This window comes from Carassius carassius, chromosome 50, assembly GCF_963082965.1.
Source record: "Carassius carassius chromosome 50, fCarCar2.1, whole genome shotgun sequence".
Classification (NCBI taxonomy): domain Eukaryota; kingdom Metazoa; phylum Chordata; class Actinopteri; order Cypriniformes; family Cyprinidae; genus Carassius; species Carassius carassius.
In genome coordinates, this window is record NC_081804.1 from 11,025,064 (window position 1) to 11,081,870 (window position 56,807).

The 56,807-nt window shown below is 37.2% G+C and overlaps 4 protein-coding genes and 2 long non-coding RNA genes across 6 annotated transcripts; 4 read left to right on the top strand and 2 right to left on the bottom strand.

The window, feature by feature from the left end:
- Nucleotides 1–6,440: 6,440 nt before the first annotated feature.
- Nucleotides 6,441–7,766, top strand: LOC132133480 (ribonuclease P protein subunit p25-like protein). Its single transcript, XM_059546327.1, has one exon. The coding sequence runs from the start codon at nucleotides 6,875–6,877 to the stop codon at nucleotides 7,595–7,597; it is 723 nt and encodes a 240-aa protein (XP_059402310.1). The 5' UTR covers nucleotides 6,441–6,874; the 3' UTR covers nucleotides 7,598–7,766.
- Nucleotides 7,767–9,018: 1,252 nt separating this feature from the next.
- On the top strand, nucleotides 9,019–11,502 carry LOC132133502 (cytochrome c oxidase subunit 5A, mitochondrial-like). The gene is made up of 5 exons (XM_059546356.1): nucleotides 9,019–9,161; nucleotides 10,236–10,352; nucleotides 10,908–11,029; nucleotides 11,122–11,250; nucleotides 11,347–11,502. Exons 1-4 carry the CDS (start codon nucleotides 9,089–9,091, stop codon nucleotides 11,233–11,235), a joined length of 426 nt encoding a protein of 141 aa, XP_059402339.1. The 5' UTR covers nucleotides 9,019–9,088; the 3' UTR covers nucleotides 11,236–11,250; nucleotides 11,347–11,502.
- Nucleotides 11,503–12,250: 748 nt separating this feature from the next.
- On the top strand, nucleotides 12,251–43,710 carry LOC132133501 (AT-rich interactive domain-containing protein 3B-like). Its single transcript, XM_059546355.1, has 9 exons — nucleotides 12,251–12,545; nucleotides 14,083–14,754; nucleotides 25,185–25,259; nucleotides 26,138–26,210; nucleotides 39,669–39,852; nucleotides 39,975–40,225; nucleotides 40,559–40,846; nucleotides 40,937–41,026; nucleotides 41,864–43,710. Exons 1-9 carry the CDS (start codon nucleotides 12,510–12,512, stop codon nucleotides 42,022–42,024), a joined length of 1,830 nt encoding a protein of 609 aa, XP_059402338.1. The 5' UTR covers nucleotides 12,251–12,509; the 3' UTR covers nucleotides 42,025–43,710.
- On the bottom strand, nucleotides 14,546–22,408 carry LOC132133504 (uncharacterized). The gene is made up of 2 exons (XR_009429161.1): nucleotides 22,119–22,408; nucleotides 14,546–14,776 (listed from the first exon to the last, which is right to left on the bottom strand). It is a non-coding gene; the product is annotated as an uncharacterized LOC132133504 (long non-coding RNA).
- Nucleotides 43,711–44,330: 620 nt separating the features above from the next.
- Nucleotides 44,331–48,513, top strand: LOC132133306 (uncharacterized). Its single transcript, XM_059546107.1, has 2 exons — nucleotides 44,331–45,125; nucleotides 45,403–48,513. The coding sequence occupies exons 1-2, from the start codon at nucleotides 44,975–44,977 to the stop codon at nucleotides 46,401–46,403; spliced, it is 1,152 nt and encodes a 383-aa protein (XP_059402090.1). The 5' UTR covers nucleotides 44,331–44,974; the 3' UTR covers nucleotides 46,404–48,513.
- A 292-nt stretch (nucleotides 48,514–48,805) lies between these two features.
- LOC132133589 (uncharacterized) lies at nucleotides 48,806–50,204 on the bottom strand. The gene is made up of 2 exons (XR_009429175.1): nucleotides 50,084–50,204; nucleotides 48,806–49,037 (listed from the first exon to the last, which is right to left on the bottom strand). It is a non-coding gene; the product is annotated as an uncharacterized LOC132133589 (long non-coding RNA).
- Between the last annotated feature and the right edge of the window lie 6,603 nt (nucleotides 50,205–56,807).

Below are 56,807 nucleotides of genomic sequence, written 5' to 3' on the forward strand. Positions count from 1 at the left end.
AGAAATATAATTAATTTTATATAAACAATAGATGTCAATGGAAAGTCCCCATAATGGTGTAAAAATGTCTGCGCGCGCATATGGGTCTATTGTCATACTGTTATCTGTCACGACCCCTACAAAAATTAATAGTGTGTTGCATCCCGGAGTCCCAGAGGAGGTTTTGACTTCTCGGTTTAGCCAGCGGGTCTGTTCTCCTCTGAAGCAGAAACACGTAATAATTCATAACAGTGGCAGGGGCGGATCTACCGGGGTGGCATGGGGTGGCAAATGCCACCCTTAAAGAGAGCCTTGCCAGAGCCACCCCAGTTGGCAGCAACGAGTTAATATTTATGGCCAATTTGAAAATTTACGAGCGCGAATCTCCAATGTCCGACTGCAGACTATATTTTACATTTGTTTGGAAAACTTAATGAGTGCCCGCGAAGCGAGGGAACCAGGCGTCGCGAGGAGACACAGGAGGAAAGAGGTGAAAAAATGGATTATCTGTCTATCAAGAAATGAAGCTATAATGAAAGCACAGTGCTAGCATAGTTGTAATGTTGACTTTGAGATGATAAATATCAGGTTGAAGAACGTTATTTCGCTAGTCTACTACGTGATACGTTACCCACTTCGAAACTTTCACACTTTCAATCATAAATTCACCCTGTCTGTGTTTGCAAAGCGACAGGGAATGGAACTTGCTGTATAAAGTAGAACGTCACGGAATTCGGCCATTTACTACATAAACTATCGTCATTCGTATCGTACACAGACATAAACTGCAATGTCTTTACGACAACCTGTCAAAATAACATTTCGGTATAACTTCAAATAGGCCTAATAGCTAATAATAATAAAAGTATATTAAAAAACACAGAAACTGTCTGCAACCCAACACCACAAATGTCTACAACCCACCAAAATAAAAGTTTGGTCTAACTCAAAGAAATGATGTAAGAAATTGCACAGTAAAATATACTTTAAAAAAGATCAACGTTATTTTAAAGGAATGTCACACGTTTTCATATATGTTTTAATTTAAACTTGCCAAAACAATAACACCATATTTTTCAAAAAACAATTCTAAAAGTACATTTGTATTTGTGCCTATAATGTTTATTTATTTATTATTATTGTCGGCTAATAAGACCTATGCTTCAGGGACCATATTCATATAACATCAAGCTAAATGTAGTTCTTGACTGGTTGAGTAAGATGGTGATTAACTTTAAACAGTTGAAAATCAGTTGAGTCCCCCCAGTTGTAAATGTCATTGGCTGTTAAAGTCTTGTGTTTCTTATAATAAATTGACATGTTGATAACAATCTTTCAGAATGCTCTCAATTACATGTTGATGCATACTGTATGCATTATTGAGAAACAAAGTTTAAAATGTGACACTGGTGTAAATGGTGTAAATCCTGCTAAATATGAAGCAGTGTTTTTTTTTTATGTTTCCTATTTTGTATATATAGTCACAGTCAAAAAAAAAGTTTGCTTCCCCTCTCACACATCTGCCACTCATCACCTGTGTCTTACCTTAATGCCTCTCCTGTGATAACGCCCCTTACTTCTATCACACTTCTGTCTCCTATTAAGTGAGATCACATTGTATGGTCACTTATTCCTTTATGAACTGTTTCAAATGCAACAAGACATTGATTGCATGAGATTAAGTTTGTAAATGGCAGCCTGTACCCTTTTGTAGTGTGTACATATACTATTTATCATCAAACTGTGATAACTGTGACTAAATTTCAGTATATATATGTCTGCCATATGTTGCCACCCCTCAAAAATTCCTGCCCCCTTCTCGTCACCCCATCAATATTTTTCTAGATCCGCCCCTTGACAGTGCGCTACATCCACATGAGGCCCGCATCTGCTCCAAGACCCCTTACACTTCCTTTTCCCATTTTACATTATATTACATAAATGTAAATTATGGAACTATAAATAAATGTATGTAAAATAAATATCTGGAAATATTTATATATGAAATTATAAATCTATATATATATTCATCAATAGTGTGTGCAATATATAATTATATAATTCAAATTGTATTACATATTTTCTTTTTATTTATATATTTGTATAATATTTATGACATTACATTTACTATTATTTATATATTATGTACTATTTATTATTATTATTTATTATATTAATAAGTTAAAATATTAATACAAATGTTGTATTTAGTTAACAATATCAGCAAACTTTTATATATATGTATTACATTATTTTAATATATAATTGTAATATACATATTATAGTGTATATCACTTCAGCTACTGGTAAAAAAAACCTACAGTTCTGCTGATTGATTCATTGTCTCCCATATTAAAATTAACTAAGCAAAATTATAATGTGCATTTATAAATCCATTAAAACAATGATTGTTGTTAGCATCATACCAAAACATGTAAATACATACTTTATGATGCTTACAATAGTCATTTAACATTGTAAATACATTAATTAGGTCCTATACAAAATGTATTTAAATCAGACATAAACGTAACACTAATTTTATGAAAAAATAAAAATAAAAAACTATTTATGTCACATAAAATATACTTGTTCCCTGTTCTTGTTTTAAAATAACAAAATAAGATTAAAGAAAAAAAAGGAGTGCAATATTTTGTTTGCTTTAATTTGTCGATTATCCACTCTGACTAAATTGCTTCTTCCTAGGCTAAATGTTGTTTTGATTTATGAAAGCGGTTTTGTATGATAATGTGCGTATGATTTTTCTCCATCGTTTACTCTAAAGTGCATCAGTTTTATTCTAGTCGATGGGAAATTGGATTTATGCTCAGCACATCTTTCATTAATGTAGACATCACTACTTTGCTTAAATGATCCACTTTCTCTTCTCTTTTCTTTGACTCTCTCTACCCTTGGCTGAATATGCTTATTATCTTTCTCTGGAAACATTTGAATGCTTTGACCCTCACAAATGTTTTACAAGTGCAGATCACGGCTGAACACACCTCAATACAGCCCGGCTCGAGTCGTTCTGACAGCCTCAGCAGAAAGTGTTCAAAGAGCACTCGGTCCGAGCCGTGAGGGAGAACTGTTCCAGAATGCAAGTGAGGCATGAAGGAGCCCTTTTCCAGGTTTTCATCAGCGAGAAAATTACCCGGGCAGTTTTCAAGCTTGCATATTTCTCGCTACAGAGGAACTTGCTGTTACAGTTTGTTTTTGAAATGCTCTTGACTGCTGCACAATTTGTCCTTCCACAGCAGCGGACGTGAAGCAAAAAGTGATTCCTTTTTTGTAAGTGAAGTGAAGTGAAGTGACATTCAGCCAAGTATGGTGACCCATACTCAGAATTTGTGCTCTGCATTTAACCCATCCGAAGTGCACACACACAGAGCAGTGAACACACACACACACACACTGTGAGCACACACCCGGAGCAGTGGGCAGCCATTTATGCTGCGGCGCCCGGGGAGCAGTTGGGGGTTCGATGCCTTGCTCAAGGGCACCTAAGTCGTGGTATTGAAGGTGGTGAGAGAACTGTACATGCACTCCCCCCCACCCACAATTCCTGCCGGCCCGGGACTCGAACCCACAACCCTTCGATTGGGAGTCCGATTCTCTAACCACCAGGCCACGACTTCCCTCTAAGCGAGATTGCCTCCTTAACCAAAGTTCTCAGTGAAGCCCTACTCAGTCTCCTCACACCATTAAACAAACTTCATTCTGACTTCATTTCCCTCGGGGTGTTGCAATCTGCAGAGCTCCTCTTTGAGACCTAATTTCCCTTTAATTAAATTAGTAAGACTTCCAAAGAAATGTGCCAGAGAGGCCCTGCGGCTAGGTTTCTGTTGTCGGGCAGATAACGGCTGTGAGAGTGTGTCGTCTATGGAGATTGATAAAGTAATTGAAACAGTAATTGTCAACATGCTGGCTCTTATCTGTTCTGGGAGCTTACTAAACAAGAGCGTCTGGTTGGCAGTGCACTTGAAAGGCCTAGTTTTACCAGCAGATCTGTAACCGGTCCTATAACATCACTGAAGCGTCCAGTCTTCAGATAAATACACTCCAGATCATTTATACACTGTAAAACAATGGAAAAAAAAAAACACTATCCAAACATGGTAGATAAACGTTTTTTTTTAATATTATTACTTATATTATTAATTATAATACATTTTCACTATTAATAATATACAAATATATAAACAAGTTTTACAAGTAAAAAGCAAAATGTAAAATGTATACATACTTTCTAAATGATAAGGTTATGTTTAAATGTAAACATACTTGACATGAAAATGTATTTCATTTATTACAAGTATTTTATTTGAATAATAATAATAATAATTATTCAAATTATTTATACTTTTTAGTATAAATTAGTAATGTAAATATTGTTAAAATAGTTTTGTATGAGTAAACATGAATTATTTTATATGAAATATAATTTCTAAGTTCTAAATATTTAATAATATTTAATAATCTTATAATTATTTGTATTGAACCGTTTTTTAATTTGTTATTTTTCTTTTTGTTATCAATCATGCACCACACTTTTGTGTTAAATTATTAATTATTTTATATACAAAATCTTAAAATACAATATTTAGTATTTTACAGTAAGCTATTTTTTTAATTATGAATCATTAATTATGGAGAAAGTTGCGCATAACTATGTTATATTTCAAAGTAGTAAAAGAATAAACATAATTATAAATTATTTTGTATTCAGATATTATTTTTTATTTATTGATATTTATGAAATGTATAAACATTTATTTTTAATTGCCTTATTTTTATGGAGAAACACATGCCTGCATGAACCATCACACATACAAAAAGTACAAAAAGTATTTCACAGCACATTTTTACAGTGTATAAGAGTGCTTCTTACTCCTCCTGCTTTTGGTCTCATTGAACAGAATGCTTGCCTTGCCTCCTGTCATCCCCGTCTCTAGAATGTTGGATGCTCCCCTTCGGGATACAGACTGTGTATTTTGTCAAGCAGAACCGCATGGCCTTCTTCTCTGATTGAAATCACAGCCTCAGGGCTCTAACACTTCGAGAGCGTTCAGCAGCCACTGTGGGAGAAGATGCAGAAAAAGACCTGATGAAACAGCTACCTTTGAACAACAGTGAATTCTTGCTCGGTAAATGGCAGTTTCTTGACCTGCATTGATGTGTGCTGTATCAATTTAGCAGGCAAGTTTTATAGTTTTAGTTTTAAACACAATTTCCTAATTTATTAAGTTGGCCCAAAGCCCTATTTAAAAGCAGATGCCTGGCATAAGTCAACTGTGCTTATGTAGAAAATTGTTTCGCAGCTGTATTGTGCCGTCATGCATGGGAGGATGTGGTTTTAAACTCTCAGCCTTAATCAGTCACGCATGTTAATCAGCTACAGACACATGCTGATTGACAGGACTTCATTAACACTGAGAATTTTAAAGGGGGACTCAGGAAAGCATTCACCAGGATGAAATTTGTAATTCAGTACAGAGCACTTGCCAGACACAGTGACTGTTCCTTTAAGAGATGCTTGGCTCTCCGCTTCTCCCTCTCTGTGTCCCTCACAAGCCTCAGATTGGGTCTTCAGTGCATTCTGGAGTGTGGTAGGGACCACTTAAGAGTAAATAGACGAAAGGTCTCAGATTATGACCAGACGTCAAGGGTGAAACCCGTTACCACATACAGAACTTCACCTTACAGCAGAACTCTAAGAGAATTCTACGAGCAAAAAGGTAAAAGAATGACTAAAAGATTCAGTTTGACATTAATTTGTTCATTTCGTAAAGTTGTCCTACATGTTATTCAATTTGATTTGATTTTAATTACTGTGTAATTGTATTTTTTTTTAAATACATTTGGCTTTATATGGCTATTATTTATCCCTTTTGTTTACATTGAATGTGTGTGTTTTTTTTGTATTGTTTATTTTATTTGCATGTAATTGCATTTAAATGTACACATACATTTGGCTTTCATATTATTATTATTATTAGTAGTAGTAATTTAATTTGCATTATTTTAATGTTTGTTGAATAATGATATTTAAGTATGAGTGTTTGAGTGTGATCCTATATTTAAATACATTTTTTTATTATTAAGTACATAAGAATAATAATAATTATTATTATTATTTATAACATTTTATTATGTTTTTTATTTCATTTAATTTGTAAACACATTGGGATTTTTTTTATTATTTTATATTAAGTTTTATTTGTGTGTATATTTAAATACACTTGTATTGTGTTATTATTTTTATTTATAAAAAAATATTTATTTCGTTTTAATTGTTGTTTATGTTACTTCATTTTATTTTCAGTTGATTTTTAAATTGACATTTATTTTTATTTAGTTTTTTCTTTGTTTTGTATGTATTTGGCTAGCATCTGCTTGGTTGCATCCATAAACATGCTGACTTAAGATAAAAGTTCAAATGATGGTTCATTTTGACTAAAACAAGCTTGTTGGCTTTAAAACCATGGTTCTGTCTCTGAAATCATCATCTTTTTGCCTTGTTTGGTTACAGCTCTCTCACGGAGACTGAAATATGCTTCAGAGGTAGTGACTGAGAAATTGCTGATACTCAGCACTTTCAGCTTTGATGAATTTGCTCGATTTACTGAACAGATTTTGTTCTTTCCTTCATGTCAACGGCCAGAGAGTATGAAGTAAATGACACCTTGTCATTCAGTTCAGAGCTTTGGGAATCACACAACATTTAGCAGCTAAGATCATTCCAAGATTTCCTTCATGCCTGTGCATTTCTTACGCTGGAAAACAGCAGAATGTATTGCATCTTTCTGAAGGTAGAAATTACACAGCTCTGGGAACTATTATCTAGTGGTACTAAGTTTTTCACCCCCAAGAACATATAAAACAACCTATAAATATGTTTATGCCGAGCCAAGAGCTTCATAATAACACACAATCTAAATGCACAACATCTGTCAAACCCTCTAAACTCAATCCCACAAATCCTACTGGGTCTTCCAGCAAACCAAAGCCAGATGGATTCAGGAAGGTCTGTTCCACAGGAGAACCAATCCCATGTCCAATCCCAGGACTGGCGTCTGAGGTTCTGGAAATGCGTGTGAAGGAAGGGAGCAAGATAAGAAACCTTTTGGGTTTTGCCATGTCTCGAATTCAAGGTGACGGACACAGGGCTCCAGCATCGCAGGTCGTGTTCAGCGGGACGGGCCGGGCGGTCACCAAAACTATTACCTGTGCGGAGATAATGAAACGGAAAGTACAGGGTTTACACCAGCTGTCAAAGCTCCAGTACAGGACAGTGACTGAGGTGTGGGAGAGCCAGGAGAGCAGCCCGGTTCAGATGACCAAACACAGAACTCTTCCTTCCATTTGTATTCTTCTTTCCAAAGAACCGCTGGACCCGCAGGAGCCGGGATACCAGCCTCCAGCCGAAATAAACGCTCTCTCAGAGGAAAGCAAATGGCCAGTTGGGGTACAGGGGGCTGGAAAGCCAGAAAAAAGACCAGCGGGTCCTTGTTCTCATGATCTCCCCAGTCTTAAAAGAGCTGCACTGAGACAGGACAAAATTCCAGCTCTGGAAACAGTGACAAAATGTTACTATAAAAGGGAGGAATTCATATAAATGTTTTTTGTGCTTATTTAGAACTTGCTTAACTGTTGTATAATTTGGGCATATCAGGATGCAATAGATGTGAATGTATAATCGGAGTGATAAAATGCATGGTCAAGTGATATTATTAGTATTACTTCATAATAGTCTGTAAATAAATGACAAATAAATACAATTAGATTAAATAAAATATAAAAACAAATAATTTATTGTCTGATATTTCTCACACTACTTTATTTTGCCTGATCAGTATTTTTCATATTTGCTCATGCTTTTGGTTTTACCATTTAGTATGATTGGGATACTATTGTAGTTTCTATTAACATTTTGATTAAATTTTTTCCATTTTAATTTAGTTTTTAAGTTTTTTGTAATTTTGTTGTGTTTTTGTAAAATTTGTTACTTTTTAAAAAGCCGAATAGGATAAATAATGTATAAGATCATTCATTTTTACAATTTTTTACTAAATCTTTTTTTATTTTTGTACATCAGGTAAAAACTTTAAATTATTTTAAGAAACTTAAAAAAAATTATTTTAGTGCTGTCAAATGATTAATCGCGATAAATCACATCCAAAATAAGTTTTTGTTTGCATAGGCGACTCTTTTTTTTTGGAAAAAAAGGAGCGTTGCTAAGTCACCACGAGAATCACCCAAATAGCCCCTCATGTTGAGGGAAGCGATGCTTGAGGTGTATAAACAAATACACACTGGCTGAATGGAGCCCAAGGAACCAAGGTCTAATCATCTCAAGAAAGGGAACGAAGCGGAGCGCGTAACCCTTATCGTACAAGATTTCAGAAAGTTTGCAGAGTCTTGCGTGCAAACTTACCACCTGTGGATTTTTAGAAAGTGCGCAAAGTGTTCACGTGCACACTGACCACCATGTGGTTTTGAGAAAGTACACAAAGCTTAGCGTGTGTATTTAAAGGTTCCTAAGCATCGCAGAGGCGCTGAATCTCACGGGAGAGGCAAGCTCAATTTTACATATGTGTGTTCTGTGTATATTATGTATATATAAAGACACACAAACAGAATATATTTTGAAAATAATTACATGCATTTTCATGTCTATGGGCTATCTATATTCATATAATTTATATTATAAATAAATATATTTAATATGTTAAAATTACATTTTTCTGAAATGTATACATGCGTGTGTGTATGTATATACACCTAATAAATATACACAGAAAACACACAAATATTATGCAAACAAAAACTTTTATTTTGAATGCGATTAATCGCGTTTAATTATTTGACAGCACTAGTTTAGTTTTAGTTTTTGCTAACTCTGATAACCCAATGTTTACTTTATGAAATGTAATACAGCCCCCTGCTGGTGAGAACAACTATTTTGGAAACATGCTTGTTGCAGCCAGTCCACGCGCGCACGGTCAGTGCGCATGCGCAGTCACACGCCAGTCTCGTGTTAGCAGTAGCAGCCAGCAGGTCGGCTATCCTTCAGTCCCAGCTGCGCTTGAGCCCGGTGAGCCGCATTATGTTCAGAGCCGCCCTTCGACTCTCAGTCTCCGGTGCTCGGAGTTTAACAAGGACACGGCCACAAAATACAGGTAAATGCAGAATTTCCATAAATTATGAAACCGCTAATAAGAAAAACGACAGTAAGAGGCAGAGTTAACGGAAACACCTTGAAATTAGCTTAGCACGTAAGCTAACCAAAGCCGCACCGGTGCCTTGCGAGAAAGGTTTTACCTTTCAGAAGTTATCACACGCAAGTCAAAATTTAGATAACAGCATTTCCATATGACAGTCGCGTTTCCCCAGTCATTTATGAAGTCCTGTAAGTTAGATGTTTTATCACAGTGTCCTTGTAATGACCCGCAAGAGTGAGCTTCGGCCCAGCGCGAGGAGGAAACGCTAAAGTTACACTCAAACTGAAAGCATCTCAGATTGACACTTTTTTTCTGTCAGATTGACATTTCATTGAAACAGTTAGTCTGTTGTGTATATACGTGGGTTTTGACCGCTCTTCAAACAGCCTGTGTGGTTTACATTAACAATTCTGTCGCAGTTTTGTTATACGCTAAATGACTACGTGCGACGCAAGGTTGCTTGAATGAAGAATGCGCTTACATTCCTGTTCCGTGAATATAAAGCGTCGCTGTAGCTAATGCTATCAGCCAGAATGTTTTCAATGACAGTGCACTGACCTCTATGATAACCCACACCTTGTATGCAAATGTAGTGTCATATGTCTGTACTTCACTTTATGAACGTACAAACGTCTAGTTTGCATGTTTTGAATTACACGTCTCGTTTTGGAGATATCAGTTGAACATTTTTGTCTGACCTTCTTTAGCAGATAGATAAGCATTAGCCCAAATCATACTGTTCAAAAGGACCATGTACCAGTCAAACATAGGTCATCTAACAAGAGCACTGGACCAGTTCCAACTGGAATAAGGCCTGTATTCAAAATGTCACTGACTGCACTATTAAGTGTTTTTCACTATCAATGAAACATGAAATGATTTTGGATTAGATTTATGGCCCTTTAATGCTTCCAGTACTTCCCGGAAGTACTTTGGCTGTGATCATGTTATTATTGTCTGTATGTCCTTTTCTAAGGCTGATAAAGTGAGTAATTTTTGCTTATGATTGTCTCTGGTATATGTCTTCCACAGCTTCAGTAGCTGCTCGTTCTTATTCACATGGCAAACAGGAGACAGATGAAGAGTTTGATGCCCGCTGGGTCACTTACTTCAATAAGCCAGACATTGATGCTTGGGAGCTGAGGAAAGGTGGGTGACGAAAGCACTTTGACCTTATTGAATCCGCAGCTGTGCATTCGACTGTTCAGTTTGTAAAATGAGAATTTACTAAATTATTGAAATGAATGTATTTTAGTGGCCATATGTTTTGTTTAAGATCCCTCTTGAATCTGAATGTTGCTTTTTAAGATTGCTATATTTCTGAAAGTGAATTCAGTAGCAAGCTATAGTGCATTATCTTCACTGAAGTGTTTTGTTTGTTTTGCCAATTTTTTACCCCCTAAAGATCAGTATACAAACTTAATTATATAAATTGTTTTATTATATATACTTTAACGCTTTACATTTAAAATCATTCATTTATATATTACTTGCACCATTAGACAGAACAGGTTTCCACCAATAACAGTAGTCTTTCTGTTTGTTTTTAATGTCTGCTAACCTGTAAAGCTGGTTTAGTTTGATCCGTTAGTATCACTTCTTCAAAAATGTATGAAAAAATCTTTGAAACAAGGAAGTATGTTTTCGGTTATAAGCTCAAACTGACTGTAGAGTAAATACATGTCCACCTTTGTTTTGCTTCAGGAATGAACACTTTGATCGGTTATGACTTGGTACCTGAGCCAAAGATCCTGGAGGCAGCTCTGAGGGCCTGTCGGAGGCTAAATGATTTGGCCAGTGCCATCCGCATCCTCGAGGCAGTCAAGGTCAGTAAAACTCTCTGGATAATAGCAGAATACAACATGGTGACATGAATTGTCTTGAAGCTGTATTATTTAACATAATTTTTAATTTTTAGGACAAATCTGGCCCACACAAAGAGATCTACCCCTATGTTCTCCAAGAGCTGCTGCCTACCCTCAGTGAGCTCGGTATCCCTACACCTGAAGAGCTTGGCATTGACAAAGCATAGATGTCTGCGATTGTGGTGAGTATAACAGCATGCAGTTCAACCTCTAAGCAACTGCAAGATGTGTTTCCTTACTTGATTTAACATGTGCATCTTTACTTCTTACTTACAGAGTCTTCCAGGAGACTGCTGCTCTCGTCTGGACTGAGTAGACCACTGTACTTGAAGTCTTTGCCTCATGTCATGGTGTCTGTGTTATATTTAATTGGCCTTCATTATGTTCTTTTGCTTGTAAAATATGTGGACATAATAAAGGGAGATCTATCTTTACTCAATCTTGTGGTTTTCTCTGATGCCTCGGGCTTTGCTTCAGACTTGTATTAACCTATTTAGTTTTGTTAGGGTTATAATGAATCACCACAGAAAAATCTATCATATTTCCGCATGGAAAACTATTTCTGTTTAATGCATTAAGAATTTAGTTAATTTTATTTGGAATTTAATAACAATAAAAAACCGTTACATGTGAATGTGCGAAAGTTCCGTTTATTTAACTATATGTGAACAGAAAAATAACCATTTACGCTACAAACCTGGGGGTTTATGATTAGGTTACTACGACAATTAATTTAATATGAAATTTAGCAGCGTAACAGACCTTGATGGTAAACAGTTCTTGTTTTTTTGCCTGAAACCAGGCATAATTATTTAGTAAACGTCATAGCCCTTTTGAACCAGTAGAGGGCGCATCAGGAATGCGTTCAACCTAAACCATATCAAAAAAGTTAAATAATTAAAACATTTAAAGTTTTTGTGTATGCACTATGAATAAAAAAAAGTTAGGTTTAAAACGTGTTTTTTCCCCTCATCGTACGATTAATTTTCGTCCTTCTATAGAATATAAAAATTATATATATATATATATATATATATATATACACACACACATGCAAGTGTATGTTAACTCCTATCGGTTTTTGTGCTATACATATTTTACTTAGCTGTTTGCAAAAGGGAAACGTAGGGACGTAGTAACTTGTTGCACGAGCCAGTGGGGCGGGATCTAAATGTGCGCTAATGTGCGGGGGGAGGTTGGCTCCGGCTGGAGGAGGAAAAGTCGAGGGGACTCTGGGAGTCCCTCAGCTCGCAGTTCGGGAGGTGAGGTCAGGCGTTACCCCTTTGGCTGGCCCCCGTGTCGAGTGTTTTTTTCTCCCCTCTGCAAACACCGAAAGGTTTATTACCGTTCTGCCGGAGGGGATATTACCCGTTCGGGTGGATGAACACGGACTCGGTGCGCTGAACAAAACACGCACGGTGGTTTATCTAGGAAAAGAGTGATGGTGGACAATTCCAGTAGCAGTAAAGCGCAAGTGGTGAGTTCCGTCCTGCTGGCACAGAGCCCTATTGAATGTATTGATAACCTACTGTAATATTTAATCAGCAGTCATCGAGTGTATAAAATATTGCATGTACATTTAAGATTTTTTAAATAAACCCAATGAGTCAGTATTTATAATTACTTTCGTGTGAATGATCAAGATATTATATGTAACGATAATCCACATTGTACACGTCATGATTTCAAGATTTTTTTTTTCTGATGATGCAACTTGAGCTGATTATTAGTTGTTAAAGTTCGCGTGCTGCCTGATTCGAAAAGTCAAAAACATCTCCGTTTGTTTCCGTCAGAACGTGATACTTTGTTGCGTCGTGTGTGCGTTCTCTTTTTTTTAATAGCTTAATTGTTTTTGGAAGAGCGCCATACTTTTGGGCAGCCATGATTCGACTGTGAATTGACCGTCTTCTGTTATTGCGCTCATTTATCAGACTGTGCTTTAATTAGTTATGAAGTAACAGCATAAATCGACTGGATTTGGCTTAATATTAATTATTTAACAAAATGTAAAGCAACACGCCGTTTTGGCCGGACATCCGGTCCTTCTATCACGACTGGTCTTCTCTATGGGGGGGTCAAAGGTAGGTTGGCCTTCTGGTGAACAGGCGAGCCGCGGAATGCGATGTTAATCTTTTATGGGACATGTAAATACTGTTAATGCAAATTAAAAATTCTTGCGAAATTAATTCTAATTCCACCCAGTCATGTCCGTTGTGATGATTTGCTTACACTTAACGTATTTGTTTTTGATTTAAATTAAACAAATTTGACTTTCCATGTTCTTATTTGTTTACGCGTATTTATGTTCTATTTGTATCTGATTCGAATTGAGTTTGAATTTCTCGACCACGTCGTTTGATTATTTGACATTGCGTCGATCATTCGAACTCTAATGCCTTTAAGTAAATGCTGTTGGTTTGTATTAAAATGATTAAAGTGGCTCAAAAACAGTGTGATGGTTTGTTTACACATTAGTTGTTGTGTTGCGTGAACGTTTAAAAAAACGTAACTTTTGAAATTTAGATTTTCAAATGTTTATGTATATTTTTACCCGTAATGAAAATTCGGTGACAAATTTTCCACCTTCAAATTGTTTCAAACCTGTATGATTTCATTTATTCTGTTTAACATTACATATTATATTTTAAAGAATGTGCGTTACTAAAGAGTTGCTTGTCCCCGTCGACTTCTATAGTATGAGGGAAATTGTCTGGTTACTCACATTTTTCCAAATTCAGCAGAGGAAAGTAATTAATACAGGTTCTGAACAACTTAAGTAAATGATGACACAATTATTATTATTATTAATTTTTTTGAGAGGTGAAGTAGCCCTTTAAACGTTGATCATATTGAACTGTTGTTTTAGTATAGTATGTCATACTTTCTTCATCTTAAAAAAATTTTTTTTAAGTGGAATGAATGATATTAGCTTAAAAAAAAATATATATATATATATATATATATATATATATTTACAGAATTAATTAACTTATTTCCCTCTATCCACAATCCAGCCCAGCTTGTCTCAGGACAGCGGTCTGGCTGGTGCATTTTCCCAGGTAGCTTTTGGAGGTGCGGCTGGAGTCAAACTGGAGGCGGTTATGGAGCAGCTCCAGAGACAACAACAAGCTAAACTAGAGATGGAGCGCAAGGAGAGACACCTCAGGGAAGCTCATATTTTGTATGCCCAGCAGCTGGCTGCACAGCAAGCGATCATGGCCTCCAGAGCTCAGGGCACCCCATTAAACCCTGATTTCTACAAGAACTCCAGAGACAGAGCGCTGAAAGCTGTCCAGGGGCCTCAAACTGCCAGGGGGCCCATGAAAACTGTCTCTGACCAAGTACACGAGGAAGACGCCGCTGATGAGATGGACAGAGGACGAGGGTCCGAAGGGGACGAATACGACGACGATGAGATGATGGATGGGGAAGACGGTAGCGAAGAAGAGGAAAGTGAAGGCTTGGAGTTCCTCAGGAAGCAAAGTCTTGCGCTCCAGCAAGCGTCTGTCGGAGTTCCTCCGTATACGTTCCCTGTCTATGCCGCATCGCCATCCGCTGCTAAAAAACGTCCCCTGTCGCCAACCACTAAGGTGAAAGACGAGCCTGAAGACTCCCTTCCTGACCAACAATCGTTCAGCACACCAAACGGACTGGCTGATTGGAGCCTCGATGACTCATTCAAACAGGTTTGTATCTATATTTCTTTGACTTGTCATTAATCTCAAGCAGTTTCAGTATGTCAGGCATTCGCAGGCTTTGTGTTTACTCTCACTGTATCACCAATGACCTACTAAAGCAGTATAACAGCATATTATCATTCATCTCTGCATGATTTGAGGAGTACCAGATCATGAGATCAATTGTAGAGAGTCTTTACATGTTCATAAACCCTGGAACCACTAAAACAGACTCATCTCGGCTTACTGAAGTGCTATCGGCTCTGAATAGGACATCTAATCCAGTTTTCTCGAGCGCAACAGGAATACGTGTTCTCCCTACAGTGTACAAAAGAATTGGCTTGGATTTCTACCTCTTTAATGAGAGGGAAGTGTTTAGTGAATGAGCTTTAGAGTCACTTCATACAGCACTGTTGAGTGTAATTTTAGTCTAGAGATTTTCACAAAATATGTCCAGATCACTCCAAAATAAGGAAAAGTTACCTGTTTTTACAACTATTCAAGATTTCTGAGATTTTGACATTATTTACTTAAATTAAGCTCTATTCCCCATTAATCCTCATTATCATAATGCAAAAAGATTTCTTGTTTTTGCATTTTCATTACCTTAACGTAAAAACGCTATTATATTATTAAAGTAAATGTTCATAAATGATTGTAGTATTTGTTATACTGCCTTATACTATGCTGATTTCAGTCTAGATTAAAAAAAAATGAAATTATGGTAATGAGAATCATAATTAAAACAATGGAAATAAAATGTCAAAAGCCTCAATGAGAATTTGGGGTAAAATGTGCTTAGTTGTCTTAAATAATTACTAATAAAATAAAAAAAATTATTAATATTTTTTGTGGTGTGTTTTCGTATTTTCATTTCCATAATGTAAAAAAAAGTTATATAATTATAAATATTGATAGTGTGTTATGCTGCCTATATATATATATATATATATATATATATATATATATATATATATATATATATATATATATATATATATATATATATATATATATATACAGTACAGACCAAAAGTTTGGAAACATTACTATTTTTAATGTTTTTGAAAAGTTTCTTCTGCTCATCAAGCCTGCATTTATTTGATCAAAAATACAGAAAAAACAGTAATATTGTGAAATATTATTACAACTTAAAATAATAGTTTTCTATTTGAATATACTTTAAAAAATATATATATTCCTTTGATGCAAAGCTGAATTTTCAGCATCATTACTCCAGCCTTCAGTGTCACATGTAACATCCAGTCTATCACATGATCATTTAGAAATCATTCTAATATTCTGATTTATTATGAGTGTTGGAAACAGTTCTGCTGTCTAATATATTTGATGAATAAAAGGTTAAAAAGAACTGCATTTATTAAAAAAAAAAAAATTCTAATAATATATATTCTAATAATATATTTTTTTTACTATCACTTTTTATCAATTTAACACATCCTTGCTAAATAAAAGTATTGATTTAATTTAAAAAGAAGAAAGAAAAAAAAATTACTGACCAGTAGTGTATATTGTTATTACAAAATATTTATATTTTAAAAACATAGCTTTTTTTTTTTTTACTTTTTATTCATCGAAGTGTTCTAAAAAAAGTATCACATGTTCTGAAAAAATATTAAGCAGCAGAACTGTTTCCAACTTTGATAATGAATCATCATATTAGAATGATTTCTAAAGGATCATGTGATAATGATCCTAAAAATTCAGCTTTGCATCACATAAATAAATGATAATTTAAAGTATAATAAATGTAAAAACAATTCTTTTAAATTGTAATAATATATCACAATATTACTTTTTTTCTGTATTTTTGATCAAATAAATGCAGGCTTGATGAGCAGAAGAAACCTCTTTCAGAAACATTAAAAATAATAATGATATATATATATGCTAAGACATCTAATACAATTTGTTTTATTTTTTGAGCACAAGAGGAATTTGCGTTCTTCCAAATGTGTACAAAAGACTTTGGGCCTCTGTTTATTTTGTTGTTTTTTTTCTTCTCATTGCGTTCTACTTCTTTTTAAAGCTATTGTCCTCATCTTCCCTTATTGTCAATAGTCTCCTGCTGTGAGCCAAGCTGTACCCTCAGACATGGTCCTACAACTCCATCAGTTAATTTCTCAGTTTGTTCATCCCTAGTCTTTAGGGAATTCTGTCCTGACATAAGTCTTTTGTTCCTGGATATCCCTGAAGTGTGGCGTTCTGGCAGGCGGCCCAACAGGAGTGTGCTTTCATTCTCTCTTTCTTCTGCCATCTCACTTTCCTCTGTCATTCCCCCTACTGCTGGTGTTTCTTAAAAAGCTCTTGGCAGTGTGCTGTAATGCTGTCTTGGCCTGTGACCAGAGAGGCATGCTGTCAAGTTGCAATACAAGAGGCATAATGTTTCAGGCGCATGCTGTTGGAGAGCTGCCCTGACAGTTCACACGTGGAGATTTCCCACAGTTGAAATAGGCGAAACTAGACAACTGTGCGTGGGACTCTTTAAAAAAGCATTTTTAAAAGGATTGTTAATCCAATATTAAAATTCTGCCATCATTTACTCACCCTCAGGTTGTTCCAAACCTGTATGAACACATAAAAAGATATTTTGAGATGTTTTTTTTTTTGCTTTTTGTGTCCATACAATCAAAGTCAATGGGATCCAAAGTTGGACATTGGACATTTGTCAAAGGATCATTTTATGTTTCACAAGGGATAAGAAAGCCAGGATTCAGGATTGGAACTACACGAGACTACTACTTCATTCTCATGTTTAAGTGAAGTAGTTTTCATAAACACCATTTTGTCCTTTTAAAACGCTTGCGTCAATCACAATAGGATGAAGCCGTCTTTCAGAAGTCCGTCTCAGTGGGTTTAATGTGAAGAGAGACTTTTCCCTGCAGTGCTGTCATCCATTTTAGTGGCCTCAGAACTGAGCTCTTTGTTTGCTCAGCTGCGTTTGAGTGATCGATCAATCAGGGAAAAATGGATTGCTCTAATTTCATATGCACACTATTATGGCTTCCTTCAGCCCTTGATATTTGCATGCTTTCAATCAAAATCCATTTACCCTACCTGCATTGAATAATACAACATATATAACACACATATATATATATATAACCCTCAAAGTGCCATTTAGCAGTGCATCCATTTTCTTACGAGTTTCTTTGATATTCTGACTGTGTTTTTTCGCAAAACATTCAACACGGTTTCATTGACGGTTACTGACATCAAACACATTCAAAGCGTTTTTATTTGCGGTAGATCAGTAGCAACAAGCACAAGTTGGTAAAAGTATGGTGGTGATGTTTGGGAAGGTTGTGTGTTGACCGGCAGGTCTGTGATGTTTTCATTACACCCATGTCATAATATATGTATTTCTAGAGGGTAATGGTCAGAGGGCTTATATACTGCTTTTCAAATATAGGCTTGTCCACGTGTATAGGAAACAATAGGAGATTCAGTGCTGACGGTTGGACTTACCTCATTACTAAGAGGGAAGAGTTTAGTGAATGAGCTTTATAGAGTCACTTCATGGTGAGTGTATTTTTTTTGGGGGGGGGGGTGAATTTCACAACAACCAAATAGAATAGAAAATTGGAAATTGCTTTAAAAACATAGCCTGTTTGTACAAGTTTTTAGATAGTAAAACCTTTTAGTTAAAAGCAATAATAATTTAGATAACCAGGTTCATTGCATGGAACTGAAGTCATTTTTTATTAAATTAATACACTATAGTTACTTAAATGATTCTGATTCACTTTATTTCTTTAGATTTTTTAGTATTTTTGGTTGATTTTTAATGCACAAAAAGCAAAAACAGATTTCTTTTATAAGCAAGTTTATACAGCTTGAGGGGCTTCAATCCCACTCCCACCCTCTTTTTTTTTTGGTCCCACCAGTCTTTATTTCTGTCCTTTAGTATTTAATGATGCTCTCTGTGGTAACAGTATCAGATTGCAGAGTGCGGGGGGGGGGGGGGGGGGGGGGGGGGTGATTGCACTGACTGCACAAAAGAGAACAGATGCCACAAATGGCATTTTTAAATGAGGGTTGGGGGTTGTCTTTTTGGAGCTTTTCACGCTTAAATGGATAAGCCTCAGTCAATCAGTAAACACCTTTGGTAAAAGCACAGTAGTCAGGTGTAAAGTTGGAACCAATGTTTACTCGTAATCTTAGCGAACGGAGGAATTAATTGGCAGTTTGCAGATAAAGGAAGTTTGTGGCATGCAGTTTTGTTTAGAATCTCCAAGGGGAAGGACTTTCAGGTATTTCAGGGAGACCTATGGATGGAGATGTTTGGTTTGGGGATGTTATGATCATTATTTCTACTTCCTGTGTTTGAAAAGTTGAGCTTTGTGTTGTTGCTGATTTGCTTTTCGCTTTTACTAGCGTTGAATTCAGTAAATCATCTCCCAAGTCAATGAGGAGGTCAAATGGCCGCCATTAAACTTTTGATTGAACACATGGCCAGTCCAGATAGCTTGGCGCCCTTTAAACTTAGCGTATTTAGCGGTAGCTGACACAATGCCCTTTTTAGGGAGCTCAGCATGGTAATCTATAGGGTGATTAATGGAGTTTTAATCAGGCTCAGTTGACGTTGAGGCATGCATGTGCCTTGAGTTACAACCTCCCATTTGGTTATTATGATGACCATATCAAAGGCATCGGGTCAATAGAAACAGCCCCGCTACTTTGATTCTGCATTTGTCAGGAGAAATATATGGCGGCAATTAGCAAAATCTTTAAACCAAGTACCTGTTTATTATTTTAGGGGCCAAATATTCATTCCAAGTCTTACTTTGAAGCCTCTGGTTGCATTTCTGCCACAAACTTTAAAAATAAATGTTCTTATTTTTCGGCATCGATTGATTCATAGAGAATCTTTAACATCCATACATTAGTAAAAATAAAGTTTCCAAAAATGTGTTTTCATAGCGATGCCATAGAAGAACCATTTTTGGTTCCCTAAAGTAACCTTTCAGTGAACAGTTCTTTTCTTAGTGGGAAGGACGTTTTATTAATCTAAAGAACCTTTTTCCACTATAAAGAGCCTTTTGTGCAGTGGAAAGATTCCTTGGGTCTTAAAGGTTCTTCATGGAACCATTTAAGCCTATAAAGAACTTTTATTTTTAATAGTGTACAATCTTTCCATTGTGGAAAAAGTTCTTTATAGTGGAAAAAGGTTATTTATGTGTTTAAAATGTTCACACTAAGAAAAGGTTATTTGGAGAATCAAAAATTGTTTTTCTATGGCTGTGAAAACCTTTATTTTTAGGAGAGTTTCTAACATGGATTGGGTTATATTGTCGTCTTCGCGGTTATGGCAAACGTGATGTGTACGAATAAACATAAAGACAAAAGTGCTTTAGATTGCACACTCTTGATGTTCTCCCTTCTCCCAAAAGTACTTGTTTCTAAACGATCAACAGGAAATTTGTCCTTGGGTTCAGGGACAGTCTTGTCGAACTCTTGCATTATTTAACTGTCAGCGTCACCTTGACAACATTTCACCCCCCACGCCAACAATACAACCCAGCCCATAGCAATCAATTCTTATTATATCAGGGATTGCTGTCGCAGTGGAATGATTTTCCATATAAATTATCAATGACCCGATGGCCTCACACTTGTATGTTTGCTTCAAATGTTAGCACGACATCTGGTGCGCGTTATTAGCATGGCGTAGCTTGTTTCTCTTGCATATTACGGGAATTAATGCGCTCTCGAGGTCTGTCAGTCTTTATCTGGTAGCTTTGACAGTGCTCGTTGGTCTATCTTGATGGTGAAGTTTCAGTCGGACAGCCCTCATGGGTCCTGTGATGATGTGATCACTGGCGTCAGCTCGAAGTGTAGCCCATCTGTGTGATAGATCAGCGCCGATTCAATTAGCAGTGGTCTTTTCTCTTAAGAGCATCATCTCCGCAGGCTGATTCCAAGATAAAACATTGTTTATTAGAATTGCGAGCTGTCAGATGGATGTTTTATAGCCTTGTTTTGGTGCCATTTCACCCTTCACGTTTTCAGCACAGTGTGAACTATCTGGTCGAGTGGTAACTCTAACCCTTGAATAGGAGGCTTTTGATAGTAAAAATCTTTAAAGGCCAGAGGCAAGAATGTGAGGTTGGTGAGGGGCTGGCGTCTGCGTCTAGTTTATCCAGCCCCACCCATAGGAAACATTCCAAGTGGAATTAGAGTTTCTTTTCTTCAAATGGTGAGAATTCCCATTAGGGGTCTGTGCATAAAGGGAGAATAGAGGGAGTGTCTTTGTTACAGCCATCCTATGATTTGTGACCAATTCTAGTCCATTTCACCGAATGTAACAGAAGCAAGTAATGGAGAGGGGAATGGTAATCAACCAGAAGAGTATATGGGGAAGGGCGGGGTGTTTTCTTATTTGTCTGTCCATTTCCTTTCCCTCTTAACAAGTATAGAATGTTTGTCCCCAACCCCCCTCAAAACCTGTCCCGACTCGCTGGAGATGTTTGCAGCCATCGTTTTACCAAAAGCAGCTTAGGGCTTTATCATCACACAGTATCTATTTATCAGTGTCACTAGAATGTGGAATTTCAAGCACTCCTAGGAAGAAATCAAGTGCTTAAAAAATGCATTCTTACACATAACCCAGCAGGGTTGAAAGTAAAGTTATTGCATCATCAATAAAAACATGTTTATTTTGGCTTAAAGTACATTTTGTATTATGAATAATCTAGTTATTTTTTATATATATTATTATTTTTTTTTTATTATTATTATCTGTTGTTATCTGTTTTATGATTATTACTTGTGCGTATCCAAAAATTATTTTGGGTTGGCAAGGTATTATAAACAGGACATCATCATCAGGAATATCATCATGCTCTGCATCCTGTAAGGGCCCAGATTTCATTCTTGAGGGATTATTGGTGTTTTAAAATTCTTAAATTTTAGAAGAAAAGCCGCCCAGGACAGGGGATCTTTTGGGATCTGCCCTCCTTCAGTTTCTTCCTTCCCAAACTTTCCAATACTGAGATAGGGCCATGGTGGACTGAGACGTTCACACCTGTGTGTATTTGTTTGAAAGACTATCTGTTTTCACATGTAGCACCCAGTCAGGACAAAGATAATGGATGTGAACTCTGCCTCAGGCATTTGCAGGATGTTTAAGGATTTGGGCAAGCGGTTACAGGCCCTGGCTTTGAGCCTTTTGTCTCTCTTTCAGCTCTTCTTAACTATTTGCCATTTGTATTGTTCAAAGGGCCATAACAACCAATACTGCCTAATAAAGCTACTGTTGTTTTTTTTTTTTTTTTTTTTTTTTTTTATAACCAGCCTCCTTTTGTAGGAAACTTTACTTCTTCTCTGTTGTACAGGTTGCACATTTTTACAGACTTTTTCCCAGAGTGGAGTTCCCACATCATCTTATTGTGGGATACTGGACTGCCACACACCTTCAAATATCACTTAGTGTTGTGCGGCATACAACCATGAATTGCTCTTAATGGATCCATTACAAATTCCCAGGGATAAAAGTCCCCGATCTACTCCCACCCCCACCTCTCAAGCCTCGATTGCTCCTGGCACAGCAAGGAGCCGAATGAGTGAAACTGTGACTTTTGACAGTGGAGACCCAATTATTTGATTTGGATTAAAGATCTAGGCCATCCCCCATAGTGCTGTTTAGAGCAGCTGCAGCGTTGTTGAAAATCGAATGAGTGTGTGGCGCTTGGACAAGTTCTCTTGTTCTAGTCAGAGAAAGTTCCATTGATCTATTTATGTATGTCTTTATGTGATATGGTTATTGTAAAATAGTGATTGGCGGAATGGCAAAAATCTTATATTCCTATATTACAGTAGTTGTATGTAGTCGTTTTTTGCTGAGAACTGCCTGTACCTTTTTCTGTACCTCTATCTTTTCTGTTTGATTGTTTGTTTGTTTTATTCATTTATTTTTATTTAGAACTTTGTTGTATTCTTTTTAAAATGTATTTCTCAGATTTTAATTTTTTTTTTTTTTGAGAACTTTCCTCTATCTTTTTTTTTTATTGTTTTGGGTATTTCTTTGATTTTGTTTTTTAAAGTCTTTTTTTGTATTTGCCTTTTTTATGTCTTGTTTTTTGTTTTTGTTTTGATATTGGTTTGATATATATATATATATATATATATATATATATATATATATATATATGCAACTTGAGTGTATCTGTCTTTTTTTATCATTTATTTCTTCTTTTTATTCTGTTTTCCTCTGTCTTCAGTTCATTTGTATGATTTGGTGTTTTGTAATGTTACTTAGTGACTGTAAATGACCTATATTTATGTTAAATGCATGTGACGCATCAAAATGAAATTGCTCCCAACAAAGCTATAATCAACAAAGCTATCTAGTGAAAGTGTACCATTTGAAGACTGTCATTTTATATTTTTGTGTCCTTATATATTTGCACTACAGATTTACAGTATAGCAGAATCTTTACATAGTAATACCGCCCAACCCTGTTGTAAAAGAATGCTTTAAGAAGAAATCAAGTGCCTCATGGTTAGTACTGATGACACAACTGTCCCACACAGCATGATCTCTAACTTATCAAAATGCAGTTACCACCCATTCCTATCAGCATGCTGGTATATTTGCATTAACACCCAAAGAGGTCTGCTTGATAGGGGAGGTTACTGTTTCATCTCAGTTGAACAATTCTATCTAGGTGTTGATAGCACTTTGGGAAGCCCACCCTGTTATAGCATTACTGCCTGTTGATTTAATGTCTCTGGTTTCTCAATGATAGATTTATATTCACATTAGAAGATCTCTGTTTGCGACCTTTTGTTAGGATATCATGTATCTAGTAAACTCATGCCGTGGTTTCCACCCGTACTGATGTTTTTCACTAAAATAATATTTTTAGTGAGCTACACTTAAAAATACAGGTTCTTTATTGGTGTCAATGGTTCTGTGAAGAACCTTCAACATCTGTGGAACACTTTCTTCACACAAAAGGTTCTTTATACTGGAAAAAGGTTCTTTAGAGTGTTCTTTAAACTAAGAAAAAAATATTTTAAAAACTGTTTACTCCGAGGTTCTTTGAGGATCTAAAATAGTACTTCTGTGGCATCACTTAAAAAAAAGAAAACTTTTGCAACATTCAGATGTGACAAACGCTGTACAATGTCATTTGTTTGTTCCTTCAATCCAAGTAATTATTTGCCATGGTCAGCTAGGGTGGTGGTTTCTGTCGAATTAATATGGGGGAAGGGGCTTTCATTTCCTTTGGGTGACCCAGATGGTCATCTGCTTCTTCTCAGCTAATTTGGCTACTGGCCAATCAGTTCTCCCTTAATATGATTAGTAAGGCTAAAGCCTGACCTGTAAGCCTGATAACAGCTTGCACAGTTCTTGTCAGTGTCTTCGATGCAGGATAATGTTTTGCATTCGGATCACGTGTTGACGCCATTTGGCTTGACGTGTGCACCGGGCGAAATCCGTAGAAGTCAGAGATTTCTCGTAATCCTTTTAAAATGGAATTCAATACACGGGTGCTTGTTGTTTTCCGATTCCCTCAAGGTTATACAGTAGATGGTCATTCACTTGACACATCACAATGCCACACAGCATGGATGGCCAGCGTAGTTGATTCCCTGCCGGGTCCCTGCTCCCGGGCCCAGCTGTTGTGTGTTTGCTGTAAATGTGAAGAGGGCCTGGCAGTAGAGCGCGCTCTTACCCAGCTGTGATTCACTTAGCATATTAAAGAGTGGGGCGGTGGATGAATCCTGTAAACTGCTTTATTGCCACTCTGCCTTTTCCTTTCAGACTTTGTGTAAATGAATACTGGAGCCACAGTGGATAACTTGTAATCAAGCACAGGGCATGTGCACAGGGGGACTATTAGATTTTATAACTGTTTTGTGGTCTGGGCCTCTGGGTAACAAAGGAGACGCAGTGCTAAAGCTGATTGCCTTCAAGCAAATGAGCTCAAAACATGTATCTGTAACATGGGTTATTGGCTGATATTACAGATTTTACATGTATCACTCCATATTAGATGTGTGCCAGCTTATATTAGATATTTCTCAATTCTTATTTCTTCTTTTTTTAACTTTAGATTACTTTTGTTATCATCTAACTCTGTTATTCTTTAAAATCACTGATAGAGATTACATTTAACAGCGACATTAACACTGTTAATTGTAATATTTAGTATATGTATTTTTTTATTTGTACCCATTCTGTCCACTGTAATCCAGTTTTTAGCTCCATACCCCTTCTTGTTCACACAAGACCGACCCTTGGAGTTCAAAGGTTAGTGTCAAGGAACGCCATGCAGACAGGAGCCTGTTTGTGCATCTTGACTCCCGACACCCAATAACTCACTTTCTGTCTGTTCAAACAGTGGCCCGCAATGTCTCCCTCTCCTGTCACATTGTTTTGCTAATTGTTTTTCTCTCTTTTCCTGTAGAATGGAAATTCAAGTTGGAACGAGGATGGCGAGGGTGGGAGAAGCCGAGCAGAGGCCTCTAGAGACTTTGCCAAGGTAAACATTGTTTCTAAGCAATGGTCATTTAGTCATTGCACATTTTGTCAGTGGCACACAAACCCAGTTTTGCTTAATTATTTAACTTTACAGTAGCATGTAGTGAAAACACTTGTTATAGATTGGGGCTGTAGGTTTTTCATCACAATTAATGTGTGTATTCAGTCCTTATTTAAAGAAAGAAAATGAAGTATACACTTATTAGGCTCTAACATTCTTGTCTGACACATTAGAGAACATTTACACTAATGTTCCAATGTTCAGGGTCTGTAAGGGGTGTTTTTTATGTATTTGTCTCTTTGTTAACCACGGCTGCATTTGTTTGGAAAAAAAATACAGTAAAAACAGTAATATTGTGAATTTATTATTATAATTATTACAATTATTTATAAAATTTTCTTTCTATTGTAATATATTTTACAATGTACTTTATTCCTTTGAATTCTCAGCATCTTTACTGCATTCTTCAGAGTCGTATGATCCTTCAGAAATAATTTTAATATGATGATTTGCTGTTTAGAAAAACATTTCTGATAATTATCAATGCTGAAAATAGTTTTGCTTAATATTTTTGTAGAAAACAGTACATATTTTTAGTTTTTTTTTTATTAGATATTTAATTTATCTAGAGTTTCAAATAAAAATTGAATTATCCATTAACAAATTAACAGTATTATATACTTATTTAATCAAGTATTGTACATTTAACAAATTGACAGCCCTTATTTGATGTTAAATTACGTATTTTGAGCAAACAAGAGCTTTTGTTCAACCTTAAGAACTGTAGCTTTATGTCTACAAAGAAATTGACATGAAGTTTCCAAAAGGATTTTACAAAGATTAACTAAATAATTGTTCACAATTTTTTTTTCTTTCAGCTTTACGAACTGGACAATGACCCAAACCGGAAGGAGTTTCTCGACGACCTCTTTGCATACATGCAGAAGCGAGGTAGGGCGGGCTCTATTAATCCTATTTCAAACATGAATTTCCTCCCAAAGGGACCTACATCTTGTCTTTATAGGACAAGTATCTGTAGGAATAATTGATTCCACTGTAGCGTCACTCTTTGGTGATGACCGATTTAATCGGGGCACATACACCTAGCGTGGAGACTGCCCCCTTAAGGAGGGCATACACCTTGTGATTTTTGCTGTCGTACGAGCTTGCAGGCAATTTATTTATTTTTTTGTCTTGGGAGCAAATTGCAGATGCACGCATAGTCGCAGCTCATACCGTGTGAGGAAAAAAAAAATGTCAAAAAATGAGGAGGCTGTAGGTTTAAATTCGTGGCGTATGTTTTTTCAATTCAATTCAAGTTTATTTGTATAGCGCTTTTTACAATACAAATCGTTACAAAGCAACTTTACAGAAAATTATGTTTCTACAATATGTAGTAGTAGCTAGTAGTTTGTGCACGTTTGACAGGATTTTAGAAAAAATAAAAAATAATAATAATAATACAAGACGTAGTCAGCTAGACGATGAACTATCAATATTATTAATTAATAGTAATTATATGATGCAGTCACACATGTAGCAATAATTGTTAGTTCTGTTTGTTGATTCAAGGTTAGGATCATCTGGGGTCCTCTGAGGGTCAGCATCATTTCTTCTCAGGTGTTCTGGATCCAGACTGGAGCTTGTGTAAATCCTAGTTACGGCAAAACATAGAAACAAAATAGAGACATCATTAGCATAGCTGCTGATCCAACAAAGTAAAATTAGTTTAACCCAAGCTAAAGAATAAAAATGCAGATGCAACTACACTCACAATTTAAGAGATACATTATTCGAATGCTTGGCGAAAGAGATGCGTTTTTAATCTAGATTTAAACAGAGAGAGTGTGTCTGAACCCCGAACATTATCAGGAAGGCTATTCCAGAGTTTGGGAGCCAAATGTGAAAAAGCTCTACCTCCTTTAGTGGACTTTGCTATCCTAGGAACTACCAAAAGTCCAGCGTTTTGTGACCTTAGGGTGCGTGATGGGTTGTAGCGTGGTAGAAGGCTAGTTAGGTGCGCAGGAGCTAAACCATTTAGGGCCTTATAGGTAAGTAATGATAATTTGTAACTGATACGGAACTTAATAGGTAGCCAGTGCAGAGACTGTAAAATTGGGGTAATATGATCATATTTTCTTGACCTCGTAAGGACTCTAGCTGCTGCATTTTGGACTACCTGTAGCTTGTTTATTGATGAAGCAGGACAACCACCTAGAAGTGCATTACAATAGTCCAGTCTAGAGGTCATAAATGCATGAACTAGCTTTTCTGCATCAGAAACAGATAACATGTTTCGTAGCTTGGCAATGTTTCTAAGATGGAAGAATGCAGTTTTTGTAACATTGGAAATATGATTTTCAAAAGACAATTTGCTGTCCAATATAACACCCAGATTTCTGACTGTAGAGGAATTAACAGTACATCCTTCTAGTTGCAGATTGTAATCTACAAGATTCTGTGTGGTGTTTTTTGGTCCAATAATTAATATCTCTGTCTTATCCGAATTTAATTGGAGAAAATTATTTGTCATCCAATCTTTTACATTTTTAACACACTCTGTTAGCTTAGATAATTGGGAAGTTTCATCTGGTCTCGTTGAGATATATAGCTGAGTATCATCAGCATAACAGTGGAAGCTAATTCCGTATTTTCTAATAATATTACCAAGGGGCAACATGTATATTGAAAATAGAAGGGGACCTAGGACGGATCCTTGTGGCACTCCATATTTTACTGATGATAAATGAGATGACACCCCATTTAAATAAACAAAATGGTAGCGATCGGACAGGTAGGATCTAAACCATCTTAGAGCCTGCCCTTGAATACCTGTATAGTTTTGTAATCGATCTATGAGTATGTCATGATCTATGGTGTCGAACGCTGCACTAAGATCAAGTAAGACTAGAAATGAGATGCAGCCTTGATCTGACGCAAGGAGCAGGTCATTTGTAATTTTAACAAGTGCAGTTTCTGTGCTATGGTGGGGCCTAAAACCTGAAATTCTTCATACAGATCATTTTTATTCAGGAAGGTGCTCAATTGAGCAGACACAACTTTTTCTAAAATTTTAGACATAAATGGAAGATTTGAAATAGGCCTATAATTTGCCAGTACACTAGGATCTAGTTTTGGTTTCTTAATAAGAGGCTTGATAACCGCCAGCTTGAATGGTTTTGGCACGTGACCTAAAGATAACGACGAGTTAATGATATTGAGAAGCGGTTCTTCGGCTACAGGTAACAACTCTTTCAGTAATTTAGTGGGTACAGGATCTAATAAACATGTTGTTGGTTTAGATACAGTGATAAGTTTATTTAGCTCTTCCTGTCCTATATTTGTAAAGCACTGCAGTTTATCTTTGGGTGCGATGGATGAAACTGAAGTGTTAGACGCTGTAGAATCTACATTCGCTATTGTATTTCTAATGTTATCTATTTTATCAGTGAAGAAATTCATAAAGTCATTACTATTTAACGTTGGTGGAATATTTGAATCAGGTGGCGTCTGATCATTTGTTAATTTAGCCACTGTGCTAAATAAAAACCTTGGATTGTTTTGGTTATTTTCAATGAGTTTGTGGATATGCTCTGCCCTAGCAGTTTTTAGAGCCTGTCTATAGCTGGACATACTGTTTTTCTAAAAACTTCCAAGTTAGTTTTTCTCCATTTGCGTTCAAGACTACGAGTTACTTTCTTGAGAGAGTGAGTATTACTGTTATACCATGGCACAGTACGTTTTTCTCTAACCTTTTTCAACTTGATGGGGGCAACAGCTTCTAATGTATTAGAGAAAATAGTGCCCATGTTGTCAGTAATTTCGTCTAATTCATGTGTATTTTCAAATAGCAGTTGAGATAGATCAGGCAGGTTATTTGCGAATCTGTCTTTGGTGGCTGGAACAATAGTTCTGCCCAGACGGTAACGCTGAGACATATAGTTAATATCAGTTATACGCAGCATGCACGATACAAGGAAATGAATGGTCTGTAATATCATCACTTTGGGGTACAACATCTATAGCAGTAAGATCGATTCCATGCGATATAATTAGATCTAGTGTATGATTAAAACGATGAGTGGGCCCGGTGACATTTTGCTTGACTCCAAAGGAGTTTATTAGGTCAGTAAACGCAAGTCCTAATGTATCATTAATGTGCGGTTGAACGAGACGATTTGGCATTCTTTCTGAAGCTAACCTATCAGAAGATGACAAAACCACATATTATGCATATGAATATTCTATATAGTAATTATTGTTAAATTATACAGCTCTATTTTTTATTTGTTATTCCGAATTGTGGCAAATTTGCAGTTTAGCTTTATGAATGAATATACCCGTAGTATTTCTGGCAAAACTAGCAGAAATTTATAAATCAGCTACTTGCCTAAGAGAGTTGTTTATGAAGAACAGAAAGTCCATGCTTTTCTCTGCTTTTCAACCATTCTCTTTGCCATGTCCTTTGTCTTTGTTTCTTTTTTTGGAACGACACAAGCGTTTTATATATATATAAAACACAATTAAGGTATGGTGTACATATACAATTAAAAGCATCTGCTGTAGAAACAATAATACAGGTCAAATGTTTCAGAGGAATAATCTCCCTAATGATTGAATGCCAGTCTTTGATGGAGGGAGGCTTATCACTGATCCATGACATCAGTAGATTCTTCCTGGCATCAAAAGTCTTTCAAATTTATTAGAGCCTACAGGAACAACCCAGAAGAAGTGACCAAGGATCTAGCTCCAGATCCAAACCAAAGATTTAATTGAGCCACAGCTCTGGATCTATGAGCCTGAATCATGTCACAGTTCCATATGCAGTGAATATAATCTCCTATATTAGACTTACACTTAGGGCAGAGCGGCGAATGAGTTGCATTATATTTATGTCTTAAATGTTTCGTTAAATGTATTCTACGCAAAATTCTAAGCTGAATGGTTCTTGCCGTTACAAACTGAGAGCCTTTTAGCTTGGAGCAAGACTGTCTCCCATTCCTCTTCTGGAATAACCACCCCCATATCTCTTTCCCAAGTCAGTCTTCGATATCAAGTGCTAACTGCACCATAGAAGCATAGAGCTTTATAGAAAAAGGTAATCAGCTTGTATGGAGGAGGGTTCAGAAGGATTTCCTCAATAACTGAGAAAGAGTATTTAGAGGTAAGTGTAGAACTCTAAATATGTAATCTCTAATTTGCAAAAATCTAAAGAAGTGCTGTCCAGGTAGATTATAGCTTGAAACTAAGCTATCGAAAGACACTAAAGATCCTTCCTCAAACAAGTCAACAATCCTACATATACCAAGAACAGGCCATAATTTAGGAATCCATGTTTTTATGAATGGCGCGAAACGTAATTTTACGTCACGTCAGAGCGTTGCGTTTACGTCAGAGTTTGTAAAATCGTAGTAAATTCGTGTCGTGTGGGAATACCTCCGTACGATTTCCGGATAAACTCAATCGTGACCTGTGAGAGGGCTCATGACGTTCCGACCTTCAGAATCGCACCGTGCCTTAGTTAAGTGGAGTCATATGTCCCCGGTCTCAGATTAGCATACTGTGACAGAAAGATGGGTCTGACGCCGTCATCCGACTAAGCTCTAAGCGACACAGCTTGATGGGGCTATTAACCCCATACCACAGATTTAAACTCAACCAGATGGAGAGCTGTTTGTGTTGGTCTACCATCAAACCCCTCGTACCTCGTACTAGTGTGCGTAAGTGGGGTTGTCAGCTGAGACTTCATCATGGGCGGGGGATGGGGAATAGTGTGATCTTACCAAATGTCCATCACGGAGGTCCTCTTATCCATGATTAATGATGTTTTTTTGACTGATGGAGTCTGTGAAAATGACTTCTGTGGATGACGGTTGGGTGTTATTCAAGTCCTGAAAGTGTTTCAGCGTGTGTCTCGACTCGTCTGGGATGAGTAGCTGGTTTTGTATAGACTGCGACCAGTTTCCAATCAGCAACTTTGAAAGGCAACCAGACATTTCTTTTGTTGATTCGGTTGTCTGGTGTTGGTCTGAATGGTCTGTGGTGTCATGTTATCAGTGACTAGCTCACTAGCATCTCTCGTTCTGCTTCTGTTTCATTCTAGTAGTCGACCAATATAGATGTTTTAATGGCAGATGTCAATTCTAATGTCTTAGAGAGCAGGGTGGACAATATAAAACCAATATATACCGCACAATTTAGTTTGAAGAAAAAAATACCAGTAAATAAGTTGCAAGAAAATTGTAAAAAAAAAATCTTATTTTATTTAGTTAATGAATTAGAGAATTATTTGAGAAAATAAAACCGTATCAATGAATAACGTAATCAAATCTGTGAAATAAACATAAATGTATTATTTGAGACAGCAACTTTTTGTTTTTTTGTTTAACATTTTGTCTAATAAATTATTAAACCAAGCTGTTAAACAAAAAATAATGAAAATGGAAAATGGGAGCTTGTGTCAAAATAAAAGTTCTGGTACACTAAAAACAGCATAAAATATGGTGCCTCAATTTGCTTTGGATACATTTCTTGGTGTTTGATGTCCAAAATAAGTTTGGTTGCCTTTAAATCGCATGTTTAAAGTAATATTCCAGGTTACAAGTAGGGCTGTGCAAAAAATGCGCATCTCTTCAGTAAAGCCGCTCCTGTGATTTTAGTAGTAAATCGCCTGTGTATGCTTTCAGATGGAGCAGCATTTACTACACAGAGCTGTAGTTCACTGACAAGCTACACAAAATGTTTCAAAATCACAGTCGATTCATTGCCAATTATGAACACGATTTTCTGAAGCTTGTCAGTGGACTATGGTTTGTGTAGTAAATGCTGCTCAATCTGAATCAGGGTTGCACAACAAAACAACAAAACCTACTCTTTGCTTTTCAAAACTAGCCCAATTGCGTTTCAGGGGAGTACTCCGTTAAAAATTGCATTCTGGGGGGTAAAATACGCATTTTTCTGAGGGGTTCCTTCAGGAAAATTCACATTCCAGGGGCTAAAAATCACATTATTGGGGGTGCTTCAACCCGCGGACCTGAAAAACAACGCGCAGCAACGGTGTTAAAGTAACCCAGTTCTGCGGGAAAACCGTGGACTTGACAACACTGATTTGAAAACACGTGCTGGTGATTTACTACTAATAACAGGAGCAGCTTTACTGATGAGATGTGCATGAAAATCACATTTGATTTTTTGAACAGCCCTATAGTTATAAGTAAAGCACTTATTTATATATATATATATATATATATATATATATATATACACAAGCGTTGATCTTTCTAAATTTACACACACCTATAAAAGTCGGCCTCTGCCCTGTGTATTGTCCACATCAGAGCCCTTGAAACTTGATAAGATGGGAGGAGGACAGGAGCAGTGGCTGCAGGGGAGTTTTGTGAGGGGATGTTCGGTGTGTGTTTGTGTGTGTGTGTGTTGATTGGGGGCTGCGAGGGGGCCGTCTTGCTCAGGGCCTGGGGGATCAGATACAGGGTGGCTGAGGTGGATTAAGGGGCCCCTGTCCCTCTTCTGAAAATTAATGAGACCATAAAAATCAGGGCCCCACCTTTGATATTAGAAGAATAAAAGAAAGTAGAAAAGCAAAGACAATGGAGTGACTGCTGAACAGCAGCGGGATGGGGATTGCATGGATGAGAGGAAATGATGACAAAATGAGCAGAGAAAGAGAGGGGCCGTATTAAATTATAGGAATGCAGAAAACCAGCTAGTAAAGTTTACACCAACACAGTTTTAAAACTGAGAATATAGGTCAGAGCTGACTAAGTTTTGATGCACTTGTTTATACAACAATGTAAGAACGTTGTAGATGCTCTGGATTTACATAAAGGTAATCGATAAAACCATGGTGAAATAATTACTGTACAGCCAAAACATGAATTATTTAGGCAATGGGCCGGCAGTATAAATAAAGATGTCATCATAATCATCATAAAAATAACAAATAAAACTAGTAAGACAAGTAATGGTTCATTAGACGAACAAAATGTTTTTTGTGTATCTGCTTTTTTTGAATGTGACCCATCCAAACAAATCTTACAGCCAAAGATATTTGTTTACTAAGTAGACTATCACTATTATTTTCAGTGAATCATATTGGTCCATATTGGATATATATCTTGTAATATTGCACAAATATCAGAATTAATATAATGTTTTTATACTGTATGTTGTAGTATAGAATTTTGGTAGCATTTATTTCTAGTTTTTAATTATGTAGACTAGAGTAAAAAGTATATTATATAAGTATATTATATTATATATTTTTTTTATCATAACATGACAGCCTTGATGCTAACATGGCATTTAAAATATAAGAACAAACAAATTCATTTTTTTGTGTGCAATGATGCAAGAAGGTACTTATTTTATACAGTATTTACACAAATATGTATGAGAATGTCACAGTTGTCCAATCAGAACCAAGTATTCTAAATACTAATGTAATAGTCTCATAAATGTATCTATTTACCACTTATGTTGAACACACTTCCTTTGTTAAATTATTTAACTGGCCCATTTGAATGTTTTGTAGCTTCTCATTGGTAACAAAGAACATTTTAGAATTATGACTAAGAGCATTTGTCGTCCAGTTTAATTTATTGTCGACATAGCAAACAGCTGCTGGGTCTGTTATAGTTAGCAGGGAGGAGGTTATACGTGAGCACGGCCTTTATTGTGTGACTTCATATTAAGTGTGGCATGTCCTGTTTGGAGCATTTGTCTCGTCACTCCTGAGGCTTGTTAGTCTCCTCAAGCTTGTTTATGACATCCTGGGTTTGAAATGGGCTGCTTCTTTCCCACCCGAGTGCCTCCGTTCTTTTGTAACCACAGACTACAGATTTATTTAGGAGAGTCAGAAAGATCCCCCAAAAACTCTTTCCTTATCCCTCTCTCTTTGCGTCAATGTTCACGGCCCCCCAGAGGAACAGTCTTGCACTGAGCCCTCGATCCGTTAGTTTGTTAGTTTCCTGTTTTCAAGGATGTTGTGGGTGAACGTTTTGGTGAATCCCCCCAATAATCTGTTTGTTTTTAAGATTTTCTTGACAATGCACGATCCTTGTAGTTGACTAAAACCATAAAACTGTTGCTTTCATTCATAAAATGTTAGCTGAAATAAAAGAAAATTAAGCTCTTTTATTTCAGTTATTTGGAAAAGAAACATTCCCATTTTCATTTTAATTGAATTTGATGTATTGAAATAAATCCAACTAAAATTGAATTTAAAAATGAATAAAAACTAACAAAAATGACAAACAACAAAATTGTTAAAACAACAAAATTACTTCGTAAAAATGACTAAATATAAATAACTATAATAGTTTCATGATGCTAAAATAACAGTGGCAGAATTTAATTTACTGTAAAAAAAATTACAGTTAACAAATTATTGCAATGCAATAAAATATGAATTTTAAAGATGATGTATATCATTAAATTCATATGTAAATAACTTTTTTTTTTGTAAAATAAATTTGTTATGGTAGCATTTATTAAGAAAAAATAGTTGTTTTTCAGTAAAATTTGTGTAATGAGCATCAAATGAAACCATATAAATGTATTTATAATATATATATATATATATATATATATATATATATATAAAATTGTTATTATTCATAAAATCCTTCCAGGCACTTTGCAGTAATGAGAATTGTGACGTAAATAATGTGCAAAAGGGCATGATTGGTGCACAAGTATACATTTTCTTTTTGCAAAATGCAATTTCTCGCTTTTATCTTGACTTTGGTGTGAAATGTGATCTGGCAATACTGAAACATTATTCGGGTTATCAAAAGAAAAGATCTAGCCACACAGCAGCATCCAGAACCTTTCGTCGGATGTTAGACCATGCACTTCCTATAGCCCCCTCACTTCCTTTCTACAGCTGCATTACAGTAAGAATGGCAATCATTGTTTAGGTCAGAGAGTGGAATTTCCTTCACCAACCCGGCGTCTCGGGTGCCTTATTGGTTCATCTCAGAACGCTGGCTTCTTAATGTGGGCAGCTGTTTCTTCATATATTTAGGGCAGTGGTCAGATTCAGTGGCCTATTTTTTCTTCTAGAGAACAAATGGGGGAGGGGATAAAATGAGATGGTGTGATAAAAAGTAAATTACTTAGAAATTGCTTCCACTTCCTTTCAGCAAACAGATTAGCTTTGTCTACAAAATCAGCATTTACATGCAAAAAATGACAGCATTGTATTGATTTATAGTAGTTAAACAACTAGTAAATGTGTTAAAGCAACAATGCTAGTAATGTTTCTGTCCTTTTTTTTTGGAATCAAGTATGAAACCGCCTGCTTTTGTTTCTGTATGTTTGTCTTTATGAACATTTAAGTTGGTTAAGCTCTGACTGCTCTTTTCATAGATCTGTTAAGCATTTTATATTTGCATCCCTGCAACCTCAGACTTTTATTTCATTAACCCCATCTGACGTGTCTCTTTGGCTATTTCTTGAGACGTATGAAGGAAGACAACATGATCTCAATTAGGAGTGCAATGCTTCAGCATTAAGCTGTAGCACAGCTCACATCAATCAATAATGAAGCCTCTTCAGCAGCAAAAGGCTTGCAATGACTTTTCCATTCTTGAGTTTGAGCTAAATTGGTTTTGCAGCTATGGAGCATGTCACAAGGTCGCTCTCTAGATGCCATCGCTCCTTACGATTTCCTGTGGACCTGTACCTGAATCTCGAGCTCAGTGACCTAGTGCTAACCTTTTACTCGAATCTGAGCAGCGATTGTTTGATGAATGAGTAATGTCATTCCCAGCATTAAATAACTGCCTTTCAAAGGGAGCTCTTGCTCGGACTCTCCAGGGGGTGCTGGGTCTTGACTAAGAGGCCTGGGCTTCTAAATTACACTGGCCAAATGAATGCTTTATGGCTGTTTGCTGTGAGGGGTTTAAGAACAGAACATTCTGATCCCGATAACTCAAGAAGAAGCACACGAACAACCACGAAACACACATTTGGTGTTTGTTTGAAACAAGCGACTATATTTCATACATGTGTAAAGAACATTGAAGAAGTTTTTTTTTTTTTTTTTTTTTTTTTTTAGTGTTTTTATTTAAAATGTTATATATTAAGCAGAGGTGGGTAGTAACGAGTTACATTTACTTCGTTAAATTTACTTGAGTAATTTTTTGGGGTAACGAATACTTTTCGGAGTATATTTAAAGATGGGTACTTTATACTCTTACTTGAGTAAATTTTTGGGGAAAAATCTGTAATTTTACTTCGTTACTGTGGGCGACGCTCCTCTCGTTACTTTATCTTAATGCAATAAATGTTATAATGCTTCAGTTTATTCCAAACGCGCCGTCTACTTTTCTCTGGGCAATGAGCGATGCCCATTCGCGAATGATTCATTCTTTTGAGTCAATTCTGTTCAAAGCCTTGATCAAACCAATTGGCAAACGAGTGAATTGGTTCATGAATCAGTTTGAATGAGTCGTTCAGTTCCCTGCCGCACGTGCTGAGCGTCTGAAGTGGTTCACTCGGAGTTGTAACGTTTAAGAACAGAAAGAGCGTTGAAAACGTGGCTGGAACTGCACTGAATTGAAATCTGCAAAGGTTATTATTTGCTAGCGATGGAGATCCTTATTAGATGAACACCGCGTGTGCTGTCTACTGTTTAACAGGTAATAACTTGGGCTACATTCGATTACAGTACACGATACCACTGTGACATTAGTTTGTTGTACGTGTGTGGCTTATAACAGAGGGGAGTCAAGTTGAATGCAGCTTCCAAAAGACAAAAAATAGCCGTTTTATTAATTTTAATACAATCACACTGGTGCAAGTACGTTCAGCGAGTCATATTATCAGCTGCTAAATTCAGATCTGTGATTGCTTGCTGGCGCTGAGCCAGAGATAGATGCATTTATACAGTGCTGCGCATTATAACCAATCAACCAATGAAATCTAGACTGTCAGTGAAAATTATCTTTAATAATGTAAATGTTATTTGCTCTCTTTCTGAACAATGAAAGATTAGTAGCAATATTTATATCACATTAACTTTCAATGTTAAATTCACATTTAATATAAAGTCAGTCGTATTAAAAATATGCTATGGCATGACACCTATATCTGTTACTTAAGTAAACAGACAGGGTTTTATAATAAATTACATAAATTGGAGTAAAGGCTGATGAAATATATACATTTATACACGCACACATACATTACATACATTTTATCTATATATCTAAATAAAAATAGGCTCAGTATATATGACCCAAAGTAACTAGTAACTAACTACTTGAGTAGATTTTTTATCCGATACTCTTTTACTCTTACTCAAGTAACTATTCAAGACTAGTACTTTTACTTTTACTTGAGTAAATATTTCTAGAAGTACTTTTACTTGAGTACAGTTTTTGGGTACTCTACCCACCTCTGATATTAAGTGACGTGACATTCAGCCAAGTATGGTGACCCATACTCAGAATTCGTGTTCTGCATTTAACCCATCCAAAGTGAACACACACAGCAGTGAACACACACACACACACACACACACACACACACACACTGTGAACACACACGGAGCAGTGGGCAGCCATTTATACTGCGGCGCCCGGGGAGCAGTTAGGGGTTCAATGCCTTGCTCTAGGGCACCTAAGTCGTAGTATTGCCGGCCCGAGACTCAAACCCACAACCTTAGGGTTAGGAGTCAAACTCTCTAACCACTAGACCATGACTTCCCCATATTATAATTTTACAATTATATTTATTATGATTATAATTATTTTATTTGTATTTATATATATATATATATATATATATATATATATATATATATGGTAAATGGACTGCATTTATATAGCGCTTTCAACAGACCACATGGCCATCCAAAGCGCTTTATATATATATATATGGCTCAGTGGTTCATGTAGGTTGTCTACAAACTGGAAGGTTGGTGGTTCAATCCCCGGCTCCACCTGACCAAGTGTCGAGGTGTCCTTGAGCAAGACACCTAACCCCAGCTGCTCCCGATGAGCTGGATGGCGCCTTGAATGGCTGACACCGCAGTCGGTGTATGAATGAGTGTATGAATGGGTAAATGTGAGGCAACTTGTAAAGCGCTTTGGATGGCCATGTGGTCTGTTGAAAGCGCTATATAAATGCAGTCCATTTACCATATATATATATATATATAAATACAAATAAAATAATTATTATATATATATATATAATTTATTTATTTTTTAATGTAGATAATTGTGTATATATTTCTTAATTAATATTTTATCAAATTAAGTCTTTATATACAATAGGAAGAAATATATATATATAAAATGTATTTGCCTATATTTCTTAATTATACAATACAGGTGTGTGTGTGTGTGTGTGTGTGTGTGTGTGTGTGTGTGTAAATATTTACATGACAAATGACATAATTTAGATAAGTTTTATTTACATAAATGTTTTATATACATGTATGTGTGAGTAAATAAATCTATATTTGCATGATGTATCATTTGTATATATAAATATAATGTATTTATAATTTGTTTGTTTTTATATATTAAATGTGTATCCAATTTATTCATTTATATACATTTTATACCATTTTTAATCTAAAATGTTGTGTGTGTATACCATATATGTATGATATGTGTGTGTGTATATATATATATATATATATATATATATATATATATATAGCATATAATATATATATATATATATATATATATATATATATATATATATATATATATATATAGCATATAATATATTATATATATTTGTTTTGTGCACAGGTGTCCATCTATGTTCATGTGAATCCATGTTAATGAGAATGGAGTGGCTAAATTAGGGTATAATCCTGACCTTAAATCACCAAGAATGTTTAAACCCCCACTTCTCACAAAGCACACACACTTACATGAATTGGTTTTATTCCAGAATAGACCCAGTGTGGTATGGTATGGGGGGGTGGGGGAGTTATGGGGGCTCAAAGCCCCTCCCATCCTGTTCTGTATACACACTTGTAACAGCGTGTGCGTGTGTGTGTGCAGTTTTGGTTGCTGCAATCCCTTCAAATGAGCTTCATTGCTTTTGCCTACCCACACCAACTCATTGCTCTCAGATTAAAAACTCAATCACTTCAATCCGTTTTTCACTGGAGGGTGGGCAGTACGGATGCACATGCATGCTAGAAACAGGCTTCTGGTAGCATCTCTATATTTCAGCTTATCAATTCCTATCATCACACCATCATTTAGCATAGTTACTGTGTTGAATGGCCACTTCCCACAGTCAACACCTTAATACCAGCGATATTAATAAAGCCCATAACATAATGAATACATCATTTCCCATCTCACAAAATAGAAACTTAAACTCGGCTGTTCCTGTCCGTTCTGTTTCCTCTAGGTACTCCTGTGAATCGAATCCCCATCATGGCCAAGCAGGTGTTGGATCTGTACATGCTGTATAAGCTGGTGACTGAGAAGGGAGGTCTGGTGGAGGTTATAAACAAGAAGATCTGGAGGGAGATCACCAAAGGCCTGAACCTGCCCACCTCCATCACCAGCGCCGCCTTCACTCTGCGAACACAGTATGATTAATTGCATTTTCCCATGTACAAACATCTACACACGTTCATTTACCTTCAGTACTTTCTTTTTTTACTTAAATGAAGTAGCATAGTAAGCTGAAGTAGTTGATATTCTGTTGCAGGTATATGAAGTACCTGTACCCATACGAGTGTGAGAAGAAGGGTCTGAGTTCCCCTGGAGAGCTGCAGGCGGCCATCGACAGTAACCGAAGAGAGGGCCGTCGCCCAGGATACAGCAACAGCCTGTACCGCTTCTCCCCTTCCCCCAGTGCCTCGGCCTCGCACCTCCTCTCTCCTCCTAAGATGCACCTGCAAGCCACGGGACACAACGGACTGCAGGCCACCCCCAGTCCTGGCCTGAAGAAAGCCACAGGTTTGCGACCTTTTTAATGAGATAATCATTGCTGCTCAAGAGAATAGAGAATTTCCCTGAATAATTTGTTTAGGAAAAAGAAAAACATTACACATCATCTTTAGACTTTTGGTGTGTTTGCACACTCTAGTGGTGAGACAGAGAGCCATATTCTTTTAGCTACATTTACTTAAACACAGTTCATTCATTTAGAATTGGATTGATTGCCATAATCAGACTGAAAAACCTTTATGGAAACGCCCCAATTCTTTAGACTGGTTAGCGCTAAACCTATATCTGTGATATAGTAACAGATTCAGTTCAAGATTTGAAGCGTTTTGTTGTTCTCCTCAGTCCCAGAGGACGGTCCAGCCTCCATGTTGCCAGGTCGACTCCCCCTAGCCCTGGCTCTCGGGCATCAGCAGCAGCTGGCACGCGCCGCCACCCTGGAGCAGCTGAGGGAGAGGCTGGAGACCGGCATGAGCGCGGGGGCCGCGGCGCTGGAGGGGCCCGAGAGGAAGATGGCGCGTCTGGCGGAGGAGCAGCAGAGGCTACTGCAGCAGGCTTTCCAACAAAACCTGCTGGCCATGGCATCACAGGTGAACCCCGCCAACCTGCGGATGACCAACACCAGCACCCGCGGTGAGTTCTGTGACGTTTTTATTCAAAACATGTGCAGTGACTCCGAAAGTGAGACGAGTGTCACTGACGTTTGGATCTTGTTTTTTTCAGAGGACAAACAGGACCTGTCTCTCAGCATTTCTTCTAATGGCTCGGCAAGCATCAATGTGTCTGTGGAGGTCAATGGGATTATTTACACAGGTGTGTATTATTGTATTCGTGCATGTCTGGGATTATCTAATATTGTCCAAAAAAAAAAAAAAACTTAAATCCACATCCAATAAGCCTACAAGTGTTCCAGATCATAAAAGTAATATTAATATAATAATAATATTAATCCTAATAAAAGAGTTTTATGTAGCTCATTATACACTTGAAATTTGAAGCTATCCAATAAAATGAAAATTTTACCTTTTGGGATTTAACTGAAAGGTTGTCCTAAATTTACGTTTTTTTGTTTAATTGCTGCCCTGGTTTTCTAATCTAGCTATTTAACTTGGCATTAAATTGCAATAAGATAATAATAATAATTATTATTATTGGGTTTTTTTTTCAACAGTTAAAAAAATTGGGTCAGTGAGATTAAAAAAAAAGGTTTTGGAAGTGGATACACTACTGGAAGTGACCAAAATAAAGGATAGATTTAATATTGGAGGGTATTATTTTGAAATAACAGTTTTCCATATTAATATATTTTAAAATGTAATTTATTCTTGTGATGGATAAAAAGTGTTTAGTGTCATATGATCCTTCAGAAATCATTATAACATGCTCATTTGCTGCTGAAAACATTTGATATTTATGTTGAAAACTAAAAGTTGTACGGCTTAATATTTTTGTGAAAACCATAATAATAAAAAAACATTACATTGTAACATTTATTTATAGTCATTTTAATACTTTTATTCAGCAAGGTTGCATTGTTAATTTCTCAAAATAAAACTAAATTACTAACCCCAAACTTTTGAACAATAGTGTATAAAACAGAAATAATTCTGTGAAGTAAATGAATGAATGCGTTTTTAATACCGTTTACAGGATCCTTGTATGCTCAGAAGGCTGGAGCTGTTCCCACCGCTGTCACAGCCATGTTCGCAGGCCAGACCTCCACCCTCAGTCCCGGTGTCCCCTCTTCCTCCTCCTCTTCCTCCTCAAAGGGCTCCGACTCTGTGGATCCGGCCACAGGAGGGTCACCCTAACGGTCATCAGCCAGTCAGTCCAAACTACAGTCTCCAGAGGCGACACAGCAAATCCCAGTCTGCCTCCCGCACAAACCACAGCTGTGTTTTCCTTCCAGTGAAGGGAGGACCACACACACTTTTACAAACTCATCAGCTGTTAAAAGCTCATCACAGACCCCACCTGCTCTTCTCTACAAGATGTTTTCTCAGGACTGAGAAGACTGGTTTTTAGAGATGTTTGATTCAACAGAATACCTCAGCTGTCTTAATCTCAGTGCTGTCGTGAGTGTAAACACTTCGGTGATCGTGTAATCATGCCTTACATTCACTCACAGAGATCTGCAAAGCAATCATGGCATGATCAAATCACCTTCTGCCAAAGCCACATTTGTGAGGTTGTGGTTGACACCTTTTCTCTTTTTTGCTGTCTATTAATTCTCTTATTTAAAGTTTGCTGAATTTACCTCATCTGCAGTGAATTTAAAAGACTCAGGATCGATTATGATACTGCTGTGTTGCTCTTTATCTAATATGATGGATTTTTAAACGCGCTACAATCCCCATCAAGTGTTGCAAAGTTGGTTTGGTAAGAAAAGGGGTCACGGATATTATTTTTTTCCTTGTTTTAAAATTATTTACTTGATATTATTGTTTTCTATTTCCGTTGTTTTGTAGCTTCTAGATACAGAAATATTCATGATTTGAAAAGAGTTTTGAGTTTGAAACTGCATTTTACACAGCTGAGAGTTTTCGTTTTTTTGATCTTATTTAGACATATTTACAGGCAACAGTTTGGTTGAAAGATTTTTTCTCTACCTCAGACACAAGACAATGTACGGTTGAAAGGAAATTATGTGGACACGCACTGTTTGTGTCGCGCATGTCAATCATTTCGGTGCGTTGGACGATCATGTACAGGCTCGTAAATATAAGGGCCTTGATTAATGTACTATTCTTCTACTCTGCTGCGCATACGAGTTCTTTAAAACAAACCAGGTCACGGAAAAGCAGGATAACATTCAAATCAAAGGAAGATTGGATGTTTGTTTTTTTTAGTTGTCGAACTTCAGACCTCACGTATCTTTCCATATTGGAAAGCAAGTTTCTCAGGAAATACCTTTTTTTTTTTTTTTTTTTTCTTCATTAAATTTTTATTTCAGAACCTAGACTCAGTCTTGCTCCTGAAACGAATGACACTAGATATATGTCAGTCAGTGTGGGACTGAAATAGCTACCTCACTCAGGTTTTACCTCGGATGTAGTTCAATGCCTGCAGTACATCACTGAATTACCTCAGAAGTACTGCTGTCTTTTAATGCAAAAACAATCTCTCAGGTAATGAATTTGCAAAATACCTCATTGAAAGGCAGAACAACATTAATACGGCAGTGTGAGATAGTTAAATGCATATCCATGAAGTATTGATTATCACAAAAACTGTCTTCCAGTACTTCCAATACACTTCCAGTAGCAATCAAGGCTTGTTCAAATACTCATGCTGATTTAGCCTCGTCAACAAAATAGAAATCCTGCATTTGCTTGACCCTGGGACCTGCTGGGATACAGACACTTTTAATTTCTATATTCTTCAGATAACGACATAGCTGAAAACCAAAGACCATGTGTTTGTTATCCTCTTTGATGACCTCACTGTATGGACATATGCAACTTTACACAATGAAATTAAAGTCTGATCTGATGAAACTTTTTCTTTTTATTGTGGTTTTTTTTTCTTTGTGTAAAATATGATTATTTTTTGCTTAACTGTAAAGTTAATTGCTTTCATCGCGGTTGTTTGTTTATATAATTGTAAATGTTATTTAGCCCACTTTTTTTGTTATAAATTAATATATAAAATCTACAAACAAATATAGTTGAAAATAAAACGTTTAAATATAAATGTAAATAAAAGATTTTATTTTTATCATTTTTATTTTGGGGGGACTTGAAATGTGACACCATGGTCACCATGTTTTATTCTAGTTAACAAAAACTGAAACTGAAAAAAAAATTATATATATATATATATCTTTGTGATACAAACATAAAGCATATGAAATAAATTTTAAGGAAAGCTGCAGTTCATGTCTTAAAACACCAAGAGGCAGTACATCTATCTTTTACTTCCGAAATCAAACGATTACGTCCACACCTCAATCTAATTTTGTAGATCTGTTTTCTTAATCCTTATTAAAGGCTCTGATGAGATTGATGAGTGGAAGTGCATATAATAATGAAATGCATGCATATGTACTTACGCATCTGCTTAAAATAGCAATTCACATTAACAGACTAGAGATTTTGATTACGTGCTGAGTTTGCAGTGGATGTGACAGATGCTGTTTTGTGGGGGTGGTGGGATGGGATTGTTCTGTTGATGCCCTTTTAATAGGCACAGTGTGGGACACATGGTATAGTTGCCCTTGACCTATCATCAGTATACCGTCTCTTCTCACCATCTCTGGCGTGTCCCACCCCCGTGCTGAGCCGGACCACCCTCTAAACTCATATCAGTCTCTCACCAAGGGAGTCAATGGAGAGGATTAATACTCTGGATATAACCAAAAGACAGATGTAGAGGAGAAAAGACCACAAGAGGAGAATCGATGGGATTTTGTTTAGACTGAATGACGATTTGCATTTTAATTATATAGAAAATTCTTCAGACAACTTGATGGATGGTATTATACAGCTGTTCTTGCTGCTTTGCCTTGGGAAATTGGTTGGGGTTCATCTTAAAGCATTTTGACAAAAGAAAGACTCAACAAAATCAGTTGATTTCAAGCTTAAAAAAGACAAGTGTCCAGTAGAACATTTGAAAGAAACCAGTGCACTTTAGTTGTTCAGTCCTGGAGATGCATACAGATGAGAGATCCTGCTGTGACTTCTGAAGTTACCTCTTTGGAAATGCATGATGTTATTTCATAAGGTGAAGATGAAGTGAGATCTGTTGGGTTCCTTGGTCATCATGCCTGCTGAGGAGGAGGAGGAGGAGAACTCTCCACAACCTGTGTGGCAGTCCATTCTTCTCTTTAGCTGCAAGGGAATGATCGAGGGAATCATCATCCTCTTGTTTCTCTGGCTGCTGTTGCAGGTGCTCTTCACAAAGCAACTTGAAGGTATAGTAGATATAACCTACAAACACACTTGGGATGTGTTTGTCAAGCAAGTCGTAGACAAGTTGTCCATTCAGTCTAAGCAACCAACCTTTATTTCGATTATTTAGATTTCAGATTTCATGTCTGGTCTTTACTGTTCAGTTACTGAAAGCTGACTTAATGCGGATTAAATTGTTTCCTTTGTTTGCGGATTAGGCTACAATTTATCAGTTGTTCCAACATTTGAAATGAAAGCTATGGATTAAAATGCTGTTCTAACCCTCCTCTGTCTCTTCAGTCCACTTGCAGATTCTGCTGAGTGTGGGCTTGGTGGTTCTGTGTTTTTCACTTATACTGGGATGCATCATTTGTTGGTTAAAGACCAGACACAAACCACTCAAAGACAAAAATACTGTGAGGACACCCCCTCCTCATGATTCTGTGGATAACGTGATTGTGTCTTTGAGTCCTGCCCTTTTATCTGGAACCACAATTACCAAATTACAGTACGAGGGGCTGGAAGGAGAGGTTCAAGACTATCCATCTGCTTTTGAGAGCTCTACACCATCTGATGAAGAGTTGACTGCTGTCTCTGAGGTTAACAAGTCATACTTCCCAATGAGACAACTCAGTTCTCCAACCTCTTCTTTATACAAGACCATGGCCAGTGTTGGCTCCTCTCTTCCCTCTCTCCCAAGACTTAGTCTTCTCTCAAAGACCCGGAGGGTTCTGGAACGGCACTGCTCTGTGGCTGGAGATAGTTACTCATTTAGCGAACACAGAAGGCTCACTATTCCCAACCCTCGATCACCCTGTGCTCTTTCTCCACTTCAAACCCAAGGTCTAATACAGGACGAAACTTTATTTCCTAACTATGGTTCAAATTCTTCCAGTAAGACCTTAGATCCCTTCTTGCACTTTACCCTGACCTTCTCTTCAACACAGAACACACTCACTGTATCCTTAGTGGGCTTAACCGGCGTAGTCCATCGTCTAGAAGAAGTGACTGTCCAGGCCAGGCTGCCCCCACTTTGCCCTGGACCTCTGGATGTATCTGCTCAAGATTACAACCTTAGCTCTGGACTCTATAAAAAGAACTTGGTGATCAATGTTGGATCTCTGGAGGGGCTTAAGAGTTGCATGCTCAGATTGGACATCATCCAGGATAATCCAAAGACATCCCTATTTGAGGAGCTGGAAGTTTGCTGCAGTAGTCTGGACTGGACACCAGACAGGCCTGTCAGCTGCATTAGAGAACTAAGGCAAGTTGTGGACAACTCCAAAGAGGACACTTCATAGCTCTTGTTGTGAAACTACACTGTCTAAAACATCCTCCCAGACATCCGAAATACCTAAACATCCTGTTGTCTTTCAAAGACCAAGAGTGGCTCATATTTTATTCAACATGCGAGAGAGATCATGAGGTCTTCGGTAAGCTCCTTATCTTGTTGAAGTACCAGATTGTGGTCCATTGGCTTACGGTTCTCATTCTTAAAGCAGACAATCTTACCAACCAGACTCCAGGTGAGATTACAATACACTATTCTCACCCTCTCCCAAATGGTACCATTGACCTAATATCAGTTGGACTGTTAGCTATACAAGTTTATAGATCATGATGACCACTCTGAAGTCCAGAACAGTGGACCTCTCAAAAGGGGGATTGGGAGCACTTAAAAGCACCATTTTGAACCCTAAAACAGGGCTCATCACCTCCAAACCTGGACGGCCAGAGCTGAGCTTTAACCCTATCCAAACACCCAAGTAAGTTCATCAAAGTGTTGAGAGCTACTAGCAAATAACAATGGGGATTTAAAACAGGATTGTTAAAGTCTGCAAAACACTGGCCCCCAGGACTGGAGCTGGATCCTGCTCCTGGAGGGCCACCATTCTACAGAGTTTAGCTACCCCTGCCCAGACTCACAGACATTTTCTATTCCAAATAGGGAATAAATCATTGTATTATTCAGAAGGGTGCTCATGGGCTAGTATATACCATCATTGTGCCCTTTCTCTAAGGCCATACTGGTGAAGACATCACAATCGACTTCTACCTGGCAGTTTTTGTGAATCATATCACCCAAATGTGGACTTTGAGGAGGACTGTTAGAAATGAGGATGGCATTTGGGACAGGGTCATTAATAGGAAAAGTTCCATTTTTGTGTTTGAGTGGGGCCAAAAAGATGATTTGGTGAGCACATCTGTGTTTAATGATTTTATAGAGGTTGCATTAATTTTTTGCCTGATTGAAGAAGGCATGGTGACGTTTCCATCACACAAGATGGATGCAGAGAGTCTAACTGAAAGGCTAAAAGTTATGAAAAATTCAATTTAATTCAAAAAAAACATACTGAACAAATGGGGGCAGATTTCATAAGCAAATAATTCACTTTCATACTTGATCTCCATCTCATAAAACACTACTTTCCTCTTCAAGTTTTAAATTCTGTATTAACCAAATTTCACACAAAAACATTACCCAAAGCTTAAAATGTCAAGAGGTGCCATATTGTCCACATACAGTGCAAAATAGTTCCCAGAAAATAGTTTAAAGTCCCGAGAGTGCAGGAAAGCATATTGCACCACAAATCCCTCCTATCAGGTAAATGAATAGATTTGTCATGACAGCACATCTGCCATATGCATACGGTAGTTCCAGCTTACATGACTGTTATGTAAAAGCTAAAGGATTTATCCATCATAAACTAAGCCTAAATGTTTGCTTTTAATGTTTGGGATTAAATGCTTGTCTTACGAGAGGCAAGAGCCACAGTAGATCAGCCTATTTTAATGACACTAGTTTAATCTCCCTCCCTCTTCAATCTTTCAGGCAGCAGTTTGATCCCTTTCATTTCAGACCTGCTCAAATCTCAGTAAAGGGAGGCCATAGCCATAAGGTCATTTACTAAGAATTTATCTCCATGGATAACGCATATGAAATTATATGGTGTAACATTTGTTGTACAACTACATATGAACACTGGTTTTGATATTTAAGTATAGAGAAAGATGAAATAACCTTTGCAAATAATATTATGCAGATCATGTACATGTTTTTAATAGACTAATGTGGCCATAATGGTTGGGTGATTTTTATTTTTTATAATGCATATTTTATTGAATATTTTATTATTTTCTTTTGGCAGATATTCGCCCTACTTGGTTTCATTGGGCATATTCTTGTTGGTTTGGAAGCCAGTGAAGAAGGATAGATTTACTGTGTAGCACGAGTCAAGCAGAAACTGTGCAACATCTTGTTATTCAACCATAAGTGCAAAATGGAAAGTTGAAATGACCTCAAATCTGACTCAACCATGGACAAATATTAATGACCTTTATAATACTGGCATTATGTATTCTATGTAAGAAGACATTTTGACTGTTTTAGAACATGAACATCTTTAAATAATATCTAGAACTAAATAATATTGTTATGTTACTGTTGCATAATCTCAGTAAAAATACCTCTAAACAAACTCTTTGGAAAATAACATGTAACTGGAATTCAAGACAATAAAAAGTTAGCATTTATTACATCATGTTGGTTTTTCGGATCTAATTTTAAATGTACCTAAGCTTTTCAAGCACTTGAAGGTTAAACACAACAATACTGAAAATTTTGCAACATGCTTATGAACTTTTTTTTTCATTTTTAATATCTTAGCTGTACTGTATAATTCATAATAAATGGTGATTAAGGTGCATGTATTAAAGTTTATTAAGTTAGTGCAGTATGGATTTTCACAGTGGATAATGATCACTCCAGAAGATGGCTCCCCTCTCCTCCTCAAATGGACCCTTCCGTGTCTTCCAAATCTGAGTCACAAACATTAATCTGCCTCGCTAGGAATGTTCCATCATTGCAGCCCAGGGGAAATTTGTCCTGTTGTAAGTTTGGTTGAGGAGCTATCACTTTGGCTGGACCAGCAAGACTGAAAAGAAACACAATTACACCACTATAGATGACTGCTAGCATTCTGAGAAACTAAAATATAGGACCCCGCACAAATTTCCAAAAGTTGAACAAATTGGTCCCTGATTTTAATTTCTCTTTTATATTTTCCATTGCATCTCTCACTGCTGACATCTGTGAAGGAAGTAAGTGTGTGACATTTCAATGTTTTTTTTTAATTCACCACAGATTAGATAAGGTTCACTGATTTTAATAATATTGCACCACAGCACTAAAGCCGTTTATCCCATTGTAGTTCTATTCAAAGTGCTTTAAGGATAAAAATTTAAATAAAACTACACAACATTAGAAATTTCATTCAATACAGGGTTTCTGTTGTGTTTTATCCCTGATTCTGATCACATCTCTGCAGACGCCCTCCTGCAACCCTAAAAGCTGCTTATGTGCCCCTTCATCCCAGCAAAATGTGAGATCAGGACACTCCAGTTGGAGTCTAAGAGTTATTTTGTTTGTAAAAGTTCCCTCTCTTAGATATCACAGATTTTATTCATATGATTATGCTAGACTAACTATGCTAACTATGCTAGAAACAAAGTTACAATTGTAACAATGGTAGGGCAGGTTTTGTGTAGGTTTTTACCATAATTTTTACCACAATCATCATCATATGTCATATGTCTTGCTGTGGTTCTTTAGGCTGGTTGGTTGTTCTGCACCTCCCCTCCTGCATGTTGCCAAACTTTTTTTTCTTTTTTTCAAATGTGAATAAAACTTGATTTACGGCCTTCTCTCTAAGGTGCGTTTTAATGCCCACTCCTGTCAAATGTGGATTATGACACTGGGAAAATTCCAGCATTTCCACCCCCCGTCCTCTTCCTGAGCCAAGATTCATGCAGATCTACTGAGTAAAAGTTAGGAGCAGGGTTACTGTAGTTAACTAAAACTATATATAAAAAACGACATATCTATGTAAATAAATATTTCAGCTAATTGCAGAGGAAACATTTGTTCATTTAGTTTAAACGGATGTAATAAAATAACTAAAAATAAAATTTGTTTCAATACCTGCTGGGGAGGTTCAAGATCATGCAGTTTCTGTAAGGGTTGGTCTCTCTCCTTCTCAAGCGTTTCTGCTCACCTTTTGCTTTCTGAAGCTAAAACATAAAAACCAAGTTGAAAGATACACGAACACATGGCTAATATGTTCCTGTTGTACAAAATGTGTGTTCTTCAGTTACATTGGCAGAAACATTTCCCCAGTACACAAGAGGGCAATAGAGTCACCTACAAACGGCTGTGCTTTTAAACCGTATTCTGGTAGCTAGCTATCCACAGGTCAACAGTTTCAGTTTATTTTAGTTTCAAACTACTGCACCACCTTTACAGCAGATGCTAATGCTAATACTCCATAGAGCCCCTTCTAGTGTAAATCCTACACTTGCGCTGTGTTTTTGAAATCTGACACATTTTGGAACACAAAAACAAGTAAAATATTGAGCTTGTATATCTAGGGACTTTTGTGTTTTATTAATATTGATGGCTGCAGCTACAGAGGCAACAGAAAAATACACTGAGTGGATGGGTATGAAATATAAATTCACTGAGTAATCTCAGCATGATAGTTTGAAGATATCCAACTGATTATAGTGATTAAATATTAGTTTGATTAACCTGTCTCAATGTTTTAACACAAGTAGGTGGTATCAATGGCTCTCATGGTTCTTGTGTGCACCTTTCCTAAGCTGCAAGAAATACTGGATTCTGTAAGAAAACTGTCGAGGATGTTGCAACTGGAAAGAGCGGTTACCATTGTACATGAGGTGATTTCTCAATGACGGGTAAGATACTCTTTTGGCCAATAGGGGACAACCTCAGGCAGGGGGTCACCACCACTGGGCACCTGGCCAGAAGGGAGGTCTTATATGTGAGATAGCAGTGGAGTTGAGCAGATGCTTGATAGGCCTAGAGCATCATTAACAGGGGAATTGTAGGTAAGTACAGTATCTAAATTATCTAAATCAAAAAAAATGTGAGCTCCTCCAGACCTGATCACCAGGACCGCATTCCTTGATGGCTTGTTGTGGTGTCCAGAACTTGATGCAACTATGCCAGGGGATCACACCCTGAGGAAAAGACATTGGTCTAAAACGGGGGACTGAAGGAGTGGATGCAGAGTTGCCATATCCTACATATTGATATTAATTATATTATTACATTATTTCTTGTTTGACTATTAATCAAGTTATGGCAAGAGTGAAATGTGTAACCTTTTGTGTGCTTATGAGATATTAAAGAATCCTGCTTTACGCTGTACTTCTACTCTCTAAGATGATGACTTCATAGTGTGTGTGTAACGAACCATACTGATAAAATTCTAGCTAGGGCTAGGCGGCCTTGAAGTTCTGATAAGTTCTCTGTGTATGTGTGTTAGTATCTCTCTGTACAGGGAGAAGCTCAGACAGTCCCAGGACAAATGTTCCACTGCCGATGTCCAGCATATCAGATATATGTCTCTGGAAAGATGTATTGTGTCTGACCTCGGATCACTTGTCACCAAAATAGTTGTCAGAAGATATGTTTGAATCATTTACGTCCATATATGTAAACTGTCTAAGTTTATCTAGGTTTTGAAACCAATCAGAATTTTGTTGACTTATGCATTGACGCAATTAGTATCCTCTGTCAGGGTATAATTGTTGTTGATTTTGAATTGTATTCAGAGCGGCTTACGAACTCAATCGAGAGTACTGAAGCTGACTTCTGCTGATGAAACTGCAAACCATGTTCTTCTGTAAATCTTTCTTTAATTGAACACATCTCTGACTCCTGGTCTTCATTCATCATATCTGGTCCTTGGGTTTTAACTGTATATTCCCCAACAGTATGATACATTTTTGGCCTTTACTCAATATTAGCATGAGGAAATACCTTCTAACAGGGCCTTCAGTGACACTTAGTCCTCAGGACTGCATTCACTGACCACTCCCTGTCTTTTATGTCCAAAAATCTGCCTAAGGTAAGAGGCACAAAGACGTGTGATACTGATACCTCATCGGATGAATCTGTTCTGCTGTGAGAAACTTTTAACACCATGGCTGTCATTGTATCCCCAGCTCCAGGGCAGATATCTTGATCTGAGCTTCTACGTTCTCTGTTATCATCTGTATCTCCAGGTTCTTCAGATCTTGATCCCTGTGGTAGCAAGGAAAATTAACTGTCCAAGGGATCTTCTCTAGCTACCCCTTCCTGGTCAGGTCTGTCAGGGGAGAAGCTAAGGAGGAGAAGTTAGGGATAAAGCAGCGGTAGTAACCCTCCAACCACAAAAAGGCCCGTACCTGAGTCTTGGAGGCAGGCCACTGAGCGGAGAGGATAGCTGCCACCTTCTTCTCTTGCTGTCTTATCAGGCCGCGACCCACCTGGTAACCCAGGTACTTCACTTCGGCGAGGGCCAGGTGACACTTCCGGGGGTTGGCGGTCAGGTCAGACCAGCGTAGTTCCAACAGCACCTTCTGCAGCCGCTCCAGATGGTCTTCCCAAGTCTCAGAGTGGATGATGACATCATCGAGGTAGGCAGCCATGTATGCTTGGTGCGGCCGCAGGAGGATGTCCATCAGTCGCTGGAAGGTGGTTGGGGCCCCATGTAGGCCGAAGGGAAGGACCCGGTACTGCCAATGGCCACTTGGGGTTGAGAAGACCGTCTTCGGTTTGGCCTGTTCCATTAAGGAACTCCCGTGGTTGGGCCGCCCGGTTGTAGTGTCGCTGCTGGGCCTGTTGCACGATACTTCTCGGGTGTCGCCATGCACACAGGTGATGGGCAGCTTCACCTTGGTTTCAGCTTGCATGGGCAGGACAGATGTTTTGACCAGGCTGACCACGCTGCCTGAGTCCAGAAGCACAAGGAACCAGCGGCCATTTATTTTCACTTCCACCCGCGGCGCGTTCTCCATGTGCATGGCGCAGCCTGCCAGCCAAAGTCATCCAGGAGAGTGGTGGGCACTACTTGTCCCAGGATCTCCTTCCTCTACTCCTCATAAGAAGCATCTCGCTCTGGTGTCAGTGCAAAGTAAGCCCGTTGCGCCTCTCCCGTTAAGAGCAGTGCCCCGATCCGTGCCCACGCCTCCCGCGCAGCAATGGTTTCGAACATCTGGAGATACAGCACCGCGTAATCATGCGCCAATATTTTCGGCAGCAACTGCGTCTCCTGGACACGGGGGTGAGGTAGCGGAGTTTGCTGGGCAGTGGCAATGCGGAGCGTGGCAAGCTCACGTTCGGTTTCGCCTTGCCGGGAGGCCATGTGCTCCATAATTTGCTGCTGGCGGATGCTCACCTCGGTGAGGTGCTTCTGCAGTTCTTCCACAGCTTAGCGGGGAAATTACCTGCATCCTCGTGTCATGTACTTGTGGAGAATGCGGGCAGTCCAGTGAAGAAGTCACTGACAATGACCCCTCCACATTCAGGGATTCCCCTCTTTGATTGGTTTGGACATTTTTCTTTTTTTTCACTTTGGCTCACGTACCCTCTCTGTTTCCCCAGGTGGCGCTCCTCCCCCGAAGGGTGGATTTTATTAGCGAGTTGGAGGGGAAAAGAAGGCTAACGTGAGGCGGTTTGGTGCTCGGCTTCCTCTTCTTGTGGTGCACTGTGCTGTGTGGGTCCGTGCTCTCCCTGTGCGGTGTGGCTGGCGGTCACATACTGCTGTCTGCGGAAACAATTGAAGACGGTGGTTAGCCGAGTCTTGTGGAGACATCTCTCACCTCTGTGTTGTTTGCTGGGTTTACGAAGCCAGAGCTTGACGGGGTGCAGATGTGGCCACTCAGCCCATGACGAGCAGGTGCAGGTGTGACTGCTTGGTTTCCAGGGCTGCTTCCACGCTAATGAGAGCTCGGGACACGTGTAACAATATATACAGTCATGGCCAAAAATATCGGCACCCTTTGTAAATATGTTCAAAGGTGGCTGTGAAAATTTGCATTGTTAATCCTTTTAGTATTTTATTTAAAACAAAAATCACAAAAATCTAAACTTCCTTTGGATATTAAGAATTTATAATGGGGGATATATCATTATAAAATTAATGTTTTTCTCAAATAAACGTTGGGACACAATTATTGGCACCCCTAGAAATTATTTTTTGAGTAAAATATTTCTGTATATTCCGATTCATATTCACAATTTTGAGCACTCCAGGGTGATTGTGAACATGAAATTATCAAGCCATGGCTTCCCGTTTCACAGAAATATAAATAGAAGGGAAACAAAGCCCAAATTCCCTTAATCATCCATCACAATGAGAAAAAACAAAGTATATATTTCTGATGTGCAGCAAAAGATAACTGAGCTTCACAAATTAGGGAAGTGGTTTTAAGAAAATAGTTAGAGCAGTGAACGTGTGTCTGTATCGTCCTAATGCACGGTGAGGAGGAGAGTTGAGTGTCTAAAGACTCTCAAAAGATGAAAGCTGGAGAACTGCAGAAAATAGTTGAGTCTCAGGGTCAGAAAACCTTTTAAAAAATGGTCAAACAGTACTTACATCACCACATGTTGTTTGGGAGGAAAAATTCTCCTAGCTCATCCAAAAACAAACTAAAGCATATTCAGTTATCAGTGACTGGAATTTCAAATGGGACTGGCTTCTATGGTCAGATGAAACTAAAAAACAAGCTTTTTAGCAGCAAACACTCAAAATGGGTTTGGTGAACACAGGGATAACAAGTACCCCATGTGTACAATGAAATATACTGCTGTATTTTTTTTATGTTGTGGGCCTATATTTTTGCTGAAGGTCCTGGACGTCTTGTTCAGACAAATGGCATCTTTGATTCTATCAAATACCAACAGATAAAAAATCAGTAAGTGACTAACTCTGTTAGAAATCTTATAATAGGACATGTTTAGATCAGACAGAAAATGAAAAGTAGGTAAACAGCAATTTTACATAAATATTTTCCAAAATATTGAATTACATTACTAGGAAAATGCATTGATTTTATACATTTTTTCATCAAACACTGACGCGTTGCTTAGTAAATTTGACAAGGATGATTGTCATTTATCTTGCTTGATAACTGCATTGCATTTACGACAACAGAGTTGATGTTTTGATGTTCTGAAGATGGTTTGTAGTCTCAGTCCACAGTGTGATCTGTACACAGTCCAAGACACTTGTATGATCTTGTTGGGGCCAATAAAGTTTTGGAGCGCCTCCCTTGATCTTTCTAAAGGAGACACGTGGATGTACAGAAACATCATTTTTGAACAACAAAATATATGTTGCATTTTATGTCAGGGACCATGTGACTACCTGTAATCAGGAGACATCCATGGAAATGAAAAATTCTGATGTTGGCACAGTTTGCAAGAACAGCAGTCACTGCCACATCAGTCAAATTGTGACATCGTATCATCTGTAACTCCTGTAATATTAAATAATTAATAAAAATAATACTTATAATAATATTGACTTCCCAAGTCAATAATAATATCAATATAATCATTGAGTCAATATCAATAATGATAAATCATTATCAATAATGTGTGCAAGCAAAATGCTTGCAATTTATTAAAACATGAGTTAGAGAAGCATTGCAATTTTGGTATATACACTACTCATCAAAGGTTTGGAATAATTCAATTGTTTATGTTTTTGAAAGAAGTCTCTTAAGCTTATTAAGGCTCATCTAGTAGCACTATAATTTATCTTACTCAAAACTTATCAGGGAATCTGTGGTAGCCATGATTTGGTAGTTTTCAGTGTTGTTTATACACATTTATATGATTAACTGTGAAGATATATGTAATATGCCTTCATATTGTTTTCTAATTTGATCAGTGTCAACTTTCGTTCATTGTTTTAGTTTTCTCTCATTTGCGAGTATCAGAGTTGGCGAGTCTCATTAATAGCATTACTTCATAAGCGACAAACAAAAAGTGTTATTTTGTATTTATCCGTATTTTCTATTTTAACCCTTTCACGCATAGTGGTCACTACAGTGGACAGCTATTAAAAAAGCATTTTCTTGAATTTGCACGGGTTTTTATGGCAAAGTTGCACATCAGCCTCTTCATTGGACCCTGGTGCATCATCCTATAAATTGCAACCAAGTGGCAAGCCTTTGTGTTTCGATTTTTTCCCCCTCCAAACCAAGATGGCACTACTCAGACATGCCAAGTTGCTCTAGAATATCCACCCATTCCTTCTATCCTAGGAGACTCTTGTAGGTAAAAAAAATATTGCAGCATAAAGCAATATCTAATGAGTCATATCACAGTAAAATTTTCCAAGTTTTGATTTTAGATATAGAGAAAACTCTGATTAATCACATGTCCACTGTAGTGGACGTCATGCATGCAATGGCTATATTTCAGCTACAATTCATTATTATAATGTGAATATTGTTTTTGAAATTTAAAACTTAATATGCATTGACTTTTTCTACTGTAAATAAATGTATTTGTATTATTAGAATGTAATTTTCACTGACATCGAAAAAAGTCATGTGCTTACATAATGTATGACACTTGTAATGCACTACTTTACTTGTTAGACCAAAAAGTAATCTGATTTTATAATGCATGTTATTGTAGTGGGTTTTTTTTACTAATAACATCAAAAAGTAATCTGATTACATAATGCATGTTACTTGTAATGCGTTTCTTTACTCATAACATCAAAATGTAATCTGATTACATAATGCATGTTACTTGTAATGCGTTTCCTTTCTCATAACATCAAAAAGTAATCTGATTATGTAATGTGCTTTATTGTAATGCGTTTTTTACTCATAACATCAAA

What these genes read in the sequence shown, in the direction of transcription:
- LOC132133480 (XM_059546327.1), top strand. Translation starts at nt 6,875, where the DNA reads ATGTTTATGCCGAGCCAAGAGCTTCATAATAACACACAATCTAAATGC.
- LOC132133502 (XM_059546356.1), top strand. Translation starts at nt 9,089, where the DNA reads ATGTTCAGAGCCGCCCTTCGACTCTCAGTCTCCGGTGCTCGGAGTTTA. An exon ending in TGCTTGGGAGCTGAGGAAAG is followed by an intron (nt 10,353 to 10,907) that starts GTGGGTGACGAA and finishes GTTTTGCTTCAG; the next exon opens with GAATGAACACTTTGATCGGT. An exon ending in GCATCCTCGAGGCAGTCAAG is followed by an intron (nt 11,030 to 11,121) that starts GTCAGTAAAACT and finishes TTTAATTTTTAG; the next exon opens with GACAAATCTGGCCCACACAA.
- LOC132133501 (XM_059546355.1), top strand. Translation starts at nt 12,510, where the DNA reads ATGGTGGACAATTCCAGTAGCAGTAAAGCGCAAGTG. An exon ending in GTAGCAGTAAAGCGCAAGTG is followed by an intron (nt 12,546 to 14,082) that starts GTGAGTTCCGTC and finishes TCCACAATCCAG; the next exon opens with CCCAGCTTGTCTCAGGACAG. An exon ending in TCGATGACTCATTCAAACAG is followed by an intron (nt 14,755 to 25,184) that starts GTTTGTATCTAT and finishes CTTTTCCTGTAG; the next exon opens with AATGGAAATTCAAGTTGGAA.
- LOC132133306 (XM_059546107.1), top strand. Translation starts at nt 44,975, where the DNA reads ATGCCTGCTGAGGAGGAGGAGGAGGAGAACTCTCCACAACCTGTGTGG. An exon ending in CTTCACAAAGCAACTTGAAG is followed by an intron (nt 45,126 to 45,402) that starts GTATAGTAGATA and finishes CTGTCTCTTCAG; the next exon opens with TCCACTTGCAGATTCTGCTG.